General features: G+C 38.1%; 1 protein-coding gene across 1 annotated transcript; it reads left to right on the top strand.

The window, feature by feature from the left end:
• The first annotated feature begins 26545 nt into the window (after positions 1-26545).
• BET1 (Bet1 golgi vesicular membrane trafficking protein) lies at positions 26546-44403 on the top strand. The gene is made up of 4 exons (XM_082632869.1): positions 26546-26713; positions 30418-30542; positions 33312-33368; positions 43211-44403. Exons 1-4 carry the CDS (start codon positions 26695-26697, stop codon positions 43364-43366), a joined length of 357 nt encoding a protein of 118 aa, XP_082488995.1. The 5' UTR covers positions 26546-26694; the 3' UTR covers positions 43367-44403.
• The last annotated feature ends 27686 nt before the right edge of the window (positions 44404-72089 follow it).

A 72089-nucleotide genomic window follows, 5' to 3' on the forward strand; every position in this document is an offset into this window, starting at 1 on the left:
CTCTGAGCCTGGAGGGAGGACAAACAAAGCCACTGCTAAGACTAAAAGCAAGTTCAGTGTTTCTCTCCTTATGGTTTAGCTTGCTCCAGCCTCTTAAAAGCTATTCTATTGTGTCCAGGCCTGAAAGCGTCTAGTGATCTAACTGAGCCTCTCTAATTGGGTGCTTGCAGTTCATCTTATTTTTCATTAAAAAAATAAGCTCATCAGCACCGTAGCCTCAGGGGTCCACACGGAACATGTTTATAGAGAAGTTTTTGTGTTTATTAGCATTTCACAAAGCCCGTTAGACAAAAGCCTCAGAAACTCGCCCAGCCTCAGCAAGCTTCCAAATGTGAACACTTGATGTCACAAGCCCTAAGTCATTGCTAGTGACAGGCACACAGGGCCCTGAGAAGGCTATCCTTTCACTCAGCCCAGGTTACTTGAGTCAGGGGACCTTGAAGGGGACATCCCTCCAAAAAGTCACAGCCATTCGTTTTGGGTTGAGGTTGCAGGAAAGACATTTCCTTCGAAGTAAAAAACAATGAAGCACCTGCTAACCTACTATGTGTCCGGCATGCTGGGTGACGTAAATATGCTGGCATGTGGATGTTCTCTTAATACCAACAATAATTTATTAGGTAGATGAGAGTTTCTTGTCTTACAGAAAAAGTCACTGAGGTAAAGAAAGATTAATGACTTGCCCCAAGTCCTACAAATACGAGGAGTCAAAATTCAAAAAGATGCAAAATCAGGTCTATCTAATCTCAGAGTCTCTCTTCCTCCTACCAGAATGTAGTCTCTTAATATAAATTACGATCTGCACAACAGCCCCTTTGAGAGTCTCATCCCAAACTATGGTGAAGTAGTACAAGGAGGGCAAAGGGCCAGCAGACCAGGATTTGGGTTCAGTACCTGCTAGGCCACCTGCTGGGCCACCTTGCTGGGCTGTTTCTTCATCAGGATCAGGTGCCCTCCTGGAGGAAGATTGAGCACGAGTCATGCATCAAGCAAGCAATATGTCAAGACCTAAGAAGAAATAATGTTCCACAAGGATAAGCACAGCAGAAAGAAAGCCAAATTAATTTCCATTGCTGCCAGAGGGGGGGAAAAAGACATTTCAGCAATTGATTCCAAATGCTGACTGTTATGAGACAGAACGCAAGAGCAAGTGACTTCAAGTTAAACCTGACCAATTGATTAATAGAAACCGTCAAGTAATTGCCTACTAATAGCAGCTGCCTGGAAGGCACTGGAATGTTTGTAAGGAAGTCTCAATTCCACCCAGCCCAAGCATTTCCTAACACTGGAAATGAAAGAACAGATTTTGTGACTATATTAAATATATGTAACGACCATTTTTAATTATTGCACTTAAGGGTGGTTGATTTACATATGCTTCTTAGTCTTTTCCTCCTCTCCTCCCACCAAGGTATGTAATAGCTGTTGAAGCAAGGAAAGAATGAAATGCAAATAAGCAAAGATTGTACAACAGGGTCACAGTATGCTGCTTCTTAAGGCCAGCTGAAACCATTTCACTAAGTCAGGAGAGAAACATTTTTACCAGTAAGGTATAAAAAGAGACATAAATGGGAGCCTGATTAACCCAATGTTCACCAAAAATTTGGCAAGGTAGAAACCCATTCCTCAAATATTTCTTGCTAAGTTGAGGTTTGATTATTTGCATTGTTTCTGCATAAATAAAATAAAAACATTTTTGAGTGAGCCATTACCATCAGTCATCTGTCTTAATTAAAATAATTGGTACAGAGTTACATATGTCAGGAGTCAAAATAAACTCTTCCTTCATATGCAGTATGCTAGCTGTATGTTAGGGGACCATCTGCAAATATCCAACCTGAATCTCTTTCTGAGACATAAGATCCTGGAGGCAGTTAATGCAGAGCAAAACAGCAAGGTGTGATTAGCATAGGTGTTCTTTTAAGGAGTCTAAATCCATTTAAGCTTGTTCCAAATGTGGGTTTGCCCTAGGAAAGACCCAGAATATATTTTTATTTTAAACCAAGTTGGCAAAGTATAGCCCAAGGCCGAATGTACCCCCCTTTCACCTTTTTTTTTTTTTTTTTTTTTTTTTTTTTGCTGTATGCGGGCCTCTCACTGTTGTGGCCTCTCCCGTTGCGGAGCACAGGCTCCGGACGTACAGGCCCAGCGGCCATGGCTCACGGGCCCAGCCGCTCCACGGCATATGGGATCCTCCCAGACCGGGGCACGAACCCGTATCCCCTGCATCGGCAGGCGGACTCTCAACCACTGCGCCACCAGGGAGGCCCCACCTATTTTTATAAATATAGTTTTATTGGAACACAATGACACATTTGTTTATGTATTATCTGTCTGCTTTCAAGCTACAAGGGCAGGGTTGAGTAGTACTGAGAGAGATCTGCAGTGCTGAATGTATTTACCATCTAGTGCTTCATGGAAAAAGTTTGTCCGCTCCTGATCTAAACTATGCCCAATTCTCCTTTGAATTCTACCACATAAAACCAATCAAACCAACAATGCTTATTAAGATCCTGTATGGGCAAACTGGTATGTTCACCTCCTACTGAGTCATCCCAGGTAGACTCTTCCCTGGGAACAGCCTCTAACAGAGTAGAAATGATGGGGCTGGCTTCTTGCATAGCCCAGAGTTTCACGGTCATGGCCAACACCACAATCTTTCAAGCAGCAATATGGACCCATGGTCCCTCTCCCACAGCTGTCTTCTCAGTGTTTTGGGCAATATATGACATATGAGGCCCAGATCACACTATAACACAGCTGACATTCTGCCTGGCCAAGATAGACTTATAAGAAACTGATGCCCACAAGATTTAAATTTTGGAATTAGCCTTGACAACAACCTATTCTGACTTTCAAGTGTCTTAGGCTTAAAGAGAAACAAAACAAAACAAAAATCATTAATTTTTTTCGGCTTGGCAGGCATTCTTTGTTTACAGTTACATGAAGGCGTTCCTACTTAAATTCTTTTGGTACTGCAGGTTATTAATATTTTTATACAAAATATATAAACTGCTATTTATTTGTATGTAATATCAAGAGAATATACAAACATATTTAGTCTATCAGTAAATTTTCCAGAGCTGAGAGGGAAAGATGACAAAAAAATCCCAGGTACTTTGAGATCATAGACTGATTGCTGGGCATATTCGGTCCTAGTGCACTGTACGCATCAGCATTTAGAGCCCCAGAATGATTGCTTCTTGAATGATACCTTCATTACCAGGAAATTGCTTACAACTAAGCAGGATATGCCCAAAGCTTCATGTAATATCTTGGCTTCTCTATAATATTTTGATTGCACATTCATAAGAAGATAAGGGCTCTTGTTCTTTCAGAAAAAAGAAACAGACATTTTAAACTTGGCAAGTTTTCTGTCAGTAAGTATTCTACAAGGGTTCATGACATTTCCATGAAGCTGTCTATAATACATCACCTATCAACCTCTTTGACACTATCTGCACCAAAACATCCCAAAGGCAGTCAGAGGTGAAGGCTCTGGAGTCTAATTAACCTGAAAGTGTCAAGTTTTCAAATTCTCTCCAGCCTGAAGATCCTAGGAAATTTCATATGTTCATTAATTCTACAAATATTTATCAAGTTTAAGGCAATGTTAAGGATACAAAAATGGATAAGAACAGGTCCTTGCCTCCAAGCACCTCAAAATCTATTTGTTTCATAAGAGAGGGCTAGTGTGAGCTGTAAGTGGGCTGAAAAATTCCTAACAAAAATTCAGAGCTTTTCTATAGTGAATCAGATCTAGCCAATTAGAAAATCATTTCTTAGGTGAAAAGGATTTTGCTAGATGGAAAGAGATTGTATGCTGTCTTGAAATGGCTATAGTTTGTTTTTAAACCCACCTTCTTGCGATACTCGTTTAAAAATTTCTCTCAATAAATTTCTTATTGACTTCAAGCAGTTCAGCCTATTTAATGCAAGAATTTAACATTATTTTTTAAAAGAATAGGAAGCTATTAATAGCCTTTGATAATCGTGAAAGATCAAAAATTTTAATAGTAATGTTGTGTCCACTGTGTTATTTATAAAAAGGGGAAAGCAAAAATTCATAGCCCCTAAATGCAGTTGGATCCTGGAATAGAAAAAGGCCATTGGTGAAATAACTAGGGAAATCTGAATGAAGTCTCTAATTTAATAGTATTGTACCAATGTTAGTTTCTTAGTTTTGATAAACGTATCATAATTATGTAAAATGTTGACATTAGGGAAAACTGGAGGACAGAGTACATGGGAACTCTATTCTATTTTTGCAACTCCTCGGTAAATCTGAAATTATTTTAAAACAAAACGACTAAAGAATAGTACCAAGTTATTGTTCAAAGCTATTTCGTTTTTCTCATACCTTAGTGTAGATGTGAGAGAACTCAAACAGGAGCACCCGAAATTGGCCAGATAGATAGGCATTATCAGGACTTTTTTTTAAAAGTAAGAACATGGAAGTATAGGCTTCCAGTGGCTCTTTCAAATGTAAAATGTACCACTCTGCTGTGAGATTTAGAGACAAAACCCTATAATTCTCTTTGAGAGTAGAACTAGAGAGATCTTCCAGTTTATTCCAGTGCTTCTCAGTTTATCCATCAATACATTCCTTATAGCCAGAGAGTTAATGTGCACTTCAGAGGGTATGGAGGTTTGCCAGAAATGACACACCTACAGATAGAAACTATCTTCATCATCTCAGGTTTACTTTAAACATTCATTACATTATGTTTTATATTACTTATTTATTTAACTGTTCTCTTGAAGTTCTTATAAAATTGATGACCAAACGAAACAAACCAAAGCAAAAACCGAAACTCTTATATGTTAAAAAAAAAATTAGCTGATTGTACCTTGCTGATCTAAGGATATCATTTAATCTTGGACGTATATAAATTTGCTGAGGGGTGAGAGTGGGAAGAGGGATGCACTATCATTTGAGAAGCCTAGAGTTCCTGGCCTAATAGAGTTCATGCAATTTGCTCAAGACCTCTACCACCTGAGTGAAGACCAACAACTCCTTGTGGGTGTGCACGTGGGTCTTGTCATGTGGGATGCCACACTCTCACTTTTCTAGCCACAGAATCCTTCAGTCAGGGAACCTTTCATCCCAGATAGTTTCATCCCATCCCACATGGAAAAAGGGAGGACATTTTTTCAGTATATCAAATTCAGTCAATTTAGCAATCCAGGGGACTGGCATGCATTTAAATATGCTTTTCTTTCAGCTTGTTACACTGGCAAGACCATTGTTATGGAGTCTGAAACACTGAATGAAAATAGGTGCTCTCCGGAGTCCTACTTCCATCAGGTCTATAGAGTACAAGGGGAAGCAAATTCAATTGCATGACTTTAGGCAGTAAAGATTAGAGTGCAACTCTGATTTGAGAAAATCGGTCTCTAAATTCCATTTATATAGTTAAAGGCAGGTCAGTTTGAATTATTTAGATAATCCCCCAATTTATGGATTGGATTGGCTTAATCACTTGACCTGAGATTTATTACTCAGATACCATTTCCGTAATTGCTCAGGAAGTTCAATGTTTGCTTGTTTTTCTCTTTAATTTCAGTTGATGACCAAAATTAGTATGGTAAGAACTGTTCTACCTAGTATTCTATCAATTAATTAGAACTGCAGTACAATATACATGGATATAAATTGTAATTAGCCTGATGAACTAAGAATCTTAAATATTAAATTGCATATCCATGTTCTAAAAATTGCAACAGGAAATATAAAAATTGGAAAATGTATTTGCCAAGTTTATAATTTACTCATTTTCATGGGTTATAAGTTTAAAGCATAATTGTCTTTTCTACATGATATTATTCTAATCCTAGCACATAGTTGAAAGGAAATTGCTAGATTTACCTATCCCCAGTACTCATGGAATATTAATGCGTTGGATTTCTCCTCTGTGTTTCTCTTGAGTTCGTAGGAAAAGCAATGTGAATTTTAATCATATCACATCATATAGGAGGTATGAAAAATTTTCAACACTTTATGCTATTTGGTAGAGTTTATTCTTTTGCCTGGTATAATATCTAAAATTGCATTTTGAAGCATAAACTCAAAACAAAAATCTCTCATTTAGTTTTTAATAGTCACCCCACCAAAGGTAACAGTGAACCTTCTGGAATCTGAAGATGGGAAAAAATATCCCCCCAAATGAAGCTAAGCCATAAAACATAAAACTTGATTTTGTAGTCCAGATACCCCTTCTCCCCTCTGCCACCCAAATATCCCTAATTGTATATATATAGTTAACATATATATAACACATATTTATACAGGGTGGAGGGGTGCTCATGGGATTATGGAGTCTAAGAAGTCCCAGGATCTGCATTTGGTAATCTGGAGACCTAGGAGCTCCAATGAACTCAGGAGCACTGAAGGCAAAAGAAGAGGATGTCCCAGCTCAAAGACAGTCAAGCAGAGAGAATGAATTTTCCCTTACTCTGTTTTTTGTTCTATTCAGGCCTTCAACAGATTGGATGAGGCCCACCAGCATTGGGGAGGGCAATCTGCTTCACTCAGTGAATATGTTTAAGAAAATATCTGTGCACCCCATGGCCCAGTCAAGTTGACATTTAAAATTAGCCATCATACAAATTAAATCATGGTAGAATGTCAGAGAGCTTATAAGCTACCTAGATATTTAGCCTCAGAAGAGTTCTCATGAGAGATAACTTATGCATCAAACTGCAGCATCTGTAATTTCTACTGTTTAGAGACTTAACCTCCTCGCATCCTCTGATTCCTTGGAAAATACTTCCTCCATTCTATATGTTTCTGATGAGATATCAGTTATGCTTTAGTAATGGTCAGTCCCAGTACTCCACTCCCCTGGACACACTGAATAGAAAAAGAAGCATATTTTGCAAGCAGGGCCAAGGAGAGTCCTGCCTGGGATTCATATACAGCTGTCGAGAAGAATGCTGCTTTCTTTCTACTGGTTGTCAAACCAGGATGGTGTGAAGTTGTGGTTTCAAGTGGCCATCTTCTCTGGCCACATGGAGGAAACTGTAACAAAAAGTAAAGAGACCATCATGCAGAGAAAAGAGACAAACAGAAACATGACATGGAGGGGAAGACAGACTGTTAAAGATTTGAAACTCTCGATACAGTTGGCCCTGAAGGCATAATTCCTGGAATTTCTGGTTAAGTGAGCTAATAATTTTTTGTTTTAAGTTCATTTGAATTGTGACCAAGAGAACCCTGGTTAATACAAACTATGGATTCCTCTGAAAAGTGTGATGAAAGATAAAATGCAAAATGTGATTAGGGGCAAACAAACTCAAGGGCACTGTTGAGAGTCCTTATGAATTTAGATCTCCATCAACCTCTGAGAAATTGGCCTATGTCTGATTTCATAACTATACACTACACAAGGGCTGAAACTTCATGTTTAGTAAGCAAAACTGTTATGATAGTTCTTTTGCTAATTAAAATACTTTTGCTAAAAAAAGAAGGGCTCCAAAAGGCATAGAATGGCATCTGGGTCCCAGGGATGGGTCATTGTCTCTTTCCTTTTGGCCCCCTTCCCCACATACCCTGCATCACAACATGGCCTTCCACTATAGCACACGTTTCTCAATGTCCTAATATAACATCAGTCACACAATACAGTGTCCTGCAGATGGTGGATTGGTTGGATTGTGTTGTCAGAAATGTAATACAACCAGAAAAGACATAGAAATCATTGTATAATCTGGAGTAGGGGGCGGTGGGGGAGGGAATCATTCTATACTGTCATAGTATAAAAACTGAAAAATATTCTCAACATAGATATTAAAAGTAAAGGAAAATGAGGAGCCTCATTTCATGGAATGACCAACCTCTCATTTGAGATTTTGCCCTCTCTCATCTTTTTCAAGTTTATTCCATGTCTCTGCCTAGAAGGTCCCTGTGTAGCCAGACTAAGGAAGTCAAAGCTTTTCCCTCTTCTACCAAATCCTAGTCAATATAATATATTGACATAAAAAAAGAGACATCATTAAAAGTCAGATTTGGGCGAACATTTTTTTTTTCGTGGCTCACATATTTTCTCAGACCCTCTGGATCCACAGAATAACCAAAACACTAATCTCTCAGCCATGTCTTTCGAACGGTACCAGCAAAATGAGCAATAATCATCCCACACGCTATCCATTCATTACAGCCAAACCCCCTGTACACAGATAGATGCCATGTTGAACAATGGCCTTATCCCAGCAGCTCTTCCATAGCATAGAGCTCTGGCATTCACTCCCTCCAGTGAGGTCCCTCAGCAAAACCCATATAGTCTAGCAGACTAGGACTTTGAAGGAATGCTTCTTTAAGGATTTACTACAAGTGATTTTAGGAGAGGTTCCTTCTAAAAACAGGAGGGTTTAGCTCCAAAAGAGCTCACCTTCCTTTTTGTAAGCTTCACAATTTTCATGTGGAAATAATCCATACAGATTTAATGTTCTCAGCATTTATTCATGTTTGTGGACTTCCTTCCAACTCCCACACACATTCCCCACATCCTGCTTCTCTTGAAAAGTGGACTATTCTAGGTTTGCTCAGAGTGGAGCATAATGGAATAATTGTTTCACAGTTCCCATAAACTCTGCTTTCAAGTGGGTCCTCCAACCACGTAGTATGTTGCAGTCTCCTGTGATCCAACGAGACTCAGATTCTTCCTCCCCTCCTCTCACATGGCCGGGTGCTTAGACTCTGACCCCTTCCATTTATGGCTCCTCTTTCTCTTTTCTTAGACTTTCTCATTGTTCGTTATGCTATGTGTCTTGATCATTTGCCAGCTCATCATGTGTGGTTGGACTCTAATCCTCTCCAGAGTTAAACTAATGAACGTGTTCTCTCTTTTACCACAGAAAATCAATTATTTTTGCCTTAACATCAAATGCCTTAAATAGCTACTTCAGAAACCCAAAGGGATAAAGGTAGAAACCTAAGCCAAAAAACCCACCAAAACCACATCTCCCCCCACGAAAAAAACCCAGAAATACTGTTACAAATAGCAATGCAAGGGTCAAAGGCTGACCCTCTCCTATTGAAACTTATCTTTCTCTCTGTTTTCCCATACATTTGAATCTAATTTGTTTTCCCTCAAAAGGTGGAAGAGCTTTTCATACTTAGTGGAATTTACTTCTAAAGTATTAACATCAACATTACCAAACATTGTAAGTCCTGCTTCACAGTTTATATACTTGTATATATTGTATTTAATACATGCATATGATTCATAAGTACTTAAGTAAGTCCCAGATAAATAAATACTCATTTATTCAACAAAATATGCTTTGAAAGCTCCTGATGCCAGAGGAAGGGACAGTGACAAAAGGCCAACAATTTGGGATGTTCTGTGGAAAATGGATTCTATGGTGCAAGAGGGGATATGTGTAAGATAGTTAGAAAGCTGGTATGGTATAGGTGTGGAGTGGCATGGATTAGAGTGGGATTGGTAGTGGTGGTGGAGGATGAGAGGAGAGGGATTTGAGAGAGATTTAGGGTGTAAAATCAATAGTCTGTGTTGACGGACTGGATTTTGGGCTTGGGCAGGATATAATTTCCAAAGTGTGATGTGTCAAGGAACTGCTAGGTTTCTGGATGTGTTCACTGGATGGTTAAAGTACTGTTCATGAAATTAGGAAGCAGTGGGAGAGAACACTTAGGAGAAGTAGATTACGAGTTTGGTTTTAGAGAGGTTGAGTTTGAGATACACCTGAATTCATCCCAAAGGAGATATCAGATCGGTAGTTGGATATACACGTCTGGAAGTCAGATGAGTGGTCTGTGCTGGAAATACAAACTTGGAAGTTGTCAGTGTGTGGCTGTTAACACCATGAAAATTGATATGGCCATCTGGCGTGAAGTTGTAGAATGATGAGTCCCTAGGAAAGTGCTTCCAGAAGGAGAAACTATCAAAAGAGACAAAGCAGCTAGGGCCATAGAACTAGAAGGCATTGAGGGAGACTGCAATAAAACAGATAATAAAACAGATGCTGTAAATATAAATGCAATGGGGCCTCCTGGTGGCGCAGTGGTTGAGAGTCCGCCTGCCGATGCAGGGGATACGGGTTCGTGCCCCGGTCTGGGAGGATCCCATATGCCGCGGAGCGGCTGGGCCCGTGAGCCATGGCTGCTGGGCCTGCACGTCCGGAGCCTGTGCTCCGCAGCGGGGGAGGCCACAACAGTGAGAGGCCCGCATACCGCAAAAAAAAAAAAAAAAAAAAATATATATATATATATATATATATATAAATGCAATGAAAATATGGCTAATGATACTACAAAGTCACATAAGAGCTTTTTGTACTTATGGACATGGACTTAAAAGTTGTTTCTGTGTGTGTGATGTAAGTTTCAGAAAACTGGAAGGGATGGATGAAGAGTGGAATGGCTGAAGTAAGCACGTGCCAGGCAACTTCCAAGTGTTTTACAGGCATAATCCTATTTAATCCTCACAGTAACTCTTACACATAAGGATACTGACATTCAGAGAAGTGAGACAAGATGAGCTGCCCAAGCTCACGCAGCTCTGTGAGGCAGCAACGCTAGAGCTCAACGCCCAAGGTTAAAGATACCTGATTGAGTTTTGTTGTTGATAATCTTTTTTTTAATTAATGATGAAATACTCCTTCTAAAAGTGAAAGTGGAATAAATTTGCAAGTCACCTTTGAAATATTCAAAACAAAGAAATAAAACATGATAGCCTTTATTTTAAGGTGTTCCTTCTCATTTTATGAATACATGAACATATTTATAAAAGCATCTGCACCCTGCCCCTTGCTCTCCCTATTTCCACTCTGGAGAGCAATCACTTTGAACACTTTGTGCTGTGTGGTTGCTCTTGGTTATGCTGGTGAATTTGTTTTCATATTTCTAAGTGATATGCGGTGGATATAGCCCAATTACACATGCCCACTGTCCCTTCTCTTCCTAGCCAATACAATTATATCATGATTTCAGTTATAGAAAACCGTTATATATTGGCATAACTTTGTAAATACTGTTCATTAGAGACAGATGTATCATGTTTATATTTTCTCCTGGGTTAATAATTGCTTCATTTTAACTTGCATGCTTTTTAATAAACCTATTCTTAACTTCCCACCCTAAGGTGACATCCTTAGTGTCACCATAAGCCAATCACAAGTTGTTTCAAAATGCTCGAGTTTGTCAGTTAAGCCCTTCCAGTTCCCAGCATTTTCATGCCTAGTTATGTTTTTATTCTCCTCTGTTTACTTTCTGTCTCCCAGCTTTCCCTGGAGGTGTGCTCTTCTCTTAGGCTCTCACTCCATTCTCTTTCAAATGGAATCTATTAACAGAGGGTGGAAAGCAATCTGATACCTGTCCCAGGTCATTGACATTTTGAGCACTGGATCCCTCAACTGTGAAATGTAAGGACTTGTTCCCTGTAGAAGGCAGGTAAATAAAGGGCAGAGGGATCCTATTGGCACCTTGAAACCAGTCTAAGAGGCCATGATGCGTCACTGTGGGTGTTGCAGTGTTGTCTCATCAGCCTCACAGCACTGGCATGTTGACTTAAGACAATAACCTTCCACAAGGACCCACCCTCCACAAGACTGGCGCCATAGTCATTCTTGGTATAGAAACATTCAAGTGCAGGCTGACTTCAAAACAATCTATAAACTCTATTAATCTTTCATTAAACCAAATCATTCCTTAAAGTGTAATTTACATTAGTAAGTTGTTTTTCCTAGTTGTTAAAGCACATTATTAAATATTTTATAAGTGATTGCTGTCACTATGTCAAATATAACAACATCAGGGAATTTTACATTCATTCTTAGGAAAGTAATTATGCAGTAAGTTTTAGAGAAAAGTAAACTGGTTTACAGTCACTATGCATTTATTTTTGCAAGGACTATTGCTATTTTAGAAAAATCATGCAACTTTAACTATGTACAATTGAAAACTAGATACTGTTACATATTTCAATTGGATTGTTCAATCTAATTGCCAATCACTGTAATTTGGATCTAAGCTGGACTTTATAAGGGGCCATATTATTTTGCTCTAAAGACAGTGACAGTCTCTGGTTAAGGATGGCACACAGACCACACTTTGCAGTAAGTGATAAAGCCTCTTTAAATTGTGAGATCTCTGCTGGTCAAATTCCACCGACAGAAGTTCCCTGGCCTACTCATTGGCTAGGTCAGTTACACTCACAGTGAGGTCACAGCAGTGGCAGCATCAGAATTTGGTAGGAAAATTCTTGGGCCCCACTTCAGACTTCTTAAGTCAGAAATTCTGTGAGCAGTTCCTAAAGCACTTGGGCCTAAGGCAGTAGTTCTCAAAAGTTAGTGTATCAGAATCACCTAGACACCCATTGCTGGGATTGACGCTAATTCAGTAGTTCCCAGGCGATGCTGATGCTGCTAGTCAGGGGACTACACTTTTCGAACTGATGACCTAGGCAAATGAAACACCATGTGAATGTTACCATGTTACTAAATGGAAGGTGACTCTCTGTGTCCCATGATTTTGTTCGAGGGAACTTACCTGATTTCCTTTGGATGTATGCACATGTAGGGAAGAAAAGGGAGAGTCCGTCCTTGAACACACACTTATGACGCCTACTCTGTGGCAGGCAAGAGAAAGACAAGGACCACACCCTGGAGTTCACACCCAAGCAGGGGAAAACAAACAAGAAAACAAAACATTTTGTTATGGTTATTTTACATGCTTTAAAGTGCTAAAAAGAATAAGTGCTGTGCTAATAAAGTGCCTAAGAGCGGAACCTGAGTATCTGGAGGAAATCAAGAAGTGATTTTTCGGCTTGCAATCTGAAGGATGATGTATTAGTTTTCTATTGCTGCTGTAACAAATTACACAAACATAGTGTTTTATCTTACATAATGTTTTATCCTACAGTTCGATAGGATAGAATTTCGACACAGACCTCACTAGATAAAAATCAAAGCATCAGCAGGACTCTGTTCTTTCCTAGAGACTCTAAGAGAGAATCTGTTTCCTCACCCTTTCCAGCCCCTAGAGGCTGGTCTCATCCTCGGCTCATGGTTCCCTCCCTCTGTAGTTAACACCAGCAACACTGTATCTCTCTTCCTGCACCTTTCTTTAAGAGCCACATTATCCTCTGACTCTCCTCTTTCTCCTCTCTTGTCCATTTTTAAGGACCCTTCTGATTACACTGGGCCCACCTGGATAGTCCAGGCTCATTAAGGTCGGCTGATTAGCAACTGTAATTCTATCTGCAACTTAATTACACCTTAGCATGCACACACAGGTTCTGGAGGTCGGGATACTGCCATTTTTTAATGACTGACATTCTGCTTACTACAGATGACATGAATTTAGCAGAGTTAAAAGAAGAGAAAGAACATTCTAAACACGTGCTGCTCTAAAAACAACATATGTGGGTGGAAACCCAGGGAATGACAGGAGCATGACATTTAAAAAGGTGAGCGAACTACACTGTGACCTGAGTAAGAAAGTGAAGGAGAATATGGTGAAAGAGGAGGATGGTGTTTAGGAGACAGGGTCTCCAGAAGACATAAATTTGCAAACAAATTAATTAAAATTATAATTTTGGCAGAGGAGATGAATGAAAACAAAAAATAAGCCACCAGAATATGCTGGAATCATATTAAAGCAAACATACCCCAAAACTTTTATCCATGTAATGAGCAGACATATCCAACTCTCAATTTCAGTCTGACTATTTCACTTTGTAATAATGATTTATCTATTGCTGGGAATGCTTAAAGTTAGACTCAGTTTTCCAAGATTTCTGCCAGAAATATCAATAGAAGAAAGGTCACTGTTCTTGAAAGCTACGTGATAGGTGAAGAAAGTAGGAGAAAGAAAAGTTTCCATGTTATCTTTCTTACTCAGGCAAACTAGTTTTTATCTATTTGATATGATAATAATTTTTAAAGGATAATTTATCATTATGAGCAAACATTACACAGAAATTGCAATGTAGAAATATTTCCTTTCTGGCATCTAAAATGTTCTGAGAGACACCCAGGAAGCTCATTGGTACATAAGATAATTAGTCTATTTTGCCCTTGGGAAGACCCTAGAAGGGACTACTGTTCTGAGTCTAAATGCAGTTCTCTGTGCTAGAGCAGGGACTCTTAGGCAGCCTGAAACTCCTGACATTACCTGCAAAGTTATCCACATAGGTCCACTTTCCCTGTCCATTTTTTTGAGGGAAGGAGATCGTGGCTTTAATCAAAGGATTCTCCAACTTTAAAAAGCATAAGATTTTTAGGGCAGTAAAACTGTGATGGTACAGTGGTAGATACATAACATTAAACATTTGTCCAAACCCACAGAATGTACAACACCAAGAGTGAACTCTAATGTATGTTACAGACTTTGGGTGATAATGATGTGTTGATGTAGGTTCAAAGAGGTATAAGCATGAAAGCAGGAGCACCATCACAACTGATAACCATGGTTCACATTTTGGTAAACATCTCTCCAGATTCTTCTGTCCCTCTTTCTATCTCCACACACATTCACACGTACACATACACACACACACAAGTTAAATGTATATATTTACATATGAATAATTCTTCATAGAAAGAATACTCAAAGTATGTTACAAACATGATTTTATTATACTAGCACAATTTATATATGGTTAATCTCACTGATGTTATTTTCTGTTGGCATTTTTTAATAATGATAAAATGAACATTATGGTGGCTACATCCTTTTACACTCATTTTCTCTTTGGGAAAAGTGTCAGGGTGTTATTTCTGCTTCAAAGTATAAAATAACTTAACATCATATTTCAACATCAACAGCATATTTCTGTCATCAATCAGCCTTGGACTGATTGGTAATAATCAGAAGGTAATACCTTCTTTTGAGAATTGCCTTTATTCTAATATTTATTGACATATTTCTCTTTTATTAATTGAATTTTAAAACTCATTTCAGATTATAATAATTTATACATTTTGACAACATGTATTTTCAGTTTATAATTTTAACCTTATGTATTAGCTAGTGTAGACTAAATTATTTAACAACTAGGCCTCTAAATTTATAATGGCTCATTCAATGAAGTGGTTTTGGGATCCAGGCACTTTGATCTTGTGACTTTACTGTCAGCTCCTGCCTTATCATCATCTACGTCCAGCTGAGGTGGGAAGAGAATATGGAGGAGGTACACTGGCCTTTTGTAAATCTTGGCCCATAAGTTAGCATGCGTTACTTTCACTTATATTTCACTGGCTACACTTAGTGGCAAATGGGATGGGGAAATTTAGTCCCTGGCTGGGCTGTTACTTCCCATCTACAACTGTATACTCTAGGAAGGATGAACAAAATTTAGGAAACAGATACAATTTCTGATACAACTTGGACCATTTTGACAAGCAGAAGTTTTTAAGTTTTATGAAATTAAACATTCTTTTTCTTTGCAAATTACTTTCTGATTCATTGCATAGGAGCATAGAGACTGAGCAGAAAGTGGTAACCCAGAACTTGCAACACTCTTCTTGTTGGGCTGGGGAGATAGAAATGAAGTTCAGAGCCTCCAAGACAACCAGGACTTGAAGGATCGAGATCCCAGAAAAAGAGGGGACTGCAGAAAAGGAAGCCCACCCTTCTATAGATAACCTACCCTCAATGCATTTGCTGACCCCGAACCAGTGCAAATGTTGTGAGAGGCTTTTAGAAACCATGCGGAAAGCAGCTTCTAAAAGGCTAAACCTTTAAGCAAAGGACGCAGTGATTGGATGGTTCCAGGAAGACTGAATTTTGAGTTTACCAGGGAGGAATGGCTCAGGCCCAGGAGGAATGAGAGCCTGAAGGAGCTATGCTCCAAGAGTAAGGGCAGATCAAAAATAAAATAGCTTAACCAGATATAACTGCCTACCAGAACGAAATTAAATCTCCTAAAAAAATAATATCTGGTAATTCCACTTGATAGCTCTCTGCAGCTGTTTATGACCAGAGTGATAAACTGGTTACAGGGAACCCGGAATGATTCACTACTTCCCCTTCTCCTCCCTTATCTTTTGGTTTCACTGAAAGAATGCTGGCTATCTGCTTTGGAGATGTAAGGTTGCTTTTATTTATTTATTTATTTATCTATCTATTTATTCATTCATTCATTCAGAGGACATGATTTGCTTGCCCTGCCATGAGTTAAGCAGCCTCTGTGGATTGTTAGAAAAAAGGTTTTCTTTCTTCCTTTTTATCTCCTGTGGGCCATGGAGATCCTACAATTCTGGAATAGTTGTTGGTTCACGTTTGACTTGGCTCCGGTTATAAATTGGATTTTTTACAAACAAAGAATTTATTATTGCCATTTAAAAACAAATTGTAAAACAAGCAATTGGTTTAGGTATTTGATATGAAAATATAGTCCCATTCCTTTATTTTAATGTTGCTATATGGGGGCAAAAATACATTCTACTTCTCAATTTTCCATGCTCCATACTTGCTCTCTGTCCTTAACAATAAATGTGCTAACTTCCTTGTTTTTAAATCATATTTTTACTTTCAAAAAACTTATTTTTGTTATGTTCTACAAATACCTGCCATTTAAATTTTTTAGAAAAAATCTAGAGGGAAAAAGCCATAGAAGCTAAAACTTTTCCTACTTCCAACAAATAAGGGAATAAGTCTGCTTGTAGAAGGTGTTTTTGAAAAAAAATTAATTTCTAATTATATCTTGGTAAATAAACTTTATTTCTTGAGCAAAATGGGTTTTTAAGAAATATAATGTGAGATTCTGGAAATGGAGGGTGCAGCAAAAAGAGCATGCACCCTTTCTATCATTGTATTGCCATCCTGTTGTATTTCAGCTTGTGGACAGCATATTATAATTAAATTGTGCGGGTGTGTGTGCAAAAAGTAAGGGTCCAATTTAAAATTTAAGTTCATTTGTGGCATCAATACAAATTCTCTGGTCTGAAATAGAACCCTGCCCCCTTCTCTGACACACACAGAAATTAAGAGTATCCATGCATGTCAAATACAGGTTAAAATAGCTGGGCATTTAGATAAACATAAAAACTATGTTCTATAAAAGTGAACTAAATCCTGTGGGGCATGTGGGGAAAAAAATAACTACTTTTGCTCTATGCTTTTGCCTTAAGGATATTCATGGAAGAGGTTTTTTTATTTTGTATTTATTTGAAACATTTCATAATTAGTCCCTAAAAGAACTGTTAGACTCACAATAAGGTAGAGAAAATAAATACATTTTTAAGGTCTGGATTTCTATTATATTTAGATTTTAAAAGTTTAAGCAAAGCTTGCTAATTTCACTCCATTCTTTTTGTAACAGAACCAGTTCACAAACTTGTGGTGCATCAGTTTGAGAACAGTTTTATTTTACCTGTACAGATTTCAATTTTATGGGTCTTTTACTTTTCAAATGTATAATATATAGATATGCTCTATCTTTATACTAACTCATTCCATTATAATTTTTACTGAGACTCTCATCTGTTTACCTAAATCTTTGATGCTTCAGGCCCATGCATTTTTCAAAGCAGAATTCATTTTTTTCTTTAAAAGCATTGAACAAACCAGAAAATGCATCATACCATATACTGAGATGGAAAATGCTGAATTTCTATGCTTTTTTCCCAGTAAAAAACATTTACAATTTTATCAAGTGACATTACATATTTTCTACAATTCAATTAAGAGTTAATGGAGGGGCTTCCCTGGTGGCGCAGTGGTTGAGAATCTGCCTGCCAATGCAGGGGACACGGGTTCAAGCCGTGTGGGAAGATCCCACATGCTGCGGAGCAGCTGGGCCCGTGAGCCACAACTACTGAGCCTGCGCGTCTGGAGCCTGTGCTCCGCAACAAGAGAGGCCGCGATAGTGAGAGGCCCACGCACCGCGATGAAGAGTGACCCCCACTTGCCACAACTAGAGAAAGCCCTCGCACAGAAACGAAGACCCAACACAGCAAAAATAAATAAATAAATTAATTAAAAAAAAATAGTCAATGAGTTAAAACAACAACAACAACAACAAAAAAGAGTAAACTTCACAGAGTTTAAAAAAAAAAAGAGTTAATGGAGATGCTAAGAAACAAGACCTGTGACTAAAAACAAAGAGAAAAAAGACAATATAAACAGACCCACAGGTGATTCAGGTATTGAACCCATACATTAGTAACCCCTAAAGAATATTTTCAAGAAAATAGGTGAAAATTCATCAGATCCCAATGACTTCACCAATGAATTCTTCCAATTATGTAAGGAATTAGGCTGGCATAACCTTGAGTCTAAAACCTGACAAGTCATTACAAGAAAGGAAAATTACAGGCAAGTTTCTCTCATGAATAAAGATATATAAATTTTTAACAAATATTGTCAAATTGAAGTAAATAGTATATGAAAAAAGAATACTATATCATGATCAAATTGAGTTCATTCTGGGAATGCAGAGTTGGTTTAACATTTAAAAATTAATTTAATTCATCACATTAAAAGAATTTAAAAGCTGATCATCTCAAAATATTCAGAAAAAGAATATGATAAAATCCTATAACCATTAATGATTCTTAAAAAAACCATCTTGGCAAACTAGGAACATAAACTTCTTGAATCTGACAAAGTATTTATAAGAAGTATCTATGAAAACATTTATATGTAATGTTATAGTACTGAAAGTTATCACCTTGACTTTAGACATAAATTCAACACTGTGCTGGAGATCCTAACCAGTGCAATAAAGAAAAAAATAGAAAAAAAGGATTAGGGATGGTAAATGAAGAAATAAAATTATCCACTTTTTATAGACAACTTGCTTGAATCAGTGGATAATCTATCAGAATTTACTTTTATTTCATTTTTATATGCTAGCAACAGTTAGAAGAAATTCTTAAGAAAGATACTATTCATAATAACATCAAAAATATCAATACATAGGGATACATCTAGCAAAAATTTTGCAAGACCTCTACACAGAAAACTATAGAACATTATTGTGAGAAATTGAGGAAACCCAATAGAATTAGAGAAATACATTGTGCTTAAGAATTGGAAAACTCCATGTTGTAAAGACATCATTGTTCCCCTACTGCAATGCAAGCCCAGTCAAAATAGCAATAGGACTTTTTAAAAAGTGAAACTTGACAAGCTTTTTCTAAAACTTATATGGAAACAAAAGGGTCTTAGTTAAGACATTCTGGACGAAGAAGAGCATTGTAGGAGGACTTGTTTTACTAAGTCATTATAAAGCTATTTAAGAGAGTGTGTTGCTGAAGCAAGGATAAAAGAATAGACCAATGGAATAAACAGAGAGCTTATAAAAAGGCAACAGATGTAGAGGTACTTGGTTCATGAGAAAGAACTGGGGGAGATGGGAAAAGAACGGTATTTTTTTTTTTTTTTTTTTTTTTTTTGCGGTACGCGGGCCTCTCACTGTTGTGGCCTCTCCCATTGCGGAGCACAGGCTCCGGATGCGCAGGCTCAGCGGCCATGGCTTACGGGCCCAGCCGCTCCGCGGCATATGGGATCCTCCCAGACCGGGGCACGAACCCGTATCCCCTGCATCGGCAGGCGGACTCTCAACCACTGCGCCACCAGGGAGGCCCCAAGAACGGTATTTTTAATAACAATGATAATGGAAAAATTGGGTATCCATACAGGAAAAAAAAATGCAACTTGATTACTATCTCATACCATACACGAAACTAATTATAGTTAAAGTATAGATATAAATGTGAATGACAGAACACTAATAATTTAGAGTGCAAGAAAGATTCAGAAGTCCACTAAATTTTTCCTCAAAACCGTGACTACTGAAGACCATACACAGACACCATCTTCGGGGCGTCTCCAGATGACTTCAGGGAAACGAAAATATAACTCTTCACCCCTCCCCCAATAAATCCTGCAGAATTCATCAAATGCCATTAGATAGTGGTAAGATGGGAATCCCCAGGTGGTCCAGTGGTTATGACTCCGTGCTTCCACTGCAGGGGGCCCAGGTTCAATCCCTGGTCGGTGAACTAAGATCCCACAAGCTGCGCAGTGCGACCAGAAAATAAATTAATTAATTTAATTAAATAGTGATAAGACAAGATTAGAGTTCTGGAAATTTTAATCTGGTGTGTTTGAGGGGAGTGGACCTGAAAGTGAGGAAATTAAGAAGCCCCAGCAAAATTTGACGTGTTTGAAACTTTTAATAATATCGTTAGTTTTGAAATGGAAAGAAAGGGGCAAATCAAAAAGACACTTCAAGAGGACTTGGCCATTGGGTTGATGGTGTTGGCAAAGTGGGGAAAGGTCATAGTGACTCAGAGGTTTTGAGGTTTAATCATATCATTAACAAGGGTAGAAAATCAGACAGGCAAGCTGCTTTTGGCAAGATAATGACTGAGTTTGAGATAATGGCAGGATATCCAAACAGAAATGCTCAAAAGAACGGTAGAAGTAAGTTACTGGAAATAAAGAAAGGGGCCAGGCCTAGAGTGACAGAGTAGGATGTCAGTAACGTCTGCGGGTAAATGACACATGGCTGGTTACTCACTGTCTGTCCCAATTCTCTCACATCCATTCACTGAGTTACAGCTGTGGTGTCATCTGCGTAAGCTTGGCTGGTTTTGGAGTAGAGGGGAAAGGACAGTGCTGGTATAGAGACTGACAGTTCTTCAGGGGGCTGCCTGTGAGTAACTCTTAAGTCACACAGATACTAAGCAAAATTGTGAACTGACCTTGTCTTAAGGCCTTCTAGATAAAGAGTTGTATCAATAGACCCTGGCAAACTACTCCATTATTCCACTAGCATGAGAATCTGTCACGTACTTTCTTTCATCAGTTAAGTTAACCCTCACCCAGCAGAATATTAGTGGGGTATGAAGCCTCACCTGAAGACCAGTCCACTTAATCTTTTCAGTTGAGCTGAGGAAGGACACTGGTCATCTGGTGTGGAAGAAAAGCCTCTTCATAACTCTTTTCCTATTCTCTCTGGTACAGGGATAAGGCACTAGATAAATATTCATGGCCGTGGGTAATGGATGTCATTGGTCACTATCCCTGTAGTGAATGGCACCTGTATGCAAAAAAATAAAGTCATTATTTAATGGAAGAAAGTTCTAAGTGGTCCAGATTTCAGAGGACTGCGTAACCATGAATATTTATGTAACGCATTATCATTTAAAAACACTTTTTAAAATCTTTTCAAAGCTTTCTAATTGAGCTATAAAAATTCACGCTAGCCTAGAATAGGCATGCATGCTAAGTGCCCAGAAGTGCCGTATCAACCCTCTACTACAGTTAGAGTGCTGAGGCTGTGAAGGCAAATTCTCTCTCCCCTGCTCCTGTGAAATCAGTTTTCCTAATTTTCTCTGTAAGAGTTCTTATTTCCACATAACTCCTTGCTAACAGTTATTGCTCAAATTATGTTTTTGACCTTGAGGCCCTATTTATAGAGAATTTTTAACAGGGGGGACGTACTGGGGCAAGAGAAGAAATCAAATTCCTAGCGTCTCCCATAAAGACCTGCTTCAAACAAGATCAGGTCTTTATCCTTGCCTCCCAAGAGAAGATGGTCTTCTAACCCCAATAAAGAGAATTCAATAAAATAAAATAAACAAGAGTAAAGGCACGTGGCCAAACACACCTGGGTTAGGAATACAAATCATTGCCCTAACTAACTAACCATAACTTTCACGGCCGGTTAATGATAGTGATAAAGGCCTCAGTGATGGGAGTGAGCACAGAGCCTTAAGCTATTGCGTGAAATCTGTTTGTGGCTCAGAGCAGAGATCAAGAGCTTTATGCAAGGACTCAAACCACATACATGCTTTAATGTACTAAGAAATAACCTTTTCCCCTACCCCTGCATCCACTTAGAGACTCTGCTCTGCCCAAAGTTCTGGAATCCCTATCACTCAGCATCAGCTGCTTGGACCAACCAGGGATGGACCTCTTACCCATGTTTGACCAATCGGAATTCTCTTCCAGAAAACTCATACTGGGAAACGGTTTGCTACACGGATCAAACTGGAAGGTCAAAGAGACATGGGGCCGAGGCTTTCATTTTGGAACAGTTATAGGAATCCAGTGTTCAAAGAGAAGAGTAAAGTAGGTGAGAGGTGCTGTGAGGAGATACCACGTAGCCCCAGAGGGACAAAATCAGCTGCATCTGGGCTCTCCACAAAGAAGCCAGGCTCTACTTTGCGCAGTTGTAATCCACGATGTCCACCTTGAAATTCTGTCTTCCTACTTGTCCCAAAATGCAAAAAAACCAAAAAGCCCTGCAAGAAATATAACATCATGCCAACTTTACTCATTGTTAACTTTACTGTTCATTAAAAAATACCTTTTAAAACAATTTGTAAGTTAGATATTCTGGTTTCTAACATTGAGTCATAATGCACAGCCTTTTAAAACATACAACACCAATATTTTCTAAGCAATGGAAATGAAACGTATCTTTAACCTAAAACAATGTTTTATAAATGTCAAAAATCTATCTAAAATTGGAATATTAAAAGGGCAGCCTATGCAAAGTGCTGTTTGAAATTTAGCTCTGATATGGGTCCAGATATTCAGAAGAAAAAAAAATCAAAGCTACTGATTCACTGACATTAAGGAAGGAGTCATTTCCCAGAATGAGGTCTAAGTAGTACATCCGAATTGCTGGAAGAGTGAAACATCTTGGAGTTAAACACAAGAAAAAGCCTTATCCCTGCAATCACACCCTATCATTCAGGTTTTCTGGGATCATGCCTGCCTTGAGAAAAGTTTTTCTACTGCTGATACATGCCAAATCACAAGAATTTCACTCATCTATGGTTCATTAACCACTTACTGAGACCAACTTGGCGGGTGGTTTGGGGAAACGATGCAACTAACAACCTCTTCCTTTCCTTCTTCTTTCCTTTTGCTTGGGGCAGCACCTGCATGCTCTACTTCCTTGTTTCCCTGAGAATTTCACCTCTCAGTTATTTCCCCTTGATCAGTCTCTCCCTGTGGATATATATATCCTCTGTATTCACTCATTTTCTTCCTTTTTCTCTACCAACTATGTCCCCATTACCTTGGAAGATTTCTCTCTGCAGCCCAGGGCCAAGTTCACCAGTTTGCAATCTTTGCAGTTGCATAGGTCTCTTGGCTAGAGGAACATCCTGCCTGGTTTAATGCTCTGCACTCACTGTTTTGAAATTCTTCATTTTATCTTTGAATTTGTGTTTTGTAAATGAAGTCTAATGGAACCATGGAGCATGCATATGAGCAGAGGAGATGGCAATATGCATGTTTATTGTTCATTGCCACCCCATTCACATGTAACATTTGTGATGTTCCATAAGCACAGAATTCCAGTGGACACATGATGCATGGAAGTTCTGCAAAACTCAAAGTGAGTACAAGGTAAGTGTTTTAAGTCTGTGACTGAATAAGTGTGGGCACTGACAGCCCTGAAAGACCACGTGAACCAGAAGTTCTTCTGCAGAAAGAAGAAAACATCCAAGGAAACTTATATTCTTCCTTACTCATCTTACTTCCTTGTATTAGGCAGTTATATTTAAAATGATGACACCGAAGGAAAGGAAAAGATAGGGCAACCGTAATTACTTTACTTTTCAGGCCCTCCTAACTCACCAATAAGATGAAGACCAAGTTTTGGTAGACTATCAAGACCTGGCGCACATCAAGATTGGAATAAAAACAGTTGAGTTAGTTTTGTGCAGTGTTCCTACAAAATATTACACATGTTCATGTATGAGCTATGAAATTCGAACTGTGTGATTTTGGTGATTTCACATATGAGTTAAATGCTCTCATGCTTGCATTTAAAACTGAACAATCTAAAGGGTAAAATTCATGTCAATCATTTAAAATTTTATTTTTCTTTACTTAGAAGGACATAAAATGGCAAATAAAACACCATGACAAGTTGGTGGGGAAAGATCGCAACAAAAGAAAAAACTTTATTTTTTACTATCTTTAATTGCACTTTTTCCCCCTGCTTTTTGAATGAGGGGTATTACATTCTCATTTTGCATTGGGTCCCACAGATCACACAGCTGGCTCTGCTGAAGACTTTTCAGTTGGAATTGTGTGCCTCATTTTTACTAACTAAAGCTGAGAAGCATTACATAGGTGCTAGTAATATTCTTGAATTATGGAAAGGGAAGGTCAAGTTGGTGGCTCTTTGAAAACTCCTTGAAATTTTTTTTGCATTCTCAACTATTAAGTAAACAAATTCCTTCTCAAAATAATTTTTAAATTTTTTTATTTAAAAATTTCTTTTTTAATGACATCACTTTATCATGAAAAGTAAAGTTACTTTTTTCTACTGGTTTTCGCTGAGAATGTATAGTATATTTCAGCTATACTATGGATTACATAGACTTTGGCCAACATAGGAAGCACAGCAGCTACGCTATTGGCCTGGGTTGGGAACCTTACCATCAATCCAGTTTCCAGGAGAAATGTGCTTTAAGTGCCAAATAACTGACAAACTAACTTTTGTTCCATATCCTGTTTGTAAGTCAAGAGCTATTGGATTTTAGTTTACATTTTCTCACAGTTCAAATATTATGCTTGATACACTGAATTTGTTTCATGATTGGAAATTTTGTTAATGTTGATTTAGCCAGTTTTGAAAAAGAAAGTTTCAAATTTTGCACCACGATTCAGACATTTCCTGCTCATATTCTTGTTTCTGTAATTACTACAAGAAATAGTAGTAAAGACTAATTGTCATTTTTCGTCATTCATTTCCTAGAGACCACAAAGATTAGATGTTTTCTATGAAATTATCCTATGAGAACTGAAAAAAAGTTCTAAATACTCTTCATCTCTAAGAATTTTATTGGTCTTCATTCAGTAAGAAGAGTTAGGGATTTTATTAAAAAGGAAAAGAAAAATAGAAAATGATAAAAGTGAAGAGAACTCCCTCTAGTCTCTATGTCAACTGTGGTCCCACTGAATAACTTTTTCTGTGTATTAAATCCATCTTTTCCACTTCACCTTTTGCATGCAAAGTCTTCTCAGATGGGATTATTCTAACTTGAGACTGGCAACAGGAGCGATAAGCAACTATTTGGATTTTGGGGTCACAAGCTCAATACAAACCAGCTTTGCCTGTTTTGAGTTATATTCTTGGTACCCTGTATTACTTCATTTTTTTATCCCTTTTATATTTTATTATTATATCTCCCTACCATATAGGGGAAGTCGTTTATAAGAGGATACGTACATATGTAATTTAAATGATGTTTTGGTAAACTCAACATTAGATTTAAAAAATTACATTAATATGAGAAAGTCTTCTTTAAGCAAGATGATTTTTCTGACATGTTTTGCTTATAGAACATGTGTACTTCTTACAAAAGAAATGTCACAGATTGTAAGATAAAATGCCATCATCTCTCTTATTGAAACGTCAATGTTTATTTGCAATAATTGTTTCTGATAAAATCTTCATTTAATTCTCATGTTTTTAGAGAATGGTTGTTTATTTTTATGAATACTGTTTTCCTCTCAAAACGCTATTGGATTAAGCTTATTTCCCAGGTTAATAACTTTTATTAAAAATTGTTTTTTTGGGTGTGTGTATTTTACAAAAACGACCTTAGAGCAGAGACTTACTCTGCCACTACTATAGTCAATGTTCATACTGAGACACTATGAGGGAACACTAAATGATCGGACATTGCATTCTCAGAAATCTATAGTATGGAGATTATCCCACTGTCATACAGCAGCGACGACAAAACAGCAAGCATCCAGTGGTTTTTGAGCATCTACTGTGTATCAGACTTTTTTTTAAAGTTATCTCATTTAATCCTCACGATAATCCTGTGAGATAAAATGAAATTCTAGGACTAATCCCGATTCCAGTACCACTCCACCCCCGCCAGCACCCCTGTTAAATTGGCACATTACCCTGTGTAAACTGTATTTCAGTATCCTTTGTGTAAGTTAAAAAGGTCTAAGTGGGAGGAAATTTAGGGGTCCCTCGAGCCCTTAACAACTAATGGCCGCGGTTCTTTCTAGAAATGCAACACACTCGGAAACAGGGAACGAAGTCTTCAGTGCCTCCGAGGAGACCCTGTTACTTTTATCGACTGTTTTAATCCAAGCAAGGGGCCTAGTGCAAGGGGCCTGGTTTTCTCTACACCACTGGTGACCCGGCACCGATGGGTTACACTCTTCCTTCCTGTCTATGGGTCTCAGGTTACTTATGTGTGAGATCAGAAACTTGGATGGTTTTCTTTGACTTTACCTGAATTAACCAGAGGTGAGAGGAAGTGAAAGGCGGAATCTGGAAAGAGAAGTCAACCATCCTCTCATGGTCTGGGAGGGACAGATGTATAGCGTTAAACTCGGGGGCCGACAGCTGAGAGAAAGAGCCAGGCCACAGCTGAGATCCATAGTCCCAGGCCCGCAGTCAGAACCGGGGCAGCGCGCGCCCCCTTTCCGGAAGCCCCGCCCGCTCCTCCAGCCTGGTTCTCCCCACGCCCCTACCACACGCCCGGCCTCGGCGGCGAACTACATTTCCCAGAATGTCATTCAAGCCGCTTCGCAGGACGCCGAGAAGCGCCTTGGGTGACGCCATCAGCCAGCGCCACGTTTAGACTACGCTGATGTCGTGGCGCTTTAGGGGAAGAAGTTGGTGTTTCGCCGGGCCCCGGTACTGAGGACGCGGTCCGGGTGACCCCTGGCCTCTTCCTACCCACCCCTCCACCCGCCTTTTCCCCCGCTCCTCTCGCAGGATGAGGCGTGCAGGCCTGGGTAAGAAGAGGGCTGAGATTCTAAGTTCGGGGGCCCTAGAACTGGCCGTGCTGGGTGCGGGGACGCGGAAGGAAGTCGGATCTGTTTCATGTCACTGGAATCTGAACCAGAGAGCAGGGTGTATGGAGGGGTCTTTGGAGGCGGTTCCAAGTGGAAACACACCATTTGTCCGAGATCCTGGGGCGTTCCTTAAGTTTAGTTCAGTCCCAGGTATGGATGGTAGGTTTACAGAGAGTAGTGGAGGATTGGAGGTGAGGTATGTACAGGTGCCAACTCAGTGATGAGTCTTTTAGTGTTATTGACTGAGCGTGATTATGGAAATTGCTGTCTTCGGTTTCTTTTTATTGGACCTGATGTTAGTTTCTTCAGAAGCGAAGTTTGAAGAGTGAGTGTTGCATGCAGAGCACACTAATAATAATCATATTAGCCTGGTTACAGTGAGTTTTTACAAAGGTAAACGTACGTATCATTACTCTTAAAGGCCATTTTACCCACAACAGTTCTTATCTGAGCCTTGTTCCACTGGTAAGACGGTAGAAAGTGGTAATGCTTGGTGACTTAATATTTGTTCTTGACCTTTTAGCTTCGGAAGCAGGTTCACCAAGCAGCTGGAACAAATTAGGCACAAGGACTTATAATGGGCTGTTATAACACAGAGTCATTAAAACAGGATTTTCTTGTTCTGAAACTGTTAAGAGATAATTGGGAAAAGAAAAAACCTGCCAAATCAGTGTACAATATACCTGAGAAAATATATGAAATATTGAAAAAAGATAATGTTACCACCTCTTTCAGTTCTTATAAGATGGAAAAAGAAAAAAAAAGTTTTCAAAAGTGTCAGGTATTTAAAGTTAGTGAAAGTTGCCAGTAACTCTAGGCATGTACATTCATTAGTAAATTGTAGTATGAGAAACAGCTTTTGAAGAATGTAGTTTTTGTGACTACTTGGATCATAGAAGGAAAGTTGGCCAAATAAATTGTAGAGAAAAAATATAATTCATTTTGAACAAGGTTAGTTTTATATGCTTAAATGTTTTTCCTTTTTATCATTACTAATGACAGCAAACATTTATTGTGTACTTGAGTAAGCTCTAGGTGTACAGTCGTTTGTAGCTCTGCTTGTGTTCCCCAAAGCTTCCAATCTAGTTGAGGAGTAGAAATATGTACAAAGATAAATTATAGTACAAGGCAGTAGCTATACAACCAAATACCAAATAAGTTCTACAGGTAGTGAATGTCTCAGGATTTCACAGAGCACTTAGTACTTTGTGGAGACATAGGAACTTGGACTAAAGTTTAAATAATGAGGTGTAGGAGAGGTAATTTCCAGGTGGAAGGATGACCCTTTCCCCCCAGAAATAGTTGTAGGGCTGGAATCTAGAATTATGAATGATGTGTTTTAAAGGATTATGATTAAGCCAATTTGGTTGAAGTAGGAGACATAGAACCAGAACCAACCACATTGTGTAGACCTTTGAGTGCTAGGCCAAGGAATTTGGATCTCATCGGTAGGTCTTTTGGCCCCTTTGAATGTTTTTGTGCAGCAGTGTGCCATGATAAATTGCAGGAAGGGGACTAGAGAAATGATGGTTCTGAGCCCTGACTGTACATTAGAATCACCTGGAGAGCTTTTAGGGCTTTGATACCCAGACCCCAGCCCAGACTAATGAAATTAGAATCTCTAGAATAGAGTGGTTTTTTGTTTGCTTTTTGTTTTTAAGCTCCCCTGTAGTTGAGAGGAGGAAAGGTGATGTATCAATTGCTGTAATTTACATTGGTGTGATGTGACATGATGTGATTTTTTTTTTTTTAAAGGGTCAGTGTGTATTGACCTGGAACTTTAAACCTGGGATCGTGAATCAGTAGATATTCATGTGGAGAAGCTTCCACACTTCACATGTCTCTCTCGGTGATTTGGTTCAGTTATTGATAGAAACTATCCAGAAGTAGCATTTGTCTAATGGACAAAGTCTGAGGATCATCTTTGGCACCCATTAGCTTTCCTACAACTTTTTATATCAGTTAAGTCACACAATAACAACTCCTAACATTTTATTTATTTATTTATTTATTAATATTGGTAGTGAATGATGGTGTGAGGGAAAATTAACTCTTTCATAGAAGAAATGTGCCTTGAAATACTTCTGAGAATTTCACTTTTAATAAATGGAACAGTACTGAAGAACTCTAAAAATAAAATTAAGATAGGCAAAAATAACAATAAAGGAAGTGAGACAAATAGCCATTAATTTAGAAATGAATTCCTTGGTTGTCAAGTAGTTAAATTCATCCAGTCAGTAATGACTTATTGGGCAAACGTTATATATCTAGAACCTTAGTCACATAAAATATGAAGACATTTTTCTTTTCTGTAAGGATTTTGGTCCTTATTAGAGTTTGTACAGAGTATCATTGATTAATAGGATGAGTGCATTGTTTAGATGATTATTTTAATCACTGAGTGGAGGAAAATATTATGTCTAGTCACCTGAGTCCTTAACTTTTATAATGGCACACTTAGAGAGCTTTGTGGATAGTGTGTCAGCAGTTGAGGGAAAATTTGGGGAAAGTGACTCCTCCTCAGGAACATACTCGTTTAGCATTTTGTTGTGGTTTTTGTGGTGGTGGAGATTGTGTGTCTGCTGCATGTAAAGTACTTACTAGGTAAGGGGATATAGAAGAAGGTTGAGACACTGCCTCACTGCCTCTGTCCTCAAAGAAGCCTGTGGCCCCACTGCTGACAAAGGCAGGCACATTCAAAGTTGAATAACAGTGAATTCAGATTCTGTTCATTAATTCGTTCATTTACAAGTATTTACTGGGTGTGCCTTACTGTGTGTGTATGTTTGTGGGGGGATCTATAGCCGCGAGCAGAACAAATTTACTTTCTGCCCTTGGAGTGCAGAAAATTGTCAATAGTTTAAAAAAAATGTGGTTAGATAACACTGTCAACTATGCTTACCTCTCTCAGTCCTCCAACATGTTAGTATATGTATTCACTGTTCAAGGCTCACTCTACCTGTTTGATTGCCTGATGAATATCAAGTACTGTATTAGGCAGTGGCTGGGACTACAGTCCTGTATCCCAATGCTGTTCCCTAGAAGATGAGCTCCAAAAAGTGGCACCTAGAAAGAACAATGAATCTGATACATGGAGTTTCTCAAGTATTTGTTGAAGAATGAATGAGTCCCTCTTAAATCCCAGCTGATATTCCCCAAAAGTTATTCCAACTCTTTTCTATTTAAAAGAAAAAGATGCTAGTAAAGGACCCTCCCTCTGCCATGAACTCCATCCTACTGTATTATCCTCTTTCTGCCTTTCTCTCCACAGCCAAGCTTCTTCCATAGGTAGTTGATGTTATGATACTTTTAGATTTTTTTTTTAAACTGTGTAGTTCTAGGGAGCAGGAAATGTGTCCAGAATCTCCTTATATATCAGTGCCTATTTCAGTGTCTTGTGGGCAATCAGTATGCAATCAACAAATGTGTTTTGAACTGAATTCAGTATTCTTTGCTTAGGAGAGGGTATTAGAATTGTTCTGATCTCTATTTGGTTATTAATTTTTAAAGTTCATTTGGAGTGTGAATAATAGACATACGTGGTCTGCAACGCCCTCCAGGGGTCTTTTTCGGTTCTTTCTTGTCAGGGTTTCAAAAGTGGCTTGTTTTTGCTGCAACTCTGCTTGTGACTCTCATCCTTGCAGGTGAAGGAGTACCTCCTGGCAACTATGGGAACTATGGCTATCCTAATAGTGGGTATAGTGCCTGTGAAGAAGAAAATGAGAGACTCACGGAAAGTCTGAGAAACAAAGTAACTGCTATAAAATCTGTAAGTATAAAGCACATATATACTTTTTAATTTGTTTATTTATATATACATGTATATTTTATACTTTTATCGGCATCATACTAAGGAATTCAGTTACCCAAATAGTGTAGTTTGGTGATATGAGCTTTTTTCCCCCAAATTTAACAATTCAGAGATAATAAAGCACCTATGAAACTAGACAGCCCAAATCACCTAACTACTTTCTGCAACTGTCATTCACGCCAGGGAAAGAAATTTCCAGGAGAAAAAAGCTTTCTTCTAACAAGAAGCCTAAATTATCAATATTGGAATTTTAAAAAATCATTTAATTCTTAATTTTCTCTAAATGTTGTATTTTCTATATTATTCACATTATACAAAATTGCTTAGTTCATAGATCAACTACTTTTGATTTAATATGACCTTGAAAACAATACTCATTTCAAAATATAACAGACTCCAGGCTTTTACAATTCTACTTTCCAAAGGCTAATGAAATAGCAATTAAGTTTTAGCAACATGACTCAAAATTTAGACATGATTTAAGTACAAGTTTAGAAAATGTGACCAGTCAAAACATATGGTATATTTGTTTTGTTTTGAACTTCAGAATTTTTTTTTTGCAGTTAAGTCTAAAATACTGTATGTTGTCTGTACTAATGTCTCAGAGCAATCCCCCTTCCACCCCCAAGTAGCTCATCTTCTGACTTTTCTTCTTCTAGTCTCAAAAGCTACAAATCTGTCTTTCATGTTTCTGCCTTTGTACCTCACGTCAGTCACCAAGTCCTGTGCTTTTTTTCTACTGTTCCTATTTCCACCTTTCTATTTCTAATACTATCCCCCGGTTTTCTTAGGTGAACTGTTGGGAAAGTCTTTTAACCTATCTGTTCCTAATTTTTCCCATGTTTTGGTCTGAGCTACGCCCTGTCACCAGTCATCTTTTTAGAGTATTTTTTAACTTGCATCCTCGCTCCCAGAAGTCTTCAGTGGCCTCCCATGATGTAAGAAATGAAGTTCACACTCTGTAGTTCCATCAGATAGGTTCTGCAAATATTGTCCACAGCTTTGCAGACCTTACCTCCTGTACCTCCAGAATGTATACATCCTTTCTGCCAGACAAATTCAAGTACTCCTTGTGTCCTACGCATGCTATCACTCTCCCACTCCTGTATCTTTGGGCATGCTATCGCTTTGCCTTAGACTGCCTCTCCCTCCTGACACTGGCTGAAGTCTTGCCCTTCTGAAAGGCTCCACCTCATTGCATCTTCTCTCCTCCAGGCCATACCTGATCACCACATAAAAGTAACCTTTTCCTTATGAACATAAGACCATTTGTACCATTTCTGTAGCACTTATTGCATAATGATCTGCATTGGAATTATTTGTATGTAAAAGAAATTTACCAGAATAGGGTTTTCTATTGTACTTAGTTTTATATTCTACATAGCACTTACCATAATTCCTTATAGTGGAATTGAGTTAATATGTATTAAATAAAGGATTATCAAAAGATAGTTTTAACAGTGTATGTGATTGATTCTGCATTAAAATAAACATGCAGTACACTTATAGGGCATTCACTGGAAGCTTATGCTGCCAAAACCTAATTGTTATTTCATTAGTCTTTGGAAAATAGAATTATATTCACCCTGGAGACTGTTACATTCTGAAATGAGTATTGTTTTCAAAGTCATATTCAATCAAAAGGAGTTGATCTATGAACTAAGCAATATTGTATAATGTTAATAATTTAAACAATATAACATTCAGAGGAAATTAAGAATTAAATGATTTTTTTTAATTCCAATATTGATCATTTAGGCTTCTTGTTAGAAGAAAGCTTTTTTCTCCTGTACGTTTCTTCCCCTGGCATGAATGACAGTTGTAGAAACAGGTGATTTGGGCTATCTAGTTTCATAGGTGCTTTATTATCTCTGAATTGTTAAATTTGGGGAAAAAGCTCACATTCTGATCTATAGAATTCTAGCATGGTTTTGCATCACTAGTACCCCAGATGCTTTCCACACAAAATAAGTTGAGAACAATATTTGCAGTGGTTTGCCAAGATTTTTAGTAGTTTCCAAGATTTAGTAGTAGTGTGTTTATTCAAATATCTTAGAAATGAAGCCTTTGATGAATTTGTTGTATAAAGTATTAGATAGGTTTTGGTTTGAATAGCAACTGTACTCACTTATGGTATTTCATTTAGACTCAGCCTCTTTTGTGCATAGCTTCAGGATGTGGGTAACACTAACTTGTGAATTTTTTTTCCAACTTATCATATTTTAAAGAAAAACACTTTTAGAATCTAAAGAAATAATTAATTTAGATGTTTATTCAAAGTAATGCTACATTCATTAGGAAAATATTGCTTATATCTGGATTTGAATTGATAATATGGGAACTTGGATACATTTTTAAAAGGTAAATGAAGAAATATACAAACAAATGCTATTGTGTGAACAGTATAAAGAGAGAAAAAAGAATGCAAGGATAAGAGAACCAGAGAGAAATATGTACCAAAATTAAAAGATGGAATTGAATATTAAGATGAAATCAAAATGAAGAACAGGGAGACAATGTCCATAGTTGGGAAGGAATAGAAATTGTAAATTTATTTTTCATTAATTTCAGTGAGAAAAGTAACAAAAGAAGAGAGTATATTTTATATTTTTAGAATACAGTTTTATTTGAGAAAATGTTTATGCTTAGAATGTCATTATTGTTTTTACTTTATAACACTTAAAAACATTTATGTAAATAATAATGTTTACGCTTTCTACTTTATAGCTTTCCATTGAAATAGGCCATGAAGTTAAACATCAAAATAAATTATTAGCTGAAATGGTAAGTGAATATGATTTTAACTTTAAGAAACTTGATCTGATATTCTCAAATTTGGTTTGGAATACCTCTAAGATTTGTTTTTGCCATAGTTTTACATTTTTCATCTTGCCTAACACATACAAGTAGTAGGAGGAGGTGGAAGCCAATTTATCTTTAATCCTGTGCTTAGAAACACTGTTAAAAACTCAGGACAAATGACTATTTGGAGTCTTCTTAAAGATCTCTGGATATAGACTGCCAAATAATCAAAAACACTTTATATCCAACCAACCAAATGTCTTTTACTTAAGGTAAACCTATTTCTTTTGCTTGATCTTCTAAGGATCACTGTGAACAAGTCAATAAGACTTGAACATAGTAACAAACCCCAAGCCTTTTATCTCTAGTCTAAACAAACTCAGTAATATATACCTGTTCTTGTTAGAGGCTCTTTTCATTATCCAATGTTTATTTTGTATGTCAAACTCCTCCGGACCTTCCCTAGTTTCTTCAAATGCTTTTAAAACTGTACTATTCAAAAATGAATATTGCACTGAAAGCAATCTCCTTGTGAAAGTTGTACATTAGAATCACTTGCGGAACTTTGAAAATATTTATGCCTGGTCCTCACTCTAAATATACTGATTCAGAATTTTAGGGGGAGGGGCCTAGTATATCTATTTTGGAAAAAGGATCCCAGGTGATTCTGATGCATAACCCCAGTGAAGACTATAGATGTAAAGTGCTTGAGCTGCATAGAGCCTGAATTGTGCAAAGGCTATCGTTGTGCCAGGGCCTTACATCTCAGGATATTGAGATTTCTATGAAAGTGCAGTGTTTCTAATACATACCTAGTTCTCTCATCTTAAGGACTTCTTTTCTAGCTTTTTTTTTTTAAACATCTTTATTGGAGTATAATTACTTACAGTGGTGTGTTAGTTTTTGCTGTATAACAAAGTGAATCAGCTATACGTATACATATATCCCCATATCTTCTCCCTCTTTGCATCTCCCTTCCACCCTCCCTATCCCACCCCTCTAGGTGGTCACAAAGCATCGAGCTGATCTCCCTGTGCTATGCGGCTGCTTCCCACTAGCTATCTATTTTACATTTGGTAGTGTATATATGTCCATGCCACTCTCTCACTTCGTCCCAGCTTACCCTTCCCCCTCCCTGTGTCCTCAAGTCGATTCTCTATGTCTACGTCTTTACTCCTGTCCTGCCCCTAGGTACCATTTTTTTTTTAGATTCCATATATATGTGTTAGCGTAGGGTATTTGTTTTTCTCTTTCTGACTTACTTCACTCTGTATGACAGACTCTAGGTCCATCCACCTCACTACAAAAACTCAATTTCATTTCTTTTTATGGCTGAGTAATATTCCATTGTATATATGTGCCACATCTTCTTTATCCATTCATCTGTTGATGGATACTTAGGTTGCTTCCATGTCCCGGCTATTGTAAATAGAGCTGCAATGAACATTGTGGTACATGACTCTTTTTGAATTATGGTTTTCTCAGGGTATATGCCCAGTAGTGGGATTGCTGGTTCATATGGTAGTTCAACTTTTAGGTTTTTTTTTGTTCGTTTGTTTTTGCGGTACACAGGCCTCTCACTGTTGTGGCCTCTCCCATTGCAGAGCACAGGCTCTGGATGCGCAGACCCAGCGGCCATGGCCCACGGGCCCAGCCGCTCCACGGCATGCAGGATCCTCCCAGACCGGGGCATGAACCCACGTCCCCCGCATCGGCAGGCGGACCCTCAACCACTGCACCACCAGGGAAGCCCCAACTTTTAGTTTTTTAAGGAACCTCCATACTGTTCTCCATATTGGCTGTATCAATTTACATTCCCATCAACAGTGCAAGAGGGTTCCCTTTTCTCCACACCCTCTCCACCTGTGTTTTAATGTGGTCGTTTTTCCCCATCCATATTTGTAGTCTCTACCACATTTTACCACCGATACATGATATTCTCTTAACTTTTAATAGACTCTGCTGACCTTCTAAATCAGCTACCTAAATAAAAGGATCTTAAAAGTAAAGGTGGGTCTCCCTGGTGGCGCAGTGGTTGAGAGTCCGCCTGCCGATGCAGGGGATACGGGTTCGTGCCCCGGTCTGGGAGGATCCCATATGCCGCGGAGCGGCTGGGCCCGTGAGCCATGGCCGCTGAGCCTGCGCGTCCGGAGCCTGTGCTCCGCAACGGGAGAGGCCACAACAGTGAGAGGCCCGCGTACGGAAAAAAAAAAAAAAAAAAAAAAAAAAAAGTAAAGGTAAATTTAACTGCTAACCATATTAAATTTTAGATGAATTCTGTACTGGGAAACAACCCACCATTTGACCTTGGAGAGCAATGCCCCAACAAAAAGTGGGAAAAAACCTGTGTGATAGTAGATAAACTACTTACTTTATTGTTAATATTTTTTAATCCAAATAATTGGAATAAGACCTAAATACTTCGGGGTTTTGAATTACTCCGGAGTTGAAGGAATGTTTATTGGATAATGAAAGAGATTTTTATTTATTTATTTATTTATTTATTTTTATTAGTTTCTGCTTTATAACAAAGTGAATCAGTTATACATATACATCTGTTCCCATATCACTTCCCTCTTGCGTCTCCCTCCATCCCACCCTCCCTATCCCACCCCTCCAGGCGGTCACAAAGCACTGAGCTGATCTCCCTGTGCTATGCGGCTGCTTCCCACTAGCTATCTACCTTACATTTGGTAGAGTATATATGTCTGTGCCTCTCTCTCGCTTTGTCACAGCTTATTACCCTTCCCCCTCCCCATATCCTCAAGTCCATTCTCAAGTAGGTCTGTGTCTTTATTCCTGTTTTACCCTTAGGTTCTTCATGACAGTTTTTTTTTCCCCTTAAATTCCATATATTTGTGTTGGCATATGGTGTTTGTCTTTCTCTTTCTGACTTACTTCACTCTGTATGACAGACTCTAGGTCTATCCACCTCATTACAAATAGCTCAATTTCGTTTCTTTTTATGGCTGAGTAATATTCCATTGTATATATGTGCCACATCTTCTTTACCCATTCATCCGATGATGGACACTTAGGTTGTTTCCATCTCCGGGCTATTGTAAATAGAGCTGCAATGAACATTTTGGTACATGACTCTTTTTGAATTATGGTTTTCTCAGGGTATATGCCCAGTAGTGGGATTGCTGGGTCATATGGTAATTCTATTTTTAGTTTTTTGAGGAACCTCCATACTGTTCTCCATAGTGGCTGTACCAATTCACATTCCCACCAGCAGTGCAAGAGTGTTCCCTTTTCTCCACACCCTCTCCAGCATTTATTGTTTCTAGATTTTTTGATGATGGCCATTCTGACTGGTGTGAGATGATATCTCATTGTAGTTTTGATTTGCATTTCTCTAATGATTAATGATGTTGAGCATTCTTTCATGTGTTTGTTGGCAGTCTGTATATCTTCTTTGGAGAAATGTCTGTTTAGGTCTTCTGCCCATTTTTGGATTGGGTTGTTTGTATTTTGCTGTTGAGCTGCTTGTAAATTTTGGAGATTAATCCTTTGTCAGTTGCTTCATTTGCAACTATTTTCTCCTATTCTGAGGGATGTCTTTTGGTCTGTCTGTGGTTTCCTTTGCTGTGCAAAAGCTTTGAAGTTTCATTGGGTCCCATTTGTTTATTTTTGTTTTTATTTCCATTTCTCTAGGAGGTGGGTCCAAAAGGATCTTGCTGTGATTTATGTCATAGAGTGTTCTGCCTGTTTTCCTCTAAGAGGTTGATAGTGTCTGGCCTTACATTTAGGTCTTTAATCCATTTTGAGCTTATTTTTGTGTATGGTGTTAGGGAGTGATTGAATCTCATACTTTTACATGTCCCTGTCCAGTTTTCCCAGCACCACTTATTGAAGAGGCTGTCCTTTCTCCACTGTACATTCCTGCCTCCTTTATCAAAGATAAGGTGACCATATGTGCCTGGGTTTATCTCTGGGCTTTCTGTCCTGTTCCATTGATCTATCTGTTTTTGTGCCAGTACCGTACTGTCTTGATTACTGTAGCTTTGTAGTACAGTCTGAAGTCAGGGAGCCTGACTCCTCCAGCTCCATTTTTCGTTCTCAAGATTGCTTTGGCTATTCGGGGTCTTTTGTTTTTCCAAACAAATTTTGAAATTTTTTTGTTCCAGTTCTGTGAAAAATGCCAGTGGTAGTTTGATAGGGATTGCATTGAATCTGTAGATTGCTTTGGGTAGTAGAGTCTTTTTCACAATATTGATTATTCCAATCCAGGAACATGGTATATCTCTCCATCTATTTGTATCATGTTTAATTTCTTTCATCAGTGTCTTGTAATTTTCTGCATACAGGTCTTTTGTCTCCTTAGGTAGGTTTATTCCTAGATATTTTATTCTTTTTGTTGCATTGGTAAATGGGAGTGTTTTCTTGATTTCACTTTCAGATTTTTCATCATTAGTGTACAGGAATGCCAGAGATTCCTGTGCATTAATTTTGTATCCTGCTACTTTACCAGATTCATTGATTAGCTCTAGTAGTTTTCTGGTAGTATCTTTAGGATTCTCTGTGTATAGTATCATGTCATCTGCAAACAGTGACAGCTTTACTTCTTCTTTTCCAATTTGGATTCCTTTTATTTCCTTTTCTTCTCTGGTTGCTGTGGCTAAAACTTCCAAAACTGTGTTGAATAAGAGTGGTGAGAGTGGGCAGCCTTGTCTTGTTCCTGATCTCAGTGGAAATGGTTTCCGTTTTTCACCATTGAGGATGATGTTGGCTGTGGGTTTGTCATATATGGCCTTTATTATGTTGAGGAAAGTTCCCTCTATGCCTACTTTCTGCAGGGTTTTTATCATAAATGGGTGTTGAATTTTGTCAAAAGCTTTCTCTGCATCTATTGAGATGATCATATGGGTTTTCTCCTTCAATTTGTTAATATGGTGTATCACGTTGATTGATTTGCGTATATTGAAGAATCCTTGCATTCCTGGAATAAACCCCACTTGATCATGGTGTATGATCCTTTTAATGTGCTGTTGGATTCTGTTTGCTAGTATTTTGTTGAGGATTTTTGCACCTATATTCATCAGTGATATTGGCCTGTAGTTTTCTTTCTTTGTGACATCCTTGTCTGGTTTTGGTATCAGGGTGATGGTGGCCTCGTAGAATGAGTTTGGGAGTGTTCCTCCCTCTGCTATATTTTGGAAGAGTTTGAGAAGGATATGTGTTAGCTCTTCTCTAAATGTTTGATAGAATTCGCCTGTGAAGCCATCTGGTCCTGGGCTTTTGTTTGTGGGAAGATTTTTAATCACAGTTTCAATTTCAGTGCTTGTGATTGGTCTGTTCATATTTTCTATTTCTTCCTGATTTGGTCTTGGCAGGTTGTGCGTTTCTAAGAATTTGTCCACTTCTTCTAGGTTGTCCATTTTATTGGCATAGAGTTGCTTATAGTAATCTCTCATGATCTTTTGTATTTCTGCAGTGTCAGTTGTTACTTCTCCTTTTTCATTTCTAATTCTATTGATTTGAGTCTTCTCCCTTTTTTTCTTGATGAGTCTGGCTAATGGTTTATCAATTTTGTTTATCTTCTCAAAGAACAAGCTTTTAGTTTTATTGACCTTTGCTATCGTTTGCTTCATTTCTTTTTCATTTATTTCTGATCTGATCTTTATGATTTCTTTCCTTCTGCTAACTTTGGGAGTTTTTTGTTCTTCTTTCTCTAATTGCTTTAGGTGCAGGGTCAGGTTGTTTACTCGAGATGTTTCCTGTTTCTTAAGGTGGGATTGTATTGCTATAAACTTCCCCCTTAGAACTGCTTTTGCTGCATCCCATAGGTTTTGGATCGTCGTGTCTCCATTGTCATTTGTTTCTAGGTATTTTTTGATTTCCTCTTTGATTTCTTCAGTGATCACTTCGTTATTAAGCAGTGTACTGTTTAGCCTCCATGTGTTTGTATTTTTTACAGATCTTTTCCTGTAATTGATGTCTAGTCTCATAGCATGGTGGTCAGAAAAGATACTTGATACAATTTCAATTTTCTTAAATTTACCAAGGCTTGATTTGTGACCCAAGATATGATCTATCCTGGAGAATGTTCCATGAGCACTTGAGAAAAATGGGTATTCTGTTGTTTTTGGATGGAATGTCCTATAAATATCAATTAAGTCCATCTTGTTTAATGTATCATTTAAAGCTTGTGTTTCCTTATTTATTTTCATTTTGGATGATCTGCCCATTGGTGCAGGTGGGGTGTTGAAGTCCTCCACTGTGAGTGTGTTACTGTTGATTTCCCCTTTTATGGCTGTTAGTATTCGCCTTATGTATTGAGGTGCTCCTATGTTGGGTGCATAAATATTTACAATTGTTATATCTTCTTCTTGGATCGATCCCTTGATCATTATGTAGTGTCCTTCTTTGTCTCTTCTAATAGTCTTTATTTTAAAGTCTATTTTGTCTGATATGAGAATTGCTACTCCAGCTTTCTTTTGATTTCCATTTGCATGGAATATCTTTTTCCATCCCCTTACTTTCAGTCTGTATGTGTCTCTAGGTCTGAAGTGGGTCTCTTGTAGACAGCATTTATATGGGTCTTGTTTTTGTATCCATTCAGCCACTCTGTGTCTTTTGGTGGGAGCATTTAGTCCATTTACATTTAAGGTAATTATTGATATGTATGTTCCTATTCCCATTTTCTTAATTGTTTTGGGTTCGTTATTGTAGGTCTTTTCTTTCTGTTGTGTTTCTTGCCTAGAGAAGTTCCTTTAGCACTTGTTGTAAAGCTGGTTTGGTGGTGCTGAACTCTCTCAGCTTTTGCTTGTCTTTAAAGGTTTTAATTTCTCCATCAAATCTGAATGAGATCCTTTCTGGGTAGAGTAATCTTGGTTGCAGATTTTTCTCCATCACTTTAAATATGTCCTGCCACTCCCTTCTGGCTTGCAGAGTTTCTGCTGAAAGATCAGCTCTTAACCTGATGAGGATTCCCTTGTGTGTTATTTGTTGTTTTTCCCTTGCTGCTTTTAATATGTTTTCTTTGTGTTTAATTTTAGACAGTTTGATTAATATCTGTCTTGGTGTATTTCTCCTTGGATTTATCGTGTATGGGACTCTGCACTTCCTGGACTTGATTATTTCCTTTCCCATATTAGGGAAGTTTTCAACTATAATCTCTTCAAATATTTTCTCAGTCCCTTTCTTTTTCTCTTCTTCTGGAACCCCTATAATTCGAATGTTGGTGCGTTTAATATTGTCCCAGAGGTCTCTGAGACTGTCCTCAGTTCTTATCATTCTTTTTTCTTTATTTTGCTCTGCAGTAGTTATTTCCACTATTTTATCTTCCACGTCACTTATCCGTTCTTCTGCCTCAGTTATTCTGCTATTGATCCCATCTAGAGTATTTTTAATTTCATTTACTGTGTTGCTCATCATTGCTTGATTCATCTTTAGTTCTTCTAGGTCCTTCTTAACTGTTTCTTGCATTTTGTCTATTCTATTTCCAAGATTTTGGATCATCTTTACCATCATTATTCTGAATTCTTTTTCATGTAGACTGCCTACATTTGTTAGGTCTGGTGGGTTTTTATCTTGCTCCTTCACCTGTTGTGTGTTTTTCTGTCTTCTCATTTTTCTTGTCTTAGTGTGTTTGGGGGTCTCCTTTTTGCAGGCTGCAGTTTCGTAGTTCCCGTTGTTTTTGGTGTCTGTCCCCAGTGGCTAAGGTTGTTTCAGTGGGTTGTGTAGGCTTCCTGGTGGAGGGGACTGGTGCCTGTGTTCTGGTGGATGAGGCTGGATCTTGTCTTTCTGGTGGGCAGGTCCACGTCTGGTGGTGTGTTTTGGGGTGTCTGTGGCCTTAATTTTGTTTTTAGGCAGCCTCTCTGCTAATGGGTGGGTTTGTGTTCCTGTCTTGCTAGTTGCTTGGCATAGGGTGTCCAGCACTGTAGCTTGCTGGTCGTTGAGTGAAGCTGGGTGCTGATGTTGAGATGGAGATCTCTGGGAGATTTTCATCGTTTGGGAGGTCTCTTGTGGACCAGTGTCCTGAAGTTGGCTCTCCCACCTGAGAGGCACAGCACTGACTCCAGGCTGCAGCACCAAGAGCCTTTCTAAAAGGGAGAAAAAGTAGAAAGAAATAATTAGTAGAAGGAAGGAAGGAAGAAAAGAAAGAAAGAAGAGAGAGAGAAGGAAAAAAAGAAGGAAAGAAAAAGGAGGGCAGGAGGGAGGGAGTGAGGGAGGGACGAAGGAGGGAAGGTAGGAAAAAAGAGAGAAGATAAAATAGAATAAAATATGATAAAATATAGTAGCATTATTAAAATAAAAAATAATTATAAAAAAAAACAGACGTATAGAACCCTGGGACAAATGGTGGAAGCAAAGCTATACAGACAAAATCTCACACAGAAGCATACACATTCACATTCACAAAAAGGAAAAGGGGAAAAAATCATAAATCTTGCTCTCAAAGTCCACCTCCTCAATTTGGGGTGATTCGTTGTCCATTCATGTATTCCACAGATTCAGGGTACATCAAGTTGATTGTGGAGCTTTAATCCACTGCTTCTGAGGCTGCTGGGAGAGATTTCCCTTTCTCTTCTTTATTCTCACAGTTCCCGGGTCTCAGCTTTGGATTTGGCCCCGCCTCTGCATATAGGTCGCCAGAGGGCGTCTGTTCTTCGCTCAGACAGGACGGGGTTAAAGGAGCAGCTGCTTCGGGGGCTCTGCCTCACTCAGGCCGGGGGGAGGGAGGGGTACGGAGTGCAGGGCGAGCCTGCAGCGGCAGAGGCCGGTGTGACGTTGCACCAGCCCGAGGCGTGCTGTGAGCTCTCCCAGGGAAGCCGTCCCTGGATCCCGCGACCTTGGCAGTGGCGGGCTGCACAGGCTCCCCGGAAGCGGGGCGTGGACAATGACCTGTGCCTGCACACAGGCTTCTTTGCGGCGGCAGCAGCAGCCCCAGCATCCCACGCCCGTCTCTGGGTTCTGCGCTTTTAGCCGCAGCTCGCGCCCGTCTCTGGAGCTCCTTTAAGCAGCGCTCTTAATCCCCTCTCCTCGCGCACCAGGAAACAAAGAGGGAAGGAAAAGTCTCTTGCCTCTTCAGCAGGTCCAGACTTTTTCCCGGACTCCCTCCCGGCCAGCCGTGGTGCACTAACCCCTTCAGGCTGTGTTCACGCCGCCAACCCCAGCCCTCTCCCTGCGCTCCGACCGAAACCCAAAACCCGAGCCTCAGCTCCCAGCCCCGCCCACCCCGGCGGCCGAGCATACGAGCCTCTCGGGCTGGTGATTGCCGGTCGGCACCAATCCTCTGTGCAGGAATCTCTTCGCTTTGCTCTCTGCACCCGTTGCTGTGCTCTCCTCCGCGGCTCTGAAGCTTCCCCCTCCGCCACCCGCAGTCTCCGCCCACGAAGGGGCTTCCTAGTGTGTGGAAACCTTCCCTCCTTCACAGCTCCCTCCCACTGGTGCAGGTCCCGTCTCTATCCTTTTGTCTCTGTTTATTCTTTTTTCTTTTGCCCTATCCAGGTATGTGGGGAGTTTCTTACCTTTTGGGGGGTCTGAGGTCTTCTGCCAGCGTTCAGTAGGTGTTCTGTAGGAGTTGTTCCACGTGTAGATGAATTTCTGGTGTATCTGTGGGGAGGAAGGTGATCTCCACGTCTTATTCTTCCGCCACCTTCCCCTCTCTCTCCCGAGCTTTTTATTTATTGAGAAAATTATTTTGCATGGAGTAATCAGGCTGATTATCTAAGTTATAAACAGGGTCCTGAATTGATTAAACACAGAAAATGTCATTAAAAATGTATTCTAATAACAATATATTAAATTACTTAAGTATGCATGTGTAGAATATTAGAATTCAACTATTATATTTTGTTTTCCTTTTCTCCTCATAGGATTCACAGTTTGATTCTACAACTGGATTTCTAGGTAAAACCATGGGAAAACTGAAGATTTTATCCAGAGGGAGCCAAACAAAGCTGCTGTGCTATATGATGCTGTTTTCATTGTTTGTCTTTTTTGTCATTTATTGGATTATTAAACTGAGGTGATGCAAGTAACTGTGAGTTTGGAACTTGTACCAACTTAACGGCTTGGAGTACCACTTCAGTAAAAAAATCAGCATCAAAACATTCCTAAATTTCAAATAATACTATGGCTTTTTCCATCAAAGATTACTGAATTTTACTTGTTTTATAAATCACATTAGATAATACAGTGCTCTTTGAATACTGTTTCTTAATGATTCCTTTTTTTGCCCCTATTTTCAGGGGTATTGAGATGGTCTGAGGTCAGTCTGGCCCTAATAAGTTTTTTTCCTGTTTTTTGCTGTCAGGTTAAATAGCAGTATAATATCCTGTTGTTACCATAAATGTAGGTTTATGTTCCACATAAAGAAACTTAGTGGGAAAATAACAATGCCTGGAGAGCCTTGTGCTGAGCTCTTGAGGTGGTGAGAAAGTTTGTGATGGATGGTGAATGTATTTTCCTGAACTGTCATCGCCCCTGATGATGTACTCATCCTTTCCTCCTTTATTTGGTTAAAATTGTAGGCTGATTTCTTTTTACCTACAGTTTTCCTAATAATTTTTGATGATATGACTCTTCTTCCGCTTCTGCCCAAGGACCTCATTCTTGAATAAAACTTGTTATTTTGGTGTATTTCTAGTAAGGTTCAAAACAAATGTGTACCTGTATAGTTGTCATTTTCTATTAACTTTATATATATACCATTGACTTGGCTTATAATAGTTTTATGATTTTAGCTACTTAGGCCATTTGGTTATCATTTATGACAATAATGTGAAGCTAAAGTAATTGCTAAGCTCTGAATGGAAATAAAATGTTCAAGAAAAGTAATTGCCTCTGCTTTATTATGTGCTCAAGGTAAATATTGGAAATACTCAGGCATTGACCTTGCGGTTAAGGGCACTGTTACTTTAATCCAGTGTATTTGTCTATAGAAAACAAAATGCAAAAGTGGACTGCTGAATAGAAAGAGATATTAAAATGTGAAATACTCCGTATTCTACTATTTTGGAATTTGCCCATTTATGGGCTCCAAAAATAAAATTTTTAATGAAATATATTAATTGACTTTGTTGCTTTGTTCAAGTCTCTCTCTCTTTTTTTTTTTCTCCATAGACTGAGAAGTGGTTCTGAAAACTCAGAACAAACTCAGGAAAGCTTAACATATTTGTATTATTTCAGAACTTGCTGCAAACAAATGAGATAAATCATGACTGGTTTCAAAATTCTCTTTCTTTAAATTTTTATTTAAAAATCTATTATCTTTGGTTTTGCTGAGTTTGCAATCCTTTTTTGCTCATCCCTACTTACCTATCGATTTAGGCCTACCTTTTCTGGCTCCGCTTGTTGTCATCTGCTTGTTGTCATTTGGGCCTCTACCTGACAGGTTAAAACACTAGAGCTGAGAGGGGTTAAGTGACAGCATGTAAGAGACAGGCCTGAGGTGTGAGGTGAGGGACACTGGTTTGGGTTAGATGACCTGGGTTCAAATCTCTATTCCTTCACTTGCTCAGTGTTTGGGGGCCTGTTTCTTCATTTAATCATCTATTTCATAAGATTATTGTGAGAGGAAGATAATATATTGGAAAGTGCTTGACACATGATAATGACTCAGTAAATGTTAGTTCTCCATATCATGAACAGACATGTCAGAAAAGGGAGTAAATTTAAGGGCAAGACAGTAAGCTTGAGGTGAGGATGTGACCTCCAAGTGGAAATTTCTATCAGACAATTAGAGATTATTTGTTTTTCAAGAATTATTTAACTGTGTCCTCTGCCAACTATGTAACATCAGAGAAAACTCAAAAATCATTGTCAATAATTAAAATTGCAAAAAAGGGAAGAACAGAAGGCTAAAAAAAATGACCAGAAGATGGAAACAGAAGAGAATCAACAATGGAAATAGGTGAGAGCAAAGCCTCAGGAAAAGCAATGATGGCAAGAGAAGGATGGATTTCAAGATTAAGGTTTGGCTATTATAAGAAAGTACTTTGTAAAGTATTAAAACACTATTTCAATGTTGGCTGTTATCAAGGAGGGGAGGATTTCAGGAAAAGGGGTTTGAGGTGATATAAAAGTGATTCTCATCACTGCATTATCCAGCATTTCATATTTTACAATTCTTTTTTAAGAGCTGCCTAAAATAGGTCCCTAACCAGCATTTTATATCACCCCTCCCCATTACTACCTTTGCTGAGATTCCTGGCAGGCAGGGAACTCTGGAAAGGTCTGTCTCTGCCCTATCAGGGATCCTTCTGCCAGCACCTGTTTCTTCCTTCTGCTTAGGGACCCCTAGGAAAAAGTACTTCGAGAAATAAAATTTTGGGAAAACATCAAATATGGACAAGTTCTAATTCTTCATAATCCTTTACAAACTCATTGCTAAATCTGAAAAGGACTTGATTGCTACTGGTGTTGGGGAGGTTGATTGTAATAATTGAACAAACAAAATATTCACATTATCATTTTTACTCAAACAGCGTAAGATTTGCAGGTGTTTGGGTGGTGGGTAACACACTATAAATCCTATATTTTAAATGGGAAAGCAGCTTTAGAAAAATCTAAAGTGTCCAAAGTTTTTTCTGCAAAATACCTGGTCACTTCATTTCACTAGGAGTTGGTCTATGAAAGTGTGCTGACACATTTGCAAATAATAGAAAGTTTAACTTACCTGCTCCATCCCGTACAGATGCCAGGCATAGGATTCCACAATGAGGAAAGGGAGAATTATACATAATACTGATAGAATTTAAATTAACATGTAAATTAATTCTTGACCAGAGAATCATTGTTAAATCTAAACAAATGGGCAACATTTGAAGCATCAGAATTCTGGAGCAGAAAACCCTAGCACCTGCACCCATAAAAAGTTTCTGTTTCTACCAAACTAGTTTTCCTAATTTTTCAGTGCTCTTAAATTTCTAATTATATGTATTGAATTTGCTTCCTTGTAGAAAAAGTGGGAAAAGTGCTTGATTATTTGGGTTTATTCAGTTAGCAAATATGTTTATAGGCCATATTGATGAGCAAACTTTGACTCTATTTACTGGGAAGTGGAATAGCATCATAGCTAAGACTGAAAGCTGTGCAGTCACACTGCCTGAACATAAATCCTGGCTCCACCATTCACATCATAACTTTGGGCTGATGACCTCTCCACCTCAGTTACTTTATTTGTAAAACAAATAAAAATTGTAATACACTCATAGGGTTATTATGATAAAAAAATGATATTCCTTATAAAGAACTTCAAATGGGTTCCTGGCACTCAATGGTGGCTGTTGCTTTTGTGGGTCTGTGGATGGGCACTTGGGAATTTTAATCACACCAGCCAGACAGAATTTTGGCTGATTTCTCCCGCTCTCACAGTCCTACCAAGGATAAAAGCAGCTGTTTGTCTTTTCTGGGAAGAGTCATCATTTTCTGGAATTTAGTTCATTTATGTTTCTTTGTATCCTTGGCAATCTGATTTTTTTTTTTTTTAAACCTATGACTTTTGAGTGTATCTGGCCTGAGTTATTGGAGTGAGAACAACAGATTTTTTAACTTTCTGGAAGCAGAATTTTGTAGGGAGCTTAGTTTTCTACTTGGTAAAAAGTTATAAACACTCCATTTCCTTTTTACTTTTTCTATAGTTAAATTTTTAACTTTCTTCTATTTTGAAATATTGATTAATGGTATGAGGTGAGGGGCACAAATGATTTTATTTTTAATTTACAAAGTGCCAATCAGTTATTCCCACAGTAAATATTAACACCTTTTTTCTCTCCTTATATGTTGTTATGGTATATGATAGGGTCTCTTGTATTTGTATTTTGTTCCATTCACTTTCTTTATCCTTGCACCAATACCACACTATTTTAATTATTGTAGTTTCATAGCATATTAATAGCCAGCACATATCTATTCAATTTATTCTTTCTGATGAACTTCAACATACTTTGATAATATTTTAATAAAGCATAGTGAATTTTGATAAGAATCACATTAATCTTTTATAACCTTCACTGAAAACAAAAATATTCCCCTACTGGAATGTTAGATTTTGACTCCAAGCAAATTTCACATTTTTTTCATTATATATTTATATTTAATGATATATAGTGGTAAACCAGCTCTCTTGGGTGTGGGGGGATTGATTCATAGTAATTTTTAATTTCTGTGGTATAAATATTTCCACCACACTTGATTTCAAGCTACCAAATGTAACAGCACTGAACAGAGTTATGAAAACAGACGGACAACTGGATCTAATAATGTGGTACAAGCTGGCTCTAGTATACCACTGGTTACATTGATGATAAATATTCTTTTTAAAAATGTAGAAGTTATTTGTTTCCTAAATGAGAATCTCACACTTAAATTTTAATAGGAAAAAACTCAGGCAACATGAACTTAAATTGATAAATTAACCAGAATAATATTTTTTTCAATGTCATATGTCAACTTCTTTTCTCAATATTTATGGGTAAACTCATGCTACATTTATTGATCTCCCATTTTCTGGTAGTTCAAATACTGTATACAAATTATATATTTTAAAAGGTAGCTGATTATTGTTGTTCTCTATGCTTTTCCCTCCAGTTAAATGTTCAAACAGAGTGCAGGAATTGTTCTGGATATTTTATAAAGCTTTTCTCTTTATAGACAAATGTTATCTTAGCTGAGGTGTTCAAGTCTTGCCTGCTCGCCCTTTAAGAAGAGTTTTTCATGAGCCTTTAAAGGACTACTATATGAACTGAAGAGCTCTGCAAAGGGCCAAGTCCAGGTCTTAACATAATCTTTCCTAATCTTCAGAATGAACAGAAAGACTGAAACACACATAAAATGTTTTTGACCAGAAAAATCATCCATATATTATTAGGTGTGAGACTTGAAAATTCACAAAAGCTTAATTTATCATCTATAACTTTAATAGTAAAGGATAATGCAAAATATAACCACATTATCCATTGTAAATGTTAGTATTCTACAAAGTGTTTACAACGCTTAAAAAGAAAAACTAATGTTTAATGGTTTCTTTTTACTGATCAGGTCAACTTTGCAACTTCAACAAGGATCAATTTTATATACCTAACCGTATAGAAATTGTTCCTACTGTGCTTTTTCAAAGATCCATAATCGTGGTGTGAGTCACATGAAAGCAGACAGCTGAATCTGCTTATATCAGTATTTATGAATTCTTTCATGCCTACAATGAATTTGGAAATGAGCAGAAAAATCATAGCACAGCTGAAGTAAAAGTTCAGATAAAATAGATATTAATGTATAATGAAAAACTGTCATTAATTTATATTTTATAAGTATTTATAATTATTCCTCCTCAACTTTATCTCATTAATGAATAAATCATCCTGTAAGTTGATAATTTATGAAGCTTTCTGCGTTACTGAATAATCCATTGGCTTTAAAGCATATAAGCTAAGCTCTCTTACTTTCAAGAAAACTGGAGTTGTGTGAGATAACCTGTATTTCAGAAAATTTATTGGACTGAAATGCTTTAGTCTGCTTACATACAGATTTAATGCTTAGTGTCTTCAAAAAGTCTTTAAAAATATTTTAATTTCACATTAATGTATATTTATGTTTAAATTATTTGAACATTATTTAAACATTTTTAAAGGTAAGTTGAATTTGTTTGCGTGCATGTGCACACACACACACACACACACCAATTCCATACTATTAGATTAAAATTCCTTCAATATTCATGGATTCTCTTCTATGTTATTGCTTGAAAGACAAGCAAATTTCTGAATGGGGTATGCTATTCTGCTCCCTTAAACTCTCTTGACTTTACATTTACTTCTCGTGACTGAACAATTTAAAGTTAGTACTAAAATAGTTCTATCCACACAGAGAGCTTTTTAAAAGAGAGCAATGAGTATACATTCTTTTTACTGATTACATACCATTTCATCCTCAAAATTCCCACGAAATGACCTCTTCCGAAGGCTTGGTGAAAAACTGAATGCCAAGGACAGGGTGTCTACCAATATTAGACAGTAGTAGATCTCCAGAAGTGTCTGGTGAATACGTTGATGTTTCCTACTAGAGAATGTGTCTTTTTTATTATCTCTCACTAAAATTCCAGTGCTGAGACCATAGAAAGCCCTTAATAAAAATGTGTGGCATGATAAATGACATTCCAAGTTCAGTTATGAGCTGAGTTTCTCTGAATATCCGAGGCACAGTATGGTAGCCATTAGGCTAATTAGGGGCGAAAAATTATTGCTAATTTAAAATTCTTATGTTTTTCACTTTTTAAAGCTGAAGGAAGATGGGCTAAAATTGAATGCTCTGCCTAAGAGGTCAAAAATGGACACCACTTAATCAGGCACAAGTGGCAGAGGAGCTGAGGAAAGCCATTTAATATTCCTCTTCTTCCATCACCAATCACATTTCAAAACAGAAGAGGTTTATCAACATCTCTGACCCAAGGTGATCAGATGGATAGAGCATTCTATTCCAGAAAACCTAGGTTTTTTTAAGAATTTTTTTTTCTGTTTTTGACTAACTAGACTTGACTACTGTCCTTAGCCAAGATGTTTGCATATAACTCAAAGCGCTACAAGAAGATGTGCAACCCACTTTGTCATTAATGTAAGTGGTGGCTTCTCATTTACCAGAGAACTTCACCGGCATCCAGATCAAGGTCAGAGAATGGGACGTTCCATACTAGCGGAGACTTGCATATCCAGTGAGCATAGCATTCTTGGGTGGCCCACACTTTGCTACCACTGACAATATAGTCATCACTTTCTTCACATCTGTTATCTTGATATCTGCTGAAAAAGTAAATCAGAGGAAATGGAAGCTTCATTTTTTATCTTTCAGAACAGTCAATTTTCATCACGAAAGGCAAGTGATAAATATTAGCAACTTAGTAACTCTACTCTTTAAGTCTACCTTGAATTTTCAGAGCTAAAAATTTCTGGTCTGTTCACAGGATTATAGAATTTATAGTGATTTGTAAAATGAGAATTCCAACATATATCTAATATTCCCAAAGTGAAAATTGAGAAAATGGAAATGAGGCAAGTCTTGAAAGAGATAATGAATGAAAATTCTCCAGAAATCGAATAAAAGTACTGAGTTCTCAGATCGATATGCCACACTACGATGCAAACAGGTTATAAAGGAAAGAAAAGAAAAGAAGCAAAGCCCCACAGCTAGGCACAACATATTAACAGTGCAAACATTAAAGATGAAGAAGTCTTAAATGTATTTCTTTAGAAAGAGGACAATTGTACATAGAATGAAGAAGATGAACATGAGGAGAACATTTTAAAGAAAAAAGTACCTAATTTTTCAGGCCATATTCTTGCAAATGTGAACTGTTCTTTGCCCTATTCTCAGATCTTATAGACTAAGAAAAATGGGAGAAAATGGCTTGTGAAATAAAACCACTCCAATCTATGGAATTCCATAATGGAGACTAAAGTAGCAGCACTTCAGACACATAGGTGAGGATTAATGGGAACAGAGATCAGAGAGGAACCAGGCTTAAATTTATGCCCCAAATTCAGGTAATTATGTCACACCTGTTCTTGTACAAGGAGACAGTATGTCCTCAAGTGTGCTGCTCCTTTTCAAAGCCTTGTACCCACTAATGCAAGGAATAAGATCCTTAAAAACAGTAATAAACACTGTTGGAAAGTCAAATCTAGGAAAAACACATAGGATTATGGTAGTTTAAGAAGACTTGTTTCACTCACTGTTTTTTGTTTGTTTCACTCACTTTTTTATTTTTTATTTTTTTTGTGGTACGCGGACCTCTCACTGTTGTGGCCTCTCCCGTTGCGGAGCACAGGCTCCGGATGCACAGGCTCAGCGGCCATGGCTCATGGGCCCAGCCTCTCCGTGGCATGTGGGATCTTCCCGGACCGGGGCACGAACCCGTGTCCCCTGCATCGGCAGGCGGACTCTCAACCACTGTGCCACCAGGGAAGCCCATGTTTCACTCACTTTTAACATCAGATCCTGTACCAGTTTCACAGCTGCACAGACAAGAGGTAAACTCTCCAGCAATGGATGGAAAAGACTCTGCTGTTCTTCACTCCCATGCCTGAAGTTCAGGGGTCAAAGGAACAAAGGATTAAAATGGACATGATTATAGGCAAAGTAAATGACTAGTTCCATGAGAATCGGGGCTGGTTGTTGTGTGTCCTGGTCTATTCCCAGGGCCCAGGTGCTCGATAAATATTTACTGAGTGAAAGAATTAATGCAATCTGATACACAAAGGAAGCTGTAATTTAAAAATATAATTTAGATCACTCTGAATTACATCATACTTTCTCAAGATAAATTTTAAAAGCAAACAGAATCTAGCTACTGATTTTTTGTGCAATCATATTTAAAAGAGGACAAGTTTATGAAAATTAAGAGATCATGTTAAGCTGAAGTTCACTAATTTACCACATGACACTTAAGGGAAAAGCCCACTATTTTCAGGCAATAAAAGCATATTTTTAAGTAGAGATACTGATAATGCATCTTTCAGTTGGTTGTATGTTCTTGCCATTGTATTGAAAATTGGCAAAGCTGGGCTTTCTTGGTGGACATTGGTTGTTTTTATGTAGCCAGCAACCAGGGACTGCCTATTATGGGGCATTCTCAGCTTGTATAAGTGTTGCTTCCCACCCCAGAAGCCAAAGTGGCTGAAGACACTCTCTTCCTGCCCTCCTGGTAGCCTAGCTGTAGGCTCAGAATCCAGTCTTGACCAACCAGGACTTCAAAAGATGTAAGCAGCTGAGAATCTACTAATGGCAGAAGCCTCAGCATCAACTGTTGCACAGAGATCGACGTGCAGTCCAGTGGCAGCAGCCTGAATGTGCCATGTTGAATGGAGTGGCAGAAAAAAGAAAACAATACGTAGTTTTGCTGTCCACTAGGGGCAGTGCCAGTGGCAACCAACCACAGTGTTCATGAGTCATGACTGGCTATGCTTCCTGCTCTCTAGCCAAGCTTCATTTGTCCATATCCACGTTCTCTTCTTGATCCCCCAGCTTCCAGAATGATTATGTGGGCAACCTTCAATCAGACTCATTTTCTCTTCAAGTTAGCCAAAGCTATTTTCTTAGCATTAAACTCTTACTGATATACCTTACCATTTGTGATACAAGTTCATGTATTACAGTAATTTTAATATCACTAAGAGAAAACACCCAAAATGGGCATATGGTCTTTTACCTTACATATTTGCCACCTTAACTTATAGAAGAAAATGTTCTGTGAATTGTGGGGTGAGTTAATTTGTTAAGAAGTATTTCTAATTTGTCTTGGTACTACATAAACCATTATCTATGCAGACAGCAACACATATCATAACAGCTGCAGATAACTCTTTAAATTCAACTCAAAATCTGACTATGCTGCATCATATACTTTGTCTTTCAGATAATGCATTCTTATTAAAAAGGCATGTTTCATTTTTAACTAGGTAACTTACCTCTTGGGAGTATGATATTGATGATATTTTTAGTCTATACACTGATATCACTTTCCTTTGAGCTCTAAGTAGCAGCTGATTAGGGACATGCTGATCTGATTCATCATTTGAACATCCTTCTTGGTCATACATAAACATAAAACAGACAACTTATATTTGCTAAAGTAATTTAAAAGGCTCACATCATCATAGAGGTCTAGAGGAAGAAACCTAGATGCTATTCGAAAAGGTCTCACTTTGCTGAAGGAGAGAAAAAAACGAAAAAAGAATTACATACATATATGTATATATTCTATTACATAAAATATTCTGATTCTACGTACACCCGCAACTGCACTTAAATTTCCTTTCACTCATTCATTCAGGGACATCATCATGTCAAGAGAGATTTAAACTTCAGTAATGAAAAAGTAAATAAAAACTTTCTCAATCTTAAATGGAAGGAAGATGCAATCAAGTAAATGTTTATTTTCCAAAGGGCCCAAATGTAAAAATATTGATCACGATTCCTATAGGCAACACAGTGGGATTTTTGTCATATAGAAGACTTTTTCTTGTTCCACAAACTATGAGGTCTAATAGTTTTTTTGAGAGGAGGGAACACAGGAAGGTGCTACCTGTCAAGTCTTCTATAAGCCTGGATAATGTAAGATGATGACTTCACTTCTGCTGTTTTTTAAAAAAAGAAAAAAATGCCTTATTATAAGTAGATTATCTGTCCATCTTTATGAATTTGGGATTCATAAGGGAAGAGGATGTTTTTTCCTTAACTAAGGAAGAATTCATTGTTTACAGGCTCTGGTACTCTATCTAAAGAACATAGGGGCTCTCTCTCCTTCAACTTCTCCCTAATTGCCATTCAGCAGCTATTAAACTTCTGTACAATTCCTATCCATGCAACTGCCCTTTCTGCTTACTTGCAGCTATTTTATGCTACTTACACATAAGGATTTTACAATACAACTTAAAAAAAAAATAATTGGCACACAGAAATAACTGGTTAAGATCTGTTTAGGATAGAGGGAGAATATAGCTTTTATCAAAATGTTTTAAATGGCTAGATGAATTTTTTGAGTTTAATAGTATCCAATGAAGCTTATTATCTAGAATAAATTGTTTCTTAAAAGTTAAGAACTATAAAGTATGTGGAAAATTGATATAACTTTTTAATTCATAGGATAAATACGTTTAATACGTAGAATATCAACCTTTAAAAATTTTAAGTCTATAACTACATAAACTGCAGAAAAGATGTCATTAAGAAAAATAAAAGCCACATAAATTTTTATTCCACAAGAATTAGTTAATTTTAAGTTATTATTTCTGACCCCTGCCTGCTTCTTTTATTACAAGAAACAGTAAAACTACTTTTTTTTTTTTAAAGCTAATGGTTGTGAAAGAGATTTTCGGGGCAATGTGATCCAAAACACCATTTAAAAAGTGATAAAACTACGAGATCATCACATGAGTTGAATTGCCTAATGTCCCAGAGGTCGGTGGTAGCAAAGTTGAAGCTAGATCTGGTTACCTTTTAATCAAGTGTTTTGTCCATATCACCACCTAGACTCCCCCTCAAACGTGTTTGCTTTTCAACCACTTTTGTCATGTGAATGTCACTCAAAAGAAATAGAGTTCACAGCAAGTTTCTTTGTTGGCTTTAAAACATCTAAATATATACATCAGGCAAGAAAGACTTGCTTATGCTACCGTAACAAACCACAGAAACTTCTCAGTGGCTTAAGAGGCCAAAGTCTATTTCTTGCTCTTTGCCACATGCCCATGGCCGCTTGTCTAGGGAGCTCTGCTCTGTGTTATCCTCTGTGCTTACATTTAGGGAGGTCTCATCTCTGAGCTTCATAATCACTGAGGGAAGAAAACTGGAATGCGGCAAACAGTGCTTTACGCTTTATGCTTTTGTCCAGCAGTGACATGTGACATTATGATCACACTTCACTGACAAATCCCATCTCACAGCCACCCAAATATCAGAAGGCAAAAAGGGAAATCTTCCTATGTGCCTAGACAGAAAGAAAAATATTTGGTAAGCAGCATTAATGACTAATATATATGTATATATATATATATATATATATGTAAAACAGCTATCTATTCTTTTGAGCTTTGCAGGCAAAATATCCACTTCATTATACATTCACTGAATAATGAATATTCATATATCTGCAAAAATGCTACCAGAAGACAGAAGGCTAATGAAATTTGATATCTGATTATACCTACCTGCTTTGTGAAATATATTATATTACTAAACAGATTTTAAAATGGATAATATATAAGACAAAAAAACTAAAATTTAAAACCAGTTTTAAAAAAACCCATTATGTAAAAGAATGAAATTAGAACACTCCCTTACACCATACACAAAAATAAACTCAAAATGGATTAAAGATCTAAATGTAAGGCTGGATACTATAAAACTCTTAGAGGAAAACATAGGCAGAACCTCTCTGACATAAATTGCAGCAAGATCTTTTTGATCCACCTCCTAGAGTAATGAAAATAAAAACAAAAATAAACAAATGGGACCTATTAAACTTAAAAGTTTTGCAGAGCAAAGGAAGCCATAAACAAAAAAAGACAACACAGGATGGGAGAAAATATTTGCAAGTGAATTGACTGACAAGGGATTAATCTCCAAAATACACAAACAACTCATGCAGCTCAGTATCAAAAAAACAAACAACCCAATCAAAAAAACGGGTGGAAGATCTAAATAGACATTTCTCCAAAGAAGACATGCAGATGGCCAAGAAGCACAAGAAAAGATGCTCAAAATCACTAATTATTAGAGAAATGCAAATCAAAACTACAATGAGGTATCTCCTCACACCAGTCAGAATGGCCATCATCAAAAAGTCTACAGACACTAAATGCTGGAGAGGGTGTGGAGAAAAGGAAACCCTCTTGCACTGCTGGTGGGAATGTAAATTGGTACAGCCACTATGGAGAACAGTATGGAGTTTCCTCAAAAAACTAAAACTAGAATTACTGTATGACCCAGCAATCCCACTACTGGACGTATATCCTGAGAAAACCATAATTCAAAAAGAGTCATGTACCAAAATGTTCATTGCAGCTCTATTTACAATAGCCAGCACATGGAAGCAACCTAAATGTCCATCGACAGAGGCATGGATAAAGAAGATATGGCACATATATATAATGGAATATAACTCAGCCATAAAAAAGAATGAAATAATGTCATTTACTGCAACAATGGATGGACCTAGAGACTGTCATATTGAATGAAGTAAGTCAGGCAGAGAAAGACAAATATCATATGATATTGCTTATATGTGGGATCTTAAAAAATGGTACAACTTAACTTATTTGCAAAACAGAAATAGAGTCATAGATGTAAAAAACAAACATGGTTACCAGGGGGGAAATGGAGTGGAGGGATAAATTGGGAGATTGGGATTGACATATACACACTACTATATGTAAAATAGATAACTAATAAGGACTTACTGTATAGCACTGGGAACTCTACTCAATACTCTGTAATGACCTATATGGGAAAAGAATCTAAAAAAGAGTAGATATATGTATATGTATATCAGATTAACTTTGCTGTACAGCAGAAACTAATACAATATTGTAAATCAACTATAATCCAATAAAAATTTTTTTAATAAAATAAAAATGTTTGTTGAATTAAAAAAAAACATTATGATTTGAAGATTCAATTTCTTCAGAAATACACTTATTTATTTATTAGACAAACACTTTGCAGACAAATGCTACCTTTCCCCTCAATTCAGTTTTACCCAATTTAATAATGAAATAGGGCAGAAAATTTATGCCATAGGTATTTTTTCTGTTTTACTGAAAAATCACCATGGTTTGAGGGAAGTACCTAGAGAAAGAATGAAATAGCCTTGGTGTAGAGAAGATCTCAATATCTGAATGGGAATATCACTCAAAACACTAAATGTTTTTAGGGGAAAGAAAGTTAGAAAGCAAATAAAATGTTCCTGCATTGCTTAAAGTGTATGTGCTATGTTAGCTTATTTAAGCATTTACTTTTTTTTTCAGGTGCTGTGCAGCTTATACAAGGTTAATATAGGAGAACAATTGCCTGTACAAAGAATAATAATGTTATGACAATTTTAAGAATGTAATTTACCCAAAGTCTTAAAAGCCAACTAATTGAAGCTTTGATGGGGCAGGAAAAATTTTGAGTCAGAAACACTTGATTTTAGATTGGATGGACATATAATACACTAATATGTATAAAATAGATAACTAATAAGAACCTGCTGTATAAAAAATAAATAAAATAGGGCTTCCCTGGTGGCGCAGTGGTTGAGAGTCCGCCTGCCGATGCAGGGGACACGGGTTCGTGCCCCGATCCCGGAAGATCCCACGTGCCGCGGAGCGGCTGGGCCCGCGAGCCATGGCCGCGGAGCCTGTGTGTCCGGAGCCTGTGCTCCGCAACGGGAGAGGCCACAGCAGTGAGAGGCCCGCGTACAGCAAAAAAAAAAATAAATAAATAAATAAATAAATAAATAAAATAAAATTAAAAAAAAAAAAGAAACACTTAGGTTTAAATTTTAGCCTTTCCATTTTTAGCTGTGCAGTAAGTCATGTAATCTCTCCAGCACTGTTTCCTTTTCTGTGAACTGGGGATACCTTTATCTCCGTCACAGGACTGTTGAAAGGATCCTTCATTCATTTGTTAAGCAAAATATTTAATAAGCTGCTCCACAGGTCACCCACTTTGCTGGGCATTAGGGATAAATTAAGCACAAAGCAGGCAAGAGAGAAGCTAAATCCAGGGATAATAAAAATAAGCATATTTTGATAAAGAAGTAAGTAAGTAGAGTAATCAGAGTGAGACTTACTGGGGAGGCCACTTTAGAGGGGATGATCAGAGAAGGTCTCTCTGGGAAGCTGAGGTTGGGAGGATGAGATGAGACAACCGAGCAAAGAGCTTGGGGTTAAGGCTGGTGGGACAGTGGACATAGAATTGCAGTGGTGGGAGGCTGACTCAATGAGATGGTGCATAAAAAGCACCCACAGAACATCTCACACTTCTGCATCACCATTCCCCTACCCACTGCCACCTACTTACACTCTTGTAGTCACTCTGATTTGCAGACAAACACTTGATTGGACGTGTGGTAACAGTTGCAGTGAGTTTCAATGGCATAAAATCTAGTGAGTAAAATAGCAACCAATAAAAGCCTTTGGAAAAATTCATTATTAGTATTAATATAATAATTTAAGTATAGTTGCCTAAGATATTTTCAGAGGAGAAAAAAAGTAATTTTGAATAGTTTCTTAGGCATGTGTAATCTTACAATAGGTCATCAATTCTAAAATACTCAAATAAAAACAAGTTGGATGTTTTCCTTTCTACAATTTAATTAATAGGTTAATTGTACTGTATTAAATTTATAGCAAAATAAATATTCTAACAATATATTCCTTTTAGTCTAAATAACATTCAAATTCAGTTACTTGATCTCAGAGGGTGGTAGCCAAAGTTGCTAAATTATCTAGGATGAGCTGAACAAATATCTTGCTTATAACAGTTTTCATCTGGATGCCCCTTGAGGTGTTTGTGTATTTTTCATGTCTGGTTACCTTTACTGAAAAAACTGCTCTGAGGAAAACAGGCCAGCCAAATAAAACAGACCATCCAAATAAAATTGTCTTTGAAAGATGCAATAACAAAGCTCCACCACTAAGCTCCATCTAACACTTTGATCATGTATTCCTGTCAATTACCAGACAATTGTCTCCTGACTCGACCCACCTAAAAATCAAACTTATGAGAAAAAACATGTATTAAAGACAAGACATATTCCAACTACTATCCTAGTGTTTAGATTAAAGCAAATTCTAAGTCACTGTCAAGCAGAATTGTCCCTTCACCTTTGAGCTGAAAGCCCTGTGAACAATGGACAAATCTTAATTCCATGTTATTAATCCTTGAAAGATCTAGAGGAGACCAAACTCAAGTATCCAAGTGCCCATCATTAAATGATGACACTTTTATTAACCACGAATTATCATGATGGGATAAAATGTGAAACATACTAAAGTGCTATAATACTAAGCTAATTCCTATTTTCTAAAGTATAATATTTTTTCTTCTTTTATAGTTCCCCCAAAAGCTATTGTTCAGAGATCCTGCCTGCATTCATCTCCCCTAGTAGATAAATAGAGTTGATAGTGTCAGAGCATAAGAATTTATGTTTAAGTTGTCATTACACCACTTACTGTGAATATTATATATCATGTATACATATATGTTTGTATATATACTATAAATAGACACCTTTCAAATATATCCTGTTTAGTAAAGCTCTCAAAATAATCTTGTCATTTCTTTGCTCTACTTTTGAAAGTAAAAATGTAACATCCTGAGCTTCCCTGGTGGCGCTGTGGTTGAGAGTCTGCCTGCCGATGCAGGGGACACGGGTTCGTGCCCCAGTCCGGGAAGATCCCACATGCCGCGGAGCGGCTAGGCCCGTGAGCCATGGCCGCTGAGCCTGCGCGTCCGGAGCCTGTGCTCCGCAACGGGAGAGGCCACAACGGTGAGAGGCCCGCGTACCGCAAAAAAAAAAAAAAAAAGTAACATCCTTCCTTCACAATGTGAAAAATGGTTCCAGATATGCGAGGGGATGGGGAAGAGGAAGGATAAAAGAATGATTTAGGTTTCCTATCGCATCAGCCTTCCATTCATTCACTGCTCAGTTTTTCTGCAGCTCTCCTGAAATTATATTTACTTTAACTTTAAACAAAATGTTCGAAATACTTGGAAACTAAGATGCAGGTGTTTTCACAGTGGACCCCTCAGGTTCCAACTAATGATAACAGTGGAAGCCTGGTTCATCTATTCCTTGTCCTTTGTCCAGAAGCCTAAAAGGAAACAGGCTTCCTTTCAGTCCCATCTACCACAGCTACATATTAGGAAATAATATGTCAAAATAATGGCTTAGAGACACTGTGAAATCCTACAGTGCCTTCCAAAACATCCAGGAAAGAGGTAAGTTTTTTTTAAAACAAATATATTTTGTGGACTCCTAATACTTTGAAAATTGAAAACAATATCTGGAGTTATAGTTGAGCATGATATTGAAAGATGGTATCATGACATTCTTCAACTATTCGAGAGAACGCAGCATTTTCCACATATACTCAATTATATCAGGGATCATTCTAGCTTTCAAAAATGGTGAGTCTGCTTGTAATTAGAACATAAAGGATGACTCAATGGCAATTTAATTTCTATACAAAGACAACATTAACTGGCAGGGGATCTCTCCTATCAAAAGCCAAATCTTTGCTGTTAAAGTTTTCAGATATTTTCTAACACATAGTATAAAAATTTTTGCATTATCTTTTTAAAATAAAAATGTGTTAATTTTTCACAACCAAAGCCACACATAAGGAATTTCCAGACTAAAAATAAAGATAAAAACAGTTCTTTTTCTGAATATACATACTCATTGTAGAAATTTTAGAAAATGGAAAAGTATGAAGGAGAAAATAAAAATCATCTATATTTTCACTCTCCAAAGATCACTGCTCTTAATATTCTGATACATTTTGTTTCAGTTTTAAAAACTTTTTGTTTAGAAAAAACTTTAGAAGGATAGAAAAGTTGTAAATACAGCACAGAGAGTTAACTTATTTTCTTCACACAGCTTCCCTTAATGTTAATTCCTTGCATAACTGTAGTACAATTACCAAAACTAAGAAATCAGCATTGGTATAATACTATTAACTAAGCCACAGACTTTATTAGAACTTCTCCAGTTTTTGTTTATTAATGTCCTTTTACTGTTTCTAGGATCCTCTTTAGGATCTCGTGTTGCATTTAGTTGTCATGTCTCTGACATGTGATGAAATTGACACTTCTGAAGTGGCCTTGTCAGTTATTTTGTAGAGTGTCCATCAGTTTGGTTTTGTTTGATGTTTTCTCATGATTAGATTGAGGTTATGTATTTTTGGTGAGAATACTGGAGATGTGATGTATCCTTCTCCATGTATCATATCAGGGAATATATGATGTCAACATATCATGGGTTATGTTAACCTTGATCACTTTGTAAAACTGGTGTCTGCCAAGTTTCTCCATTCTACAGTTACTATCTTCTCATTTGTAATTTATAAATATTTTGGAAGAGGTACTGGATTCTCTTCTTCCATAGTATGGACCATCTTTCATCCCACATGTGAAGTTTTGACATCTGTAGCATCCATAACTGCAAGTAGCCCAGGCCTTTTTTTTTTTGATATCTGTTAACTATACTTCAGATATCTCTGTAACCAAATGATTCAATGATCCTTGAAAGCTAAATGAAAAGAATCTCAAATTTTCCCACTCTTTTGTGGACTCTTGATACTATTTAATTTTAGAGCCAACTTTTCATTTTTGAAGTTGAAAAGGCTGAAGAACTTAGCCCATTTACATCATCAAAAAATAAATGAAATGGAGAAGATAAGGCTGTCTTGAGGCAGTACAATAATAGTCTTCCCACTGAAATATACACAATTGTCTTCATAAAATGGTCAAGGGCAGATGGGAGAAGGAAAAAAGATAAGGATGATGCCATCTAACCACTTTTTTTCTAAGGCAAGTGTTGAAGATTTTTCAAGTAAAATAGAAATATTCAATTTTACTTCCATGCAGAGATTATTTCAGTGTAGCAGGAAGTGGTTTTCTACCCATCTGAAAACTCTTCTCAGCCAGACCATCAAAGATTGGAGCCAGAGATGTAAGCAGAGGTGGGGCAGAAAGAGCACACATGTGAATCAATCAGCCTGGATTTGAATCAATTACCAGCTAAGTGACTTCAAGGAAGTCACTTAATCTTTATGGCTCTCTATTTCCCCACCTGTAAAGTAACACATACCTCACAGGTTGTTATTAGGATCAAATAAAAAATTTGTGTTGAAAGGCCTGGCACATAATAGGCTTTCTATAAATACTAATTGAATTAGAAAACAACCTTGGGTCAACGTGTTCTGCCTTTAAGCCAACACCGGTGACAGCACTTTGTGTATATTGGTTTTGTTGCCTGTCTACTTAGGCATTGTCGTGGACATTATAACACAGAAGAAACAAACTTCGTCTCTGACAGATGGGAGCTCACATTCTAGAGCTAACAGTTCACACTCAATCACATACGGACAGGATGATACACTAATGTCTACAGCAGAATTATGGCCAAAGACTTGATGTTGAGTGTCTGTTGTTCTCTGGGTATGAAGAAATACAACCATAGCCTGGTGCCTCAAATAAAGCCCTATTTTAAGAAAAGCAAAGCCTCTTTCAGGAATTTTCTCAAGACTGTCTTTTTTTTTTTAATTCCAATTGGACTCTAAAAAAATTTTTTTTCAGCTGCTAAAAAGGGCTGCAAAATCTCTTTTAAAAATTTATTTAACCTTATCTTTGATAAAGGAGGCAGGAATGTACAGTGGAGAAAGGACAGTCTCTTCAATAAGTGGTGTTGGGAAAACTGGACAGGGACATGTAAAAGTATGAGATTAGATCACTCCCTAACACCATACACAAAAATAAGCTCAAAATGGATTAAAGACCTAAATGTAAGGCCAGACACTATCAAACTCTTAGAGGAAAACATAGGCAGAACACTCTATGACATAAATCACAGCAAGATCCTTTTTGACCCACCTCCTAGAGAAATGGAAATAAAGACAAAAATAAACACATGGGACCTAATGAAACTTCAAAGCTTTTGCACAGCAAAGGAAACCATAAACAAGACCAAAAGACAACCCTCAGAATGGGAGAAAATATTTGCCAATGAAGCAACTGACAAAGGATTAATCTCCAAAATTTATAAGCAGCTCATGCAGCTCAATAACAAAAAAACAAACAACCCAATCCAAAAATGGGCAGAAGACCTAAATAGACATTTCTCCAAAGAAGATATACAGACTGCCAACAAACACATGAAAGGATGCTCAACATCTTTACTCATTAGAGAAATGCAAATCAAAACTACAATGAGATATCATCTCACACCAGTCAGAATGGCCATCATCAAAAAATCTAGAAACAATAAATGCTGGAGAGGGTGTGGAAAAAAGGGAACACTCTTGTACTGCTGGTGGGAATGTGAATTGGTACAGCCACTATGGAGAACGGTATGGAGGTTCCTTAAAAAACTACAAATAGAACTACCATATGACCCAGCAATCCCACTACTGGGCATATACCCTGAGAAAACCATAATTCAAAAAGAGACATGTACCAAAATGTTCATAGCAGCCCTATTTACAATAGCCCGGAGATGGAAACAACCTAAGTGTCCATCATCGGATGAATGGGTAAAGAAGATGTGGCACATATATACAATGGAATATTACTCAGCCATAAAAAGAAATGAAATTGAGCTATTTGTAATGAGGTGGATGGACCTAGAGTCTGTCATACAGAGTGAAGTAAGTCAGAAAGAGAAAGACAAATACTGTATGCTGACACATATATATGGAATTTAAGAAAAAAAAATGTCATGAAGAACATAGGGGTAAGACAGGAATAAAGACACAGACCTACTAGAGAATGGACTTGAGGATATGGGGAGGGGGAAGGGTAAGCTGTGACAAAGTGAAAGAGCGGCATGGACATATATACACTACCAAACGTAAGGTAGATAGCTAGTGGGAAGCAGCCGCATAGCACAGGGAGATCAGCTCGGTGCTTTGTGACCGCCTGGAGGGGTGGGATAGGGAGGGTGGGAGGGAGACGCAAAAGGGAGGGGATATGGGAACATATGTATATGTATAACTGATTAAATTTGTTATAAAGCAAAAAAAAAAAAAATAGATAACCCACACAATAGTTAATAAACATTGTTTCTACTAATGAAAAAAAAAAAAAAAGAAATGGGGGACAAAAAGCCCTCCATGCCTCGGAGCTCCATAGGGCCCCCCTCAGTTTCAAAGTTAGTCCTGCTGATATTGGAAATGCAAACTTGCATTTAAGTCTAGTACTACCTTTCACTATCTAGGCTTGAATATTTTATTTTGTTTCCTCATCTGGAAAGTAAGGGTAATGCTAGTAATTTTTAATGTGCAAAAATTCATCTGTGATAATATATGCAAAAATGTTCTGGAAACAAGAGGGCTCTAAACAAAATATTATCTGTTGTTTTTATGTAATAATTAATTCTTAATACATGAGAATAAAGTCCTATGAAGTGCTTAAAAAAATTTATTTAATAAAGCATTTTCCTGCCTCTTTAAAAGAAAGCTTACTTCATGGAAAGTTACTATATAAATAAAGCTTTCTTAGTTAAATCTCATTAACAACCAACCCATATCATTAATAAAATTTCCTATTTGTTGCCTTAACCTAAAATAGGGTAACTCTATAATTTATTATCCAGACTGAGACACTTTGGGGAGTGCCAGTGGGCTTCATTAATAATTATGCTGGGACCTTCCTCCCCACGGATACACCAGAAATACAGCTACACGTGGAACAACTCCTACAGAACACCTACTGAACGCTGGCATAAGACCCCAGACCTCCCAAAAGGCAAGAAACTCCCCACATACCTGGGTAGGGCAAAGCGGAGAGATCCCCACACAGAGGATCGGTGCCGAGCAGCACTCACCAGCCCGAGAGGCTTGTCTGCTCGCCCGCCAGGGCGCGCAGCGCTGGAAGCTGAGGCTCGGGCTTCGGTCAGAGCGCAGAGAGAGGACTGGGGCTGGCGGCGAGAACTCAGCGTGAAGGGGGCTAACGTGCCACAGCTAGCCGGCAGGGAGTCCGGGAAAACTCTGGAGCTGCCGAAGAGGCAAGAGACTTTTTCTTCCCTCTTGGTTTCCTGGTGCGCGAGGAGAGGGGATTAAGAGCGCTGCTTAAAGGGGCTCCACAGACGGGCGCGAGTCGCGACTGAAAGCGCGGAGCCCAGTGACGGGCGTGGGACGCTGGGGCTGCTGCTGCTGCCGCCAAGAAGCCTGTGTGCGAGCGCAGGTCACTGCCCACACCGCCCTTCCGGGAGCCTGTGCAGCCCGCCACTGCCGGGGTCCCGGGATCCAGGGGCGGCTTCCCTGGGAGAACGCACGGCGCGCCTTGGGCTGGTGCAACGTCACGCCGACCTCTGCCGCTGCAGGCTCGCCCCGCACTCCGTGCCCCTCCCTCCCGCCCGGCCTGAGTGAGCAAGAGTCCCCGAAGCGGCTGCTCCTTTAACCCTGTCCTGTCTGAGCGAAGAACAGACGCCCTCCGGCGACCTACACGCAGAGGCGGGGCCAAATCCAAAGCTGAGACCCAGGAGCTGTGAGAACAAAGAAGAGAAAGGGAAACCTCTCCCAGCAGCCTCAGAAGCAGCGGATTAAAGCTCCACAATCAACTTGATGTACCCTGCATCTGTGGAATACATGAATAGACAACACATCATCCCAAATTGAGGAGCCCGGAGTCAGTGCTGTGCCTCTGAGGTGGGAGAGCCAACTTCAGGACACTGGTCCACAAGAGACCTCCCAGCTCCACATAATATCAAACGGCAAAAATCTTCCAGAGATCTCCATCTCAACACCAGCACCCAGCTTCACTCAACGACCAGCAAGCTACAGTGCTGGACACCCTATGCCAAACAACTGGCAAGACAGGAACACAACGCCACCCATTAGCAGAGAGGTGGCCTAAAATCATAAAAAGTCCGCAGACACCCCAAAACACACCACCAGACGTGGACCTGCCCACCAGAAAGACAAGATCCAGCCTCATCCACCAGAACACAGGCACTAGTCCCCTCCACCAGGAAGCCTACACAACCCACTAAACCAACCTTAGCCACTGGGGACAGACACCAAAAACAACGGGAACTACGAACCGGCAGCCTGCAAAAAGGAGACCCCAAACACAGTAACATAAGCAAAATGAGAAGACAGAAAAACACACAGCAGGAGAAGGAGCAAGATAAAAACCCACCAGATCTAACAAATGAAGAGGTAATAGGCAGTCTACCTGAAAAGGAATTCAGAATAATGATGGTAAAGATGATCCAAGATTCTATTTCCCAGATCCAAAATCTTGGAAATAGAATAGACAAAATGCAAGAAACAGTTAACAAGGACCTAGAAGAACTAAAGATGAATCAAGCATCGATTAAAAACACAATACATGAAATAAAAAATACTCTAGACGGGATCAATAGCAGAATAACTGAGGCAGAAGAACGGATAAGTGAGGTGGAAGATAAAATAGTGGAAATAACTGCTGCAGAGCAAAATAAAGAAAAAAGAATGAAAAGAACAGAGGACAGTCTCAGAGACCTCTGGGACAACATTAAACACACCAACATTCGAATTATAGGGCTTCCAGAAGAAGAAGAGAAAAAGAAAGGGACTGAGAAAATATTTGAAGAGATTATAGTTGAAAACTTCCCTAATATGGGAAAGGAAATAGTTAATCAAGTCCAGGAGGCAGAGAGAGTCCCATACAGAATAAATCCAAGGAGAAATACGCCAAGACACATATTAATCAAACTGTCAAAAATTAAACACAGGGCTTCCCTGGTGGCGCAGTGGTTGAGAGTCCGCCTGCCGATGCAGGGGACACGGGTTCGTGCCCCGATCCCGGAAGATCCCACGTGCCGCGGAGCGGCTGGGCCCGCGAGCCATGGCCGCGGAGCCTGTGTGTCCGGAGCCTGTGCTCCGCAACGGGAGAGGCCACAGCAGTGAGAGGCCCGCGTACAGCAAAAAAAAAAAAAAAAAAAAAAAAAAAAAAAATTAAACACAAAGAAATCATATTAAAAGCAGCAAGGCAAAAACAACAAATAACACACAAGGGAATCCCCATCAGGATAACAGCTGATCTCTCAGCAGAAACTCTACAAGCCAGAAGGGAGTGGCAGGACATAATTAAAGTGATGAAGGAGAAAAACCTTCAACCAAGATTACTCTACCCAGCAAGGATCTCATTCGGATTTGATGGAGAAATTAAAACGTTTACAGACAAGCAAAAGCTGAGAGAGTTCAGCACCACCAAACCAGCTTTACAACAAATGCTAAAGGAACTTCTCTAGGCAAGAAACACAACAGAAGGAAAAGACCTACAATAACGAACCCAAAACAATTAAGAAAATGGGAATAGGAACATACATATCGATAATTACCTTAAATGTAAATGGACTAAATGCTCCCACCAAAAGACACAGAGTGGCTGAATGGATACAAAAACAAGACCCATATATATGCTGTCTACAAGAGACCCACTTCAGACATAGAGACACATACAGACTGAAAGTAAGGGGATGGAAAAAGATATTCCATGCAAATGGAAACCAAAAGAAAGCTGGAGTAGCAATTCTCATATCAGACAAAATAGACTTTAAAATAAAGACTACTAGAAGAGACAAAGAAGGACACTACATAATGATCAAGGGATCGATCCAAGAAGAAGATATAACAATTGTAAATATTTATGCACCCAACATAGGAGCACCTCAATACATAAGGCAAATACTAACAGCCATAAAAGGAGAAATCGACAGTAACACAATCATAGTAGGGGACTTTAACACCCCACTTTCACCAATGGACAGATCATCCAAAATGAAAATAAATAAGGAAACACAAGCTTTAAATGATACATTAAACAAGATGGACTTAATTGATATTTATAGGACATTCCATCCAAAAACAACAGAATACACATTTTTCTCAAGTGCTCATGGAACATTCTCCAGGATAGATCATATCTTGGGTCACAAATCAAGCCTTGGTAAATTTAAGAAAATTGAAATCGTATCAAGTATCTTTTCCGACCACAATGCTATGAGACTAGATATCAATTACAGGAAAAGAGCTGTAAAAAATACAAACACATGGAGGCTAAACAATACACTACTTAATAACGAAGTGATCACTGAAGAAATCAAAGAGGAAATTAAAAAATACCTAGAAACAAATGACAATGGAGACACGACGACCCAAAACCTATGGGATGCAGCAAAAGCAGTTCTAAGAGGGAAGTTTATAGCAATACAATCCCACCTTAAGAAACAGGAAATATCTCAAATAAACAACCTAACCTTGCACCTAAAGCAATTAGAGAAAGAAGAACAAAAACATCCCAAAGTTAGCAGAAGGAAAGAAATCATAAAAATCAGATCAGAAATAAATGAAAAAGAAATGAAGGAAACAATAGCAAAGATCAATAAAACTAAAAGCTGGTTCTTTGAGAAGATAAACAAAATTGATAAACCATTAGCCAGACTCATCAAGAAAAAAAGGGAGAAGACTCAAATCAATAGAATTAGAAATGAAAAAGGAGAAGTAACAACTGACACTGCAGAAATACAAAAGATCATGAGAGATTACTATAAGCAACTCTATGCCAATAAAATGGACAACCTGGAAGAAATGGACAAATTCTTAGAAATGCACAACCTGCCAAGACTGAATCAGGAAGAAATAGAAAATATGAACAGACCAATCACAAGCACTGAAATTGAAACTGTGATAAAAAATCTTCCAACAAACAAAAGCCCAGGACCAGATGGCTTCACAGGCGAATTCTATCAAGCATTTAGAGAAGAGCTAACACCTCTCCTTCTCAAACTCTTCCAAAATATAGCAGAGGGAGGAACACTCCCAAACTCATTCTACGAGGCCACCATCACCTTGATACCAAAACCAGACAAGGATGTCACAAAGAAAGAAAACTACAGGCCAATATCACTGATGAACATAGATGCAAAAATCCTCAACAAAATACTAGCAAACAGAATCCAACAGCACATTAAAAGGATCATACACCATGATCAAGTGGGGTTTATTCCAGGAATGCAAGGATTCTTCATTATATGCAAACCAATCAACGTGATACACCATATTAACAAATTGAAGGAGAAAAACCATATGATCATCTCAATAGATGCAGAGAAAGCTTTCAACAAAATTCAACACCCATTTACGATAAAAACCCTCCAGAAAGTAGGCATAGAGGGAACTTTCCTCAACATAATAAAGGCCATATATGACAAACCCACAGCCAGCATCGTCCTCAATGGTGAAAAACTGAAACCATTTCCACTAAGATCAGGAACAAGACAAGGTTGCCCACTCTCACCACTCTTATTCAACATAGTTTTGGAAGTTTTAGCCACAGCAATCAGAGAAGAAAAGGAAATAAAAGGAATCCAAATCGGAAAAGAAGAAGTAAAGCTGTCACTGTTTGCAGATGACATGATACTATACATAGAGAATCCTAAAGATGCTACCAGAAAACTACTAGAGCTAATCAATGAATTTGGTAAAGTTGCAGGATACAAAATTAATGCACAGAAATCCCTGGCATTCCTATATACTAATGATGAAAAATCCGAAAGTGAAATCAAGGAAACACTCCCATTTACCATTGCAACAAAAAGAATAAAATATCTAGGAATAAACCTACCTAAGGAGACAAAAGACCTGTATGCAGAAAGTTATAAGACACTGATGAAAGAAATTAAAGATGATACAAATAGATGGAGAGATGTACCATGTTCTTGGATTGGAAGAATCAACATTGTGAAAATGACTCTACTACCCAAAGCAATCTACAGATTCAATGCAATCCCTATCAAACTACCACTGGCATTTTTCAGAGAACTAGAACAAAAAATTTCACAATTTGTATGGAAAAACAAAAGACCCCGAATAGCCAAAGCAATCTTGAGAACGAAAAATGGAGCTGGAGGAATCAGGCTCCCTGACTTCAGACTATATTACAAAGCTACAGTAATCAAGACAGTATGGTACTGGCACAAAAACAGAAAGATAGATCAATGGAACAGGATAGAAAGCCCAGAGATAAACCCACGGACATATGGTCACCTTATCTTTGATAAAGGAGGCAGGAATGTACAGTGGAGAAAGGACAGTCTCTTCAATAAGTGGTGCTGGGAAAACTGGATAGGGACATGTAAAAGTATGAGATTAGATCACTCCCTAACACCATACACAAGAATAAGCTCAAAATGGATTAAAGACCTAAATGTAAGGCCAGACACTATCAAACTCTTAGAGGAAAACATAGGCAGAACACTCTATGACATAAATCACAGCAAGATCCTTTTTGACCCACCTCCTAGAGAAATGGAAATAAAGACAAAAATAAACACATGGGACCTAATGAAACTTAAAAGCTTTTGCACAGCAAAGGAAACCATAAACAAGACCAAAAGACAACCCTCAGAATGGGAGAAAATATTTGCCAATGAAGCAACTGACAAAGGATTAATCTCCAAAATTTATAAGCAGCTCATGCAGCTCAATAGCAAAAAAACAAACAACCCAATCCAAAAATGGGCAGAAGACCTAAATAGACATTTCTCCAAAGAAGATATACAGACTGCCAACAAACACATGAAAGGATGCTCAACATCTTTACTCATTAGAGAAATGCAAATCAAAACTACAATGAGATATCATCTCACACCAGTCAGAATGGCCATCATCAAAAAATCTAGAAACAATAAATGCTGGAGAGGGTGTGGAAAAAAGGGAACACTCTTGTACTGCTGGTGGGAATGTGAATTGGTACAGCCACTATGGAGAACGGTATGGAGGTTCCTTAAAAAACTACAAATAGAACTACCATATGACCCAGCAATCCCACTACTGGGCATATACCCTGAGAAAACCATAATTCAAAAAGAGACATGTACCAAAATGTTCATAGCAGCCCTATTTACAATAGCCCGGAGATGGAAACAACCTAAGTGTCCATCATCGGATGAATGGGTAAAGAAGATGTGGCACATATATACAATGGAATATTACTCAGCCATAAAAAGAAATGAAATTGAGCTATTTGTAATGAGGTGGATGGACCTAGAGTCTGTCATACAGAGTGAAGTAAGTCAGAAAGAGAAAGACAAATACTGTATGCTGACACATATATATGGAATTTAAGAAAAAAAAATGTCATGAAGAACATAGGGGTAAGACAGGAATAAAGACACAGACCTACTAGAGAATGGACTTGAGGATATGGGGAGGGGGAAGGGTAAGCTGTGACAAAGTGAAAGAGCGGCATGGACATATATACACTACCAAACGTAAGGTAGATAGCTAGTGGGAAGCAGCCGCATAGCACAGGGAGATCAGCTCGGTGCTTTGTGACCGCCTGGAGGGGTGGGATAGGGAGGGTGGGAGGGAGACGCAAAAGGGAGGGGATATGGAAATATATGTATACGTATAACTGATTAAATTTGTTATAAAGCAAAAAATTAAAAAATATATATATTAAAAAAAATACCAAATTCTACAAAAAAAAAAAAAAAAAATTATGCTGGGACCATAAAGCATGTTTAGGGATGGTCTTGGGAAAACCTGGACAGAAGTTCACTCTAACTCTCCAGAAAGATTGACTAGCCTGATCACTGGTGTCTGAGAGAACTGGTGCACAAGGGTCCTGCAGAAGGGAGTAGGCTGTTTAGATTCAGCAGAAGCGTTTTATGATTCTTTTTCCCCCTGAATTGGAAGATTTGCATGTAATTTAAATTTTAGCATTAACCGTAGCATTAAGAAAAACTCTGTATACCTAAACTGTCCCCAAATTTCAAAGGAGGAATAGATGTCCTGTATTGATGTTCTGGACTTTGATTTAGCGTTTGCTGCTGCCTTAGAGACAGCATGTTAATTTTGTGATTATTAGATTTGAACCTTATTGTATGGCACCCCCCGACTCCCCCCACCCGCAAAGGGACACATTTTCTACAGGTCTGAGGATAAATGGTTAAAAGACAAATCTGGGCTTTCAGATAAAGCTTGCAGAGAAACAGAACTACCTCTGTATGTATTAGATTTTATAGATATTTCTGTTTAAATATTAGTGTATGCCGTATATATTTGAGTCTATTAGATTTATCAGTTAGGTTCACTGGGAGCTGAGCTAATATCGTGCAGTGTTCTTTCTGTCAAGTAATTTTCTTAATAACATAAATATCCACAGTAATTTTTATTATAACTAACTCACAGATATTTAAAATGCTGTGATAATGGCATCTCGCCCTTTTCAGGGCTCAGACAAGGCCTGTTTATTCTATGTATGCCCTGCCTTTTTCAAGCTTTCTACGTTCACTTTGAAAATTCACAACATTTAGGTATACCTTCCAGCTAGTACATTACTGGAGACACTAAAAGGTTTAAAGAAAAAAGTGAATGATTGAATTTTGAAAACCCTGATTAGTATTTTCTTTTGTCAAAAGTCAGATACTATATAATATTTAACACTTTTATCTAATATTTAACACGTTTATCCCCAGCTGCATTTGTAAATTTGTTTTTCTCT

The sequence above is a fragment of the Mesoplodon mirus genome, assembly GCF_964341445.2.
Source record: "Mesoplodon mirus genome assembly, chromosome: 9".
NCBI lineage: Eukaryota > Metazoa > Chordata > Mammalia > Artiodactyla > Ziphiidae > Mesoplodon > Mesoplodon mirus.

What these genes read in the sequence shown, in the direction of transcription:
- BET1 (XM_082632869.1), top strand. An exon ending in AAGTAACTGCTATAAAATCT is followed by an intron (nt 30,543 to 33,311) that starts GTAAGTATAAAG and finishes TCTACTTTATAG; the next exon opens with CTTTCCATTGAAATAGGCCA. An exon ending in ATAAATTATTAGCTGAAATG is followed by an intron (nt 33,369 to 43,210) that starts GTAAGTGAATAT and finishes TTCTCCTCATAG; the next exon opens with GATTCACAGTTTGATTCTAC.